Source organism: Felis catus, chromosome C2 (genome assembly GCF_018350175.1).
Source record: "Felis catus isolate Fca126 chromosome C2, F.catus_Fca126_mat1.0, whole genome shotgun sequence".
In the NCBI taxonomy this organism is placed as follows: Eukaryota; Metazoa; Chordata; class Mammalia; order Carnivora; family Felidae; genus Felis; species Felis catus.
This window is the reverse complement of record NC_058376.1, coordinates 6,819,578-6,890,182: the sequence shown is the minus strand read 5'-3', so window position 1 is coordinate 6,890,182 and position 70,605 is coordinate 6,819,578. Positions and strand designations below refer to the sequence as shown.

General features: G+C 50.1%; 1 protein-coding gene and 2 long non-coding RNA genes across 4 annotated transcripts in view; 2 read left to right on the top strand and 1 right to left on the bottom strand.

Moving 5' to 3' along the window:
* Positions 1-3,342: 3,342 nt before the first annotated feature.
* On the bottom strand, positions 3,343-4,494 carry LOC111562336. The gene is made up of 2 exons (XR_002745545.2): positions 3,944-4,494; positions 3,343-3,669 (listed from the first exon to the last, which is right to left on the bottom strand). It is a non-coding gene; the product is annotated as an uncharacterized LOC111562336 (long non-coding RNA).
* A 20,577-nt stretch (positions 4,495-25,071) lies between these two features.
* ETS2 (ETS proto-oncogene 2, transcription factor) lies at positions 25,072-44,641 on the top strand. The gene is made up of 10 exons (XM_023238736.2): positions 25,072-25,303; positions 29,339-29,410; positions 32,181-32,292; positions 33,617-33,736; positions 34,092-34,292; positions 36,363-36,446; positions 37,366-37,587; positions 38,701-38,964; positions 41,467-41,585; positions 42,327-44,641. The coding sequence occupies exons 2-10, from the start codon at positions 29,339-29,341 to the stop codon at positions 42,540-42,542; spliced, it is 1,410 nt and encodes a 469-aa protein (XP_023094504.2). The 5' UTR covers positions 25,072-25,303; the 3' UTR covers positions 42,543-44,641.
* Positions 44,642-64,550: 19,909 nt separating this feature from the next.
* LOC123379858 overlaps positions 64,551-70,605 on the top strand; it is an 11,184-nt gene continuing 5,129 nt past the window's right edge. Inside the window, exons 1-2 of one of the 2 annotated variants that reach the window (XR_006584789.1) lie at positions 64,570-64,700; positions 65,130-65,260. This is a non-coding gene — a long non-coding RNA (uncharacterized LOC123379858). Of the gene's footprint in view, positions 65,261-70,605 lie in introns of both variants that reach the window. The other variant, XR_006584790.1, reaches the window with a different exon arrangement.

Here is a 70,605-nt window from a genome sequence, read left to right as displayed (position 1 = left end):
AGAAATAACAGCTTTGTTTTAACACTATAGGTTAAGAGATAACAGCCTTATCCTATCAGTCAAAGGATGGATTAGCGCCTGATCGGATTGGGGCAAGGGCCTGTTTGAACTGTTTCTACCTGGGAACCATTCCTTTGTTCTGTTCCCAGGTGATAATAAGACGATGTGGTCGGCTATAAAAACTCTGAACCCCAGCTGTTCGAGACCGCACTCCGGTCAAGAGCTCCGGTCCCGATCGATCGGTTTGCCTTACCTCTCGTGGCAATAAACTTTGTTGTGACTGTCACTAGTGCCCGTAGCATTCTGTTTCAGGAGTCGTGTGGATGCAACAGGTGCAGCCAGTTGGGAGCCTCACGTGGTGGCAGGGGCCTCCTGCTGGACTCCCTACCTTTGATGGCACCAGGCTTCGCTCCCAGCTCTCTTCCCGCTCCCAAAGTTGCAGGAGTGGATGCCCCAGTTCACCTGCTTTACTCTCAAGGCGAAGACCGCGCCTGGCTCAGCACACCCTGCCCCCACCCGCAAGTGCCCGACTTCAACCAGCGTCTCGCGCACATCTTCCAGAGCTTTGGCTGGCTTGTGGATGCACGTCAAGGGATTCCTTAAAAAGTCTCTCATTCGGGACGTAAGACACTAAAAATACAAAGGGAGAAGGGCCACGCCAAGTACAAAAGCAGAACGACCCACAATCTGCAACCATCTGCCCAGAAAAACAACCCCTTACCTACAGAAATCAGCCCAGGTAGCCAGCCTGCTGCAAGAGGCAAAACCGATTTCTCCACCGACAATCCGGGAAGGCAGGCAACAATCTCTGTAACGAGCAGCCCAAAGGGGCCAGCGCCTCATTAATAACTGACGCTTTTCCCGTCCTTCCTTCCGATTGAGGCCCAGCACACCCCAGAAAGCTAACCAGGTGCCTGTCACCAATCACGGGAGACGCCCCGCTTCTAGGCAGCAACCTGAAGCTTCCCCGGGCAGATAGCCTCCACCAGGGCGCCCCTGGAGCCTTCTCTTTCCTCCACTACGAAGCTTCCCCTCTCCTCCACCCACCTCTGCGGCTCTGTCAAGACAGGGCGATGGTGGCCAACTCCCCCGTCATGGCCGACTCCCCCGTCATGGCCGCCTCAGAGTAAACAGCCTTGGCTCTTCCCGTTTGGGTAGACTTTGCTTATTTTGTTTAGTGATTTTGATTATTTTAACCATCACTTTCAGTTGTTCCTTAGCCTGTAATGTGGTCTGGTACTTGTCAATTGGTGGGTCTGTTTTGTTCCTTTCTCACAAATTTCCACAATACAGACTTTGCCCTCAACACGGACTCAGCAATGCTCCCTTGTCCACTTCCCTTCCCTACCCGAGCCTCACACCGACAGGCTTCTCTGCTGCCTCGGTTCTCCACACGGTGGCCAGAAAGATGCTTCCAGAATGCAATTCCGCTCACCTTACTACCCGGATCTACCACTACCTTCACCCCTCCTGGGGTCTATTCGGGAGATAATCGCTAAGATCCCAGTTCGTTGTGTTGGGTGTATGTATTACTCTCAAATTAATTCCTCATGAGAATGGGGAGATACTCAGATACAGTGAAATTAACAGAATTCTCTTGTCATTCCATGCAACAACTTGTGGTTAATGTCTGGAATCAGGAATGCAGCGCCGCGTAAAGGGCTGGAATTCGGACCTGCATTCCTGGCTCTCGGTCTGACTTCACCGTGACAGAAGAAAGATGTTGCGTCGTAACAGAAACCAGACCTTTGTGGGGAGGTGGCCTATCCATGGGCATCGCTCGTGCACCTGAGGACAAAGCAGGCATGAAGGTTCTGCCTATAAAGGAAATAACTAGGTGGAACCCAAAACCTCTGTGACACTTATAATAGCGGGGGAGGAAAGGGAAGAGGGGGGCGGGGAGGGACGACCTTGAACTTTGCAAAAATTTCTTTCTGCTCTTGGAGCATGCCGGAACACCTGTCCTATCAAGCCACTGCTAGAAGCCTTCTGGGTCACTCGGCTCTGATTTGAACAGGACTGAGGTCAGGAAAACCCTTCCTGAAAAGTGACATTTAGACTGAGACCTGCAGAAAGGATCTCAGTTAGAAACAAGAATCCTTGCTCAGAATTTCAGCTGCGCTGGCTACGAATGGCTGCAGAAATCTGGAATCATAGATAGAAGCCTTTTACAAGCAAGGGGTTAATTCAGCATCCTAAATCTAGTATGCATTAGTCAAAGTTCTGTGGGGGAAAGGGGGTGGGGGAAAGGGGGTGGGGGGACCGTGTACCTCTCTCATTGATGGTTGTCATACTGATAAAGTCCTTATCAGAGAGGAAGGTTTTCAAGACTGTAATTCATTTTCACCCATTGGTTTACTTTGAGTTTGCCAGAAAAATCATTGTTTTTTTTTTAATTTTTTTAACATTTTATTTATTTTTGAGAGACAGAGAGAGAGAGAGAGCATGAGCAGGGGAGGGGCAGAGAGAGAGGGAGACACAGAATCCGAAGCTGGCTCCAGGCTCTGAGCGGTCAGCACAGAGCCCAACGCGGAGCTCAAACCCACTAACCGTGAGATCCTGACCTGAGCCGAAGTTGGACACCCAACTAACTGAGCCACCCAGGTGCCCCCAGAAAAATCATTGTTAACTAAGCATCAGATTCCATTTAAATCAAAATAATTCCTATTTACATAATTTAAAGAAGGTCTTTGGAGAAGTGGGAAATAGGCTTTGCTGAAGTATTAGCTCCTGCCCAGCTCAGCTCGGAGCGAACATTGTCTCCTTAATCCAGGCACAGCCCTGCAGGGACGTCCAGAACTCCAGACCCACTTCCTAAAGAAAGAAACAGGCTGTTAACAGTCCAAGGCCTATGCCCCTCCTTACCGTAGTAAGTTGATTCATTCCTTTGTCTGACGTAATTAAACTGAACTTTGGAAAGTCACTCCTATTCTATTACCAGCAGTGGGACAGAACAAAGACAAGAAAATAATGTCTTCGGTTTCTTCTCGGTTTTTCACTTTAACTACGTTCTACCAGATTCTCAAATTTCCAACAATTGACTAGGCTCTCAAATTAGAGGCGTGTAAACAATGCTACTTTATACAAAAGCATAGCATCCGGTCATTTGGGGATACAGTGTGGCCAATGGCCATACGTGGGTTTCCAGCATAGATTGTGCCAAAACACTGTACATGTGGCCTGGTCTATAGACTATGCAACAGATAGATGATAGATAGATGATAGATAGATGGATGGATAATGTAACTGGGGCCCAAGGATATAAGAACACCTAGCTCCAGGAATCCCAAAGAGATCAGGTTCGGCCACTTTCCGCTGACAAAATCCAAAGGCAAAGAGACGTTTGGTGGCGACACAGAAAGGAATTTATGTCAGGGACGCCAACACTGGGAAGACAGCTGACTAACATCTCAGGGGTTGTCTCCGAAGTACCGAAAACACTTCCAGGTTTATACAAGGGAAATGTGGAACAAGGGTCGGTGGGTACATGCAGCTGGACAGCCAAGGTCAGGTGGATCATTATCTTGAGGTCAATCACGTGGGGGCTTGCAGGCTCAGGGCAGTTCCCTGTGGCTTGAGGGGGTAATTTCGGTTTCCATCAAGGGATGCTTTGCCCGCTGGGTCCTTTGCCCGAGTTAAGAAATGACGAGAGAAAAGCGCTCTAAAAGTCTGATATATAAGGGAAACCATTTTAGATTTCTTTCTAAATCAGCGTGACCGTACGTAAACTTTGTTCAAACCCAGAACCTGGTTTATGATCCACCCCCCACGGACTGTACACCTGCTTTGTGAATGAGCAGCCGAAAGGACAACCATCTTGTTCTAGAGGTGTCCATCGGGGCTCCTGCTTTATGCATTCCTTGATGTTAAAACTCACAATTCCTGCCTATATGCTAATCTATAATCTTTTGAGCTGTTACGAGATGTAAAAAAAAAGACATACCTCTGTAAGATGTGTTCATTCTCCGGAGCACTTTCTTCCCCGTAAAGAGCATGGTTCCCGGACAGCCGTCCCAACTTGGGCTCAAAGAAAACTCTCTTTCCTTCTTTTAGCAATTCTAAAAGTTTTGTTCATTTTGAATCAGCAAAGATAAGCTGGAAGGAAGAACTTAGAAGAATAGACTGAGGTCAAAATGGAGGTAGGTGAAGCCCTCTTTCAAATACACAGATGATAGATAGATACGCAGACAGACAGAGCCATTGACCATCAGTATGGCCACTGAGTCTCACAACACCACTGAGGTAGATGCTGTGCTTCCCATATCACATCTGAGGCCCAGAGAGGGTCAGCCCCCAGCTGAGGTCACACAACGACTGAGTTGACAGGGACAAGATCTGACCCGGGATCTAATCTATGCTGTCTGGCCACCTATCAAAATACATCTGAAACAGAACAAAGCTTTTGTATAGTGTGAGCATTTAAGACCACTGGTTCCTGCCGAATTGAATTACATTCTAGTGTACCACTAATGGAAATTACAGTTGTAGGGGTGCCTGGGTGACTCAGTTGGTTAAGCATCCGACTTGGACTCAGGTCGTGATCTCGCAGTTCACAGGTTCGAGCCTCACATCGGGCTCTGTGCTGACAGCTCAGAGCCTGGAGCCTCCTTCGGATTCTGTGTCTCCCTCTCTCTCTCCCCCTCCCCCACTCAGGCTCTGTCTCTCTCTCTCTCCCTCTCAAAACTAAGCAAACATAAAAAAAAAAAAAAGGAAAATATCCAGTTGTAGAAAAACAAAAATAAATCAAAGTTCTGCCTACTGTACAGATGGCCACCAACTTACAATGGGTCTACTTACAACTCTGTGACTTTGTGATGGTGTGAAAGGGATGTGTGTTCAGGAGGAACCAGATTTCACAGTTTGAATCTTCATCTTTTGCAGGCTAGCGATATGCACGTACTCTCTCATGATGCTGCTTCAAAATTACCCGAGATAATTCAACACTTTATTGTAAGTTTTATGTCAGATAATTTTGCCCAACTTTGGGCTAACATTAAGCATTCTCATTTAAACGTGTCTAAGATAGGCTCAGCTAAGCCACGACGTTAGGTAGGTAGGCGTAGGAATGCATTTTTGACTTATATTTTCAAGTTGTGATGGGTTTATCAGGATGCGTCCCTGTCGTTAAGTTGAGGAAGATCTATATACGGGTCCAAATGTGGCTGCTTTTCACCTCTTTCTCTTAAGGTTGAGTTCGAAAATTAAGTTTTCACAGGTTTCCAGTCCCAAACTTGGCAGCTTAGCCTGTTAAGTTAAACAAAGAAGCCACTAGATTGCAGGGGCTCTACTATCCTGGCGGCTTAGGTAGCAAAACAAAATTTAAACCTGGAAATGCCTCAAATGCATAAAATAGAAGCCTAAGCATGACCAGTCACAAACAGCCAACCATGCTTTAAGTGATAGGCAATCAACCAATTCCGTCTTTGCTCCCACACCCTCTCTCCCCTGGGGCCTGTGGGTTGGGGAGGGAGAGGGTGGTGGGGGACACATTACAACTTCCAGCTTAGCACTGCCCAATCCAGAGTTCTGCTCAGATAAACTCAACATTTTTAATATCCCTCCATGTATCTGTTAACAGGACCCGAAGATATTTGTTTTTATATGGTTAAAGAAGACAAGTGAGGTGATACAAACGTTAACACTTTATCAAGAGGACAGTCTGTCTCCATCAAGGGAACTGGGAAATGAGGCAGATGTCAGAAAGCTTTTATAGCATAAAGAATAAGGAATAAGAAATGAGGAAGTAAAGTGCAGAGCCCAGAGTTGGCTTGGTGTTTGGGGATTGGCCGACTGGGTACATTGCATTTCTGGGCAAGCAGGGCATTTACAGGAACCTGGAAGTTATCTGTTTGGGTTTGCCAAACACATGGTCTCTGGGCAAGAGAAGCTCTTTCCGGTCGATAATTGACTTGGACAATACCAAAAGCCGCAGAGTTTAGTGACCACTTTGGCCCTCCAGGCCAGGGCGATGGTGGTTCCCGGGGCCTTATGTGATCTTCTTCCTTGAGGGCCGTGCTGAAAAAGGCTGAGAGCACTGCTGGGGTTCAGCCTCTGTATCTGTATCTCCCCTGACTTTTTCCAGGTTGCTCCTGAAATTCCCACATTTCCTGATAAGCCTGATGCTACTACAAAGTAACTATTTTATGAAAGGTGTCCTCTAGCAAGATGGGGATTTTTTTCGTAAAATTTATGGTTTAATGACATCATAACAAATTTTATTGCTCCTTCTGCAATCTGTGCCTGGCTTTCACTCAGCAAATCTCTACCAAGCCCCTACTACCTGCTGAGTGAATGGTGTAAGGGAGAACCAAGAACGTGTATCACTAAGAGGCCTGCGTTTTCACCCTCGCTATGTTATACCACTGGGGAAAACGGGGCATCTGATTCAGATAGATCTAGAATGTTCTTACGAATATGATAAATTATGTAACGGGGCCAAGTCTTCATGATACAGGAAAAGAGAAGCAATGACTTGGTCAAGCGAACACAAAAGCAAGACTTCTCATCTTAGACCCACGATAGTGACCCAAAGCAGAGAGCCTAAAATTAACATCTAGCATATCAGTAATCATAAGTGATGTTCTAGGACTGAATGTCACTAACAAGGATGTCAAGTTCTTATTGTGAGAGAGAGAAGGATATTCAAATGTCATTTCAATAGAAATAAGCCCATGTTCTTTAAACTATTCAGTATCAGCATTAAATATGGTGCAAAACTATTCATATTATTCTAACTTTGGTCTATATACTTCCTCTAAGTTCTAAAGCACCAACTTTTTTTAAATGGACATTAGCATGGAACGCTAGCATGAGACAGTATTTATAGGCCCAGATTTTTCCCATCTATGCTTAGTCATAATGTTGCTTTATGAACAAAACCAGTCAAAGAGTTGAGAATTTGAAAGGGAGACATGGAAAATTAATTTTTTATTTTATCGAAGGGAGTGCATTAAATGTCTTTTTAAGGCTACTCCAGGGTCTCCATGAACATGGTAAATAGCTAATAATTCAAATTTACAATGGCCATAAAAGCTATATCAACCAAATTGTTTTATCACGTCAAAAACGTCTAAAAAGGGGCGCCTGGGTGCCGCAGTCGGTTAAGCATCCGACTTCAGCCAGGTCACGATCTCGTGGTCCGGGAGTTCGAGCCCCGCGTCAGGCTCTGGGCTGATGGCTCAGAGCCTGGAGCCTGTTTCCGATTCTGTGTCTCCCTCTCTCTCTGCCCCTCCCCCGTTCATACTCTTTCTCTCTCTGTCCCAAAAATAAATAAACGTTGAAAAAAAAAATTAAAAAAAAAAGTCTAAAAAAATAAGATGTCTAAAAAATACCTAAATAAAATCGGAAAATACAGGTTCTTAGCCAAAGCTGTTTGTTAAAAGAATAAACTTTAAACTCTCTGGAGTTGACCTTATCTCCAGTAGCATTCCCTTCTCTGGAAGATGCCTCCTTCCCTGTCCTCCTTTCCAGAAGCCCATTGGCTGGTTTGACACGTTCACATTCCCAAAGCAGATCTACTATGAGAGACTGGCGAATCAACAGTGGGCTACCATCACAGACTCAGAGACACCCACCAATTCCACGGCCCCGAAGGCTGGGGTGCCAGGCTGGGGGCCACCGGGACGTCACCTTCTGGGTGGCGAAACCTCTGCTTGTGCAATCCCAGCCAGGCCCATCGAGCAAAGCGCAGCGTATTGATTCTTCTACTTTCTGTTTATCTCGTGGGTCTTTGATGGGTCCGGTGACTCATCCCCAGCCCTGTCAGAACTTTCTACGTCTTGATAACATCTGGATGACTAATGCCTACGACACCTGGCGAGCTCCGAGAAGGCACTGTTTGTTCAGAGCACACTCATTCCAATAGAATCCAGAAGTTGGTGGTGACCACTGGCAGCTATGTCCCCATGGACCCTAAACCAGAGGAGTCGGTCTAGTCTCACTAGTTGGCTCTGATGAATCCAAGTCAGTGCCTCCCGGGACTGGAGGTCAAGGCGTACGATAGTCACCCACCCAGAAGACAGCATGATCTTCCGAGTGTGACCGGCTGGCACAGGGCAGCTCGTGACCTCCCCTCCTCCCATCGAGATTCAGTTTAAATCACCTTTGTTCCAGCCATCAAAGAGAATATTTACTGTTATTGTACTGAGTCCTCTCACCGTACACAAGACCACACCTAAAACACACAGGCTGTCAAAGCACACAAAGGGGCCATTGTGCAAACATGAGCCAGTGAACTAGACGGGGTAATAAACATACGATTAGCAGCTGTGTTCTGGGCCCCTGCAACTTACCTTAGTGTGTGTGTGTGTGTGTGTGTGTGTGTGGCCATTGGGCTTGTACTGTATTTATTTCAAAAGCTGCAACTTCCTCGTGATCATAATTAAATATCTGGGCATTTGCTTTGCATTAAAATAATCCAGCTGCGAATAAACATCACACTGGGGAGGGAATCCCGGGCTAAGGTGGAAAGTTGCGGGTCTGGTCCTTGGTTCATGCTGGGAGACCTCAGAAACACACCATCCCCTTCAGGACCTTGATGTCCTCATCTGAAAAATGAGATCAGAATACAGCAGAGCAGTTCTCAAGGTGTGGCCTAGGAACCCCTGGGGGGGGGGGGTCCCTGAGCCACTTTCCGGGGCCCTGTGGGGTCAGAAGTCGTTTCATAAGAGTCATTTGCCTTGTCCACTCTTGCTCCACGGTGCACACGGAGTGTTCCAGAGGCTTTATGACGTGTGATACGACGGATTAAATGCAGAGGCGGATGTGAGAATCCGACTGCCTTCTGTCAAGCCAGGCATTAAGATTTACAAAAATGTAAAACACACTAGTTGTCTGTTGTTTAACAACATCGTTCCCCTTTCATTAAAAAACAAATGTTATTCATGTGAACACGTAATAGTTTCATTGTAATTATTTTTAAATAAATATTTTAAACACTATTCGGTTCTGATTTCCAATACGGTAAAAATTGGTAGAAACCACAGACCCAAGAAACATGAACAATGTAAGGAATCCTGAGACCAAAATGCTTGGCAATCACTGCCCTACGTCATTTTTAGGGTCCTTTGCCATTCTGTAATTTGGTTCCCCCTCGCCTTGTTCTTGGGTTTTTTTCCCCCCTTTTTCCCCATCATGCACTTATTTCCATTTTAATTACTGAGTAGTTATTTTTTTTTAATGTTCATTTATTTTTGAGAGAGGCTGGGAGCAGGGGAGGGGCAGAGAGAGAAAGGGGGACCAAGGATCCAAAGCGGGTTCTGCACTGACAGCACCGAGCCTGATGCGGAGCTTGAACTCATGAACCGCGAGATCATGACCTGAGCTGAAGTCCGACGCTCAACCGACTGAGCGCCCCAGAATACTTAGCTATTATGCTTATCACCTGTCATGCATATGTTCCCCCACGTTCGTGTAAACTCCAGGAGGGCTGATGTATGTGTCCTTTTGTGTGTTACTATACACCAGGCTGCCCAGAACGGCAGGTGCTTGGTGAGTACTGGTGGATGGGTAGTGGGGAGAGAGGAAGGTATATAGCTCTCCTGCTATCTGAATAATTGACAGAACAAGGCGTTCTACCTCTGTTTTATGGGAGAAACGGATGCATTGGAAATGAAGGGCCCTGCAAGATCGCATGGTAGGGGGCAAAGCCGGAACTCCCCGTCACAGCTGTCTTAGTCACATGACTCTATTATCCAACCCCCGTAAGGCAGTGCCTTTTCCCGTAGATCCCAAGGGCGTTCAAGCCCACCAGAACTGGAATATGTAGACAGCCAACGTCCAGGTGACCCTGAAAGGGGCGGGGACAGCCCTTCCCCAGTGCACAGGTTCCTCAGAGGCCTTCGCAGGGTCTGAGCAGGAAACTCAGACCCACACAGGTGGTGTAGGAGCCCCGAGTCTGTGAACAGACACAGGCTTGGGAATCCATTGAGAGCCTTCTGAGCTCACCCTGGTGGCACAGGTCAGGCCCCGTTTACCAGACCTGGAACATTCCAGCTACGTCAGGTGTGCCTCTGAGGGCCACCCATCACTTTTGCTCCTGGTAAGTCCATGATTCAGTAACCACAACCACAGACCAGGCCGTGCTGCCTCTTCTGGAAATCTCTGGGAATGAAGAGATTCAATCAGCCAGCCAGGCACCCCACTGAGTTCACCTCTCTGTCAGCCTCCCCCGCCTGGGAATGACCCCCTACCAACTCCTCTGAAAGGTGATTCCTTCGTCCATGAACACTCAGGGCCTAGGTGAAAGGACAATCTTCCGGGCCCTAAGGAAGCTTACGGTCTCTGGGAAGAAACTCTGGCAAAACTGTCACCGCCCAGGAGGTAAGACCCAGGGGTGACCTCGGACAGCCAGTGAGGCTACTGTTAGGACCAGGTGCGAAATAGGGCCTGGTCCTCGGTGGGCACCCAGTGCGTTTAAGTCACGCTTGCCCTAGTCCATTTGAGTCACTATAACAACATAGCACAGACTGGGTGCCTTATAAACAACAGAAACTTATTCCTCACAGTTCTGGAGGCTGGGAAGTCCAAGACCAAGACGCTGGCGGGGTCAAGGTCGGGTGAGAGCCCAGCTCCTGGTGCATAACTGGCTGGCTTCTCACTGTGTCCCCAACAGGGCAAGGGACAAGAGAGCTTTCTCCAGCTGCCTTCCTAAGGGCACCGGTCCCGTTCATGAGGGCTCTGTGCTTATGACCCAGTCATTTCCCAAAGACCCCACCTCCAAATACCCTCACGTTGGGGTTAGATTTCAATACCTGCATTTGGGAGCCGCACAAACATTCAGACCGTAGCGATGATCGTTACAACAGGCCAATAAATCTCTGTTCTTTTTTCTCCTCAGTCCCTTGCTTTCCTCTTGGCTGGACCTTGAGGCTCACGGTGAGGCTGGTGGGGGTGTGGGAGGCCAAGCTGGCCACGCACATGAAAGCCACACCAAGCTGTTTAGGTTTTCACGGCACGGACGCACCGAATGCTTTTGAGCAGGGGAATAACCTAATCAGAGCAATACATCGGGAAGCCTATCTGCCTGCTCCGTGTAGTATTGACTGAGAGGAAGGTACCAGAAGGAGAACGTCTGGTTGGGAAGTGACGACCTGACCCTATTGTGCCGTCCCTCTGAGATTCGTGAAGACAGAAAGGAGAGGTTGATTGCTAGAGAAATTGAAGAGCCAGAATCCACAGGCCCTGGTTCCAGGTTGACTTGGGTCGGGCAAGAGAGAGTAGAGTCTGTGAGGATTGCCCCTGGTCCCCCGGGACATAACCCGGGGGGAGGGGCACATTTCAGGGATGGATGCCCTGGAGACTTCTGTTTCTCCTGCAGGTATCCGTTCTTAGCACCGACTCATCTAGCTAAAGACTACACTTCCCAGCCTCCCTTGCCGCCGGACGAAGTCATGTGACTAAATCCAGACCAATAAGGATGAGCAGGACCACCATGTGCCATTCTGAATAGTGACCTTAAAGGGAAGTCCCTTCCATTCTTTGCCGGGGAGGAACAGGGAGGCAGTAGTGAGCCATCTTCAGTCAGGGGACAAAGGGCAGAACGAGAGGGGAGGGGCCTAGGTCCCAAGGTCACTGAGCCACCAAACCAGCCTCAGACCACCTTCCCCAGGTGTTATACTAGGGAACGATCAAATTCTCTGTCACTTAAGCCCCTGCATTTTTGAAATCTTGTCACTGACATATATGTGCAAGTGTCATTCTGCACGCGGGGAGACCCGTTTGCTTTTGTTGTATTTTAAGCGACTGGGAGGTTGAGGGACTGTGTCTCTGCACCGAGGGCTCTCAGAGCCACTGGCCCTCTGTCCTCAGGCTCTGCACCGACTCGTGGCATGGAAAGCCACCCGTGAAGCGTCCCCGCCCGGGGACAGAGGCCACTGTCTGTGTGCAGACAGGTCTGCGGCATGCATCTGGACAGTAACGGACCCTTCACATCTGCTCTGGTGGGACCCAGCCAGGAAACACACCCAACTGAGTGAAGGCCTCGGGGTCACCAGGATTTCATAAAAACCAGTTGTGTGGGCGTGACCTGCTGGGCTGGTTGGAGAAGCAGATAAGGCGAATGTTTCAGATGTCACCCGTTCCAAAGCGGGATATTTCACACAGTGTCGTGTATCTTCGAGGGTACTTCTACAAAAAGAGCTAAGCAGGCGTCAGTGACTGTCACCCAGAGGAAGAGTCCTAGTGACATGCTTTGCATTAGTCACTATTTGTTCAACGGCTTGCCTAGCAAGGTTATAGGTTACCAGAGCAGTTAGTAATGAAAAGATACTTTGGATAAGAAAACTCAGGAGTCCTAAAGATCGGAGACACTGTGATGCACTGAATCTAGCCAGATTCATTCATTCGCTCACTCATTCATTCATTCATTCATTCATTCACTGAGGGGATATTCATCGACAGCTAGAACATGCCAGATGCTGCTAAAGGTGCGGGGACACAGCAACGAACAAGATAGACAAGCGTTCTGCTCTCTCTGAGCTTGCGTTTTAGTACGCTGGGGAAAGACAACAAAATCAAATGAACAGATAAATTAACAGGATAACGCGGTAATTTTGTAGCGGTAAATGCAGGGAAGAGCGTTATCGGCATGCGGTGATAGTGACTGGAAGGTGAGGCATCTCCTGACCAAAGGTCAGAAAGGACTACCTTGAACCAATGACATTTATCCTAGAGGATGAGAAAGAGCAGCCTTGCAGAGACAGGGGAAAGAGCAGTCCGCAGAGCAGCAAGTGCAAAGGCCCTGCGGTAGGAGCACTTTCGGGGCGTTCCGGGAGAAGATGGAGGCTTGTGTGCTGGAGCGTGAGGAGCAAGGAGAGGATGACGGGATGGGAGACGAGGCAGGGCAGGTCTTCTAGGGGCTGGAAGGAGTGGGATTCTATTCTACGTGGGTGAGAAGCTTTTGGAGGATTCTGGGGAGAGCAGTGGCATCACAGGGTTTATTTTCTGAAAGACTGTGTTGGCTGCCGCGTGGAGGGTGGATTGTAGGAAGTCTGGAGCAGAGGGGTGCCTGACAGTTAGGAGACGGATGCATCGTCAAGGTGAGTGATATGGCGACAAGGGTATGGAAGCAGAAAGAGTGAGGAGCGATCGGATTTGAAAGATGTTCTGGAAGTAGAGCTCACAGGACTTGCTGATGTCTTAGGGGCTGAGGGAAGACTGGAAATCAAGGATGACTCCCAGGGCCTCTGAGTGCCTGCTGGATCCCGAGATGCGAAACCCTTTTCGGGTCCAAGCCACCCTCCTCACCTATGTGTTACCCCCACTGTGGTCCCCTGGCCGGCTCCCCTGCTTCCACGACTCTGGTCCCCACGGTCTACGCCGGATCGTGTTGCACATCAACACTCTCACTGCTAACAGATGGGCTGCGAGGAAAGCCCAGTGTCTCATGCACAGCAAGCAGACAGGCAGACAGGCGCTCCCCGTGTGGGACTGTCCTTGTGTGGCAGAACACGGACGTGGCTTCTGCCCAGGGAGGGGCTGAGGGCGCCAGGCGGAGAAGTCTGAATTGAAGAAATAATACCAAGGCAGAAACCCCATCTCAAGAGACCAGAGGTGAGGGAACGAGGAGGTCCCGATGCTCAGGACCCCGCCGTGGCTCTGGGCTGGCCGAGACTCAGTCCGCCCCCTGCCAGACCACGGGGCTGGTGGTTGGTGGACTGTGATCCCAGTCCAGAGGTCCACAGGACCAGCCCAGTTTTCTTACCAACTCCAGAACGGGTACTGGATCAGATCCAAAGTCGAGGGGCCCCAGAGAACCCAGCTAGAAGCTAGGAAAGAACAGGAATGGGAGGGCCAAAGATGACCTTCTGGTTCCTTCTAATCTTCTGGTCATCAACCACTTCACACTATGGTTAACAAGTAATTGCCCTGCATCCACAAGTTCTTAGTCTTTTATCTTTATAATTTTTTTTCCCCCACCTGAGTTGTAAATGGTGACTCAGCCCTCAGATTGTACTTAACATCCCCACATGTAACTGCCACCTTGAAGTGCACATCGCCCTCACTGGCTGCGATGTCCCCGACCGTGGTTTCATTAATCCCTTCCTCTCGCCACCTTCTTGTAGAGAATGTCAAAGACCCAAGTCACCACCTAATTCAACTTTTGATTCCTTCCTCCATTTTTAATTCACTCAAAACTTTCTTACTTGGGCAAAGATCCCTCGCTTTCTTTCTTTCTTTTTTAAGTGTCTGGTTCCATTTATTTTTTTATTTTTTTTTTCTTTTCAACGTTTTTATTTATTTTGGGGACAGAGAGAGACAGAGCATGAACGGGGGAGGGGCAGAGAGAGAGGGAGACGCAGAATCGGAAACAGGCTCCAGGCTCCCAGCCATCAGCCCAGAGCCTGACGTGGGGCTCGAACTCACGGACCGTGAGATCGTGACCTGGCTGAAGTCGGACGCTTAACCGACTGCGCCACCCAGGTGCCCCTTTTTTTTTTTTTCCAACGTTTTTATTTATTTTTGGGACAGAGAGAGACAGAGCATGAACGGGGGAGGGGCTTTAAGTGTCTGGTTCCATTTATACGAAATTTCCAGAACAGGCAAATCCATGGGGACAGAAGGGATCCCTTGCTTTCTGAGAAAGCTTTGAGTCTTGACTTCCATCCCTCATGCCCATTTCCTGGCCCTCCTCTCAGGGTCACTTCTCCCAAGGAGGTTGTCTGAGTTTCCTGTAGCTGCTATAACAGATCACTGCAAACTCATGGCTTAGAGCAACGGAAATTTACTCTCTCACAATCTGGAGGCCACAGGTTCAAAGTCAAGGTCGGCAGGGCCGGGCCCCTCTGAGGCTCTGGGTGAGGGTCCTTCTTTGCCTCCTCCTTCCTGGTCGCTCCAGGTGGTCCTTAGCTCTGCCTTGGTCTGCACATGACCATCTTCTCTTCTCCCTGTGTCCCTCCTGGACATTTGTCATCAATTTAGGGCTTGCCGGGGGTAACCCAGGATGATTTCATCTTGCGGATCTCCACTTACTACCTTCTGCAAAAACATTTTATCCAAACAAGGTCCCATTGGTGAGGTTGCAAGGGTTAGGAAGTAGACATCTTTTGGGGGGGAGGGAGCTACCTTTCAACCCACTTCAGGAACCCAGCTGTTATCCCTGGGGGAGAGTTACTGCAAAGGCCGAGAGAAGGGGAGCCCACGCACGTGAAGGTGAAACAGAAGCTGAAAGGTGGGTGAGGTTCCCTGGCTGGCCATGTGGCTGCAGCGACTGAGACGTGTTTCAGCCAAGTTTCATACACAGCCCACCACGGGGCTTCGGGCTGCTCTCAGATGATGGAACTGACTGATAGGACAGCCTCAAATACCAAAGGTCAAGCTGTACCTTGTTCAGCAAAGAATAAGGAAGTCAATGTCATTGTTCGTCATTGGCAGTCAAGTCCACACAAAGAGCAGATGCCTGGTGTGGGCCCTCGGCTTAGCCAGCTGGAGGGGGGTGGAGGGGGGTGGCAAGACGCTGGCCAGGCTGAGTCACAGTTTCCTCACTGGTTCACCAGGGACTCGGGGCTAACAGGGCAGGGGCAGGGCAGCTGATGTCTGCGAAACAGTCTGCAAAGTGTGAAGGGTTAGACCCACACAAGCGGCGTGCCCTTCTGTTTGCGTCAGGGGAAAAACACTCTTCAGTGAAAATTTCAAAAGATTTCAGTCTTGCATCCCTTAGAAGTTCATCCTGTGACTTTGGGCAAGTCACTTGAAGTGGAGATAGGAATGCGATCCAAAATACGGAATGTCAAGGAAGGCAAGTCTAGGAAAGGTACAGAGTACTACATAAATGCCAGATGCTACCATTATTACGGTTTTTCCTACTTCAGCGAAGAATTATAAAAGACATTGCATAATGTAGTTACATCTTTTTATGGATAAAACGTTTAACATATGCGTCCATACTTACTATCCAACATTCTACGTGTTCGCTGGAAAGGCGATAAAAATTCACCCATGGAACTCATTAGCGTCATTGACCCAACAGATATGTGTTGAGTCTTATGTATCAGGAATTGTTCTGAGCTTTGCAGAAAAGTAGTGAACAAAATGGATACAGTCCCTGCCCTAATGGAGCAGAACTTGGGCTGGAGAGATAGAGAATGAATTGGGAAAAGAAAAAAAAAAAAAGATGTAAAGAATATTCAATAATGATATGTACTCAAGAAAAAAAAAATCATGTGGGTCTGATGGGAGTGGTTGAAATGTTGGTGGGGTAGCCAGGGAAGGTCACAGCACAGGTGACTATTTAGGGAAAATCAGAGGCAGTAAGGGAAAGAACTCTCCCAGGAGAAGAAGGAGCCTGCCTGGCATCTGGGGGAGGCCAGAGGCTGGTGCCCGGCCGGGGTGCAGGATGGAGGACAGAGGTCGGATCACAGACATGGCAGGAGGCCAGGTCACAAGGCATTGAGGGGCCTGGCGGGCCCTTGAGCTTTTCATCCAAGCCACATGGGCCATTGGATGGTTTCTGCTGGGGAAGGACGGAATGACAGATGTTTCAACAGCATGCCGGTGAGAATAGACATCTAGAAGTCTTTAGAAATAAGCATAAGTATTTCAATTCACGAGTTATACTGCAAGTCGTTTAAAATTGTCGAATGACGTCATTGTATCTTAATAAAACTGAATGGAATAAGTGATAAGCAGATGATAGATGCTAGATAGATAGATAGATGTAGAATAGTTGTTTTTCCTAGACTATAGCAAATGGTTCTTGCAGAGAAATAGTCTACTCATTTTGTTATACAAATGCCAAAGTACAGGGTGAAAATAAAGAAACAGGAAGGCACCACTCACCACATTTAGTCAACAATCTTCTTGCTCCCCAAGCTCAAACTAGCGGCGCCCAAGCTGAGAAGGAGACGGGTTGCCCTGGTCTCCCTCCCACAGCGCTGCGGAAGGCCAGGTGGGCGGTCAGGTGAAACCCAGCCTGATCCTGCCTGACGTGACTTTGTGTCTTCCTCCCCTGCTCAGGCTGGTCCAGGAAGAGAACATGAGGCGTTAGCCCACTCTGGGGGCGAAAGATGCCATAAATTTCTTTTTTATTTTTATTTATTTATTTTTGGAGGTTAGTGTGGATATTTATCATTTTCACATGAATAGGATCATACTGTCCAGATTATTTAGCCAATCGCCTTCTTCACTTGGCTGTATGTCTTGGAAATCTTTCTACCAAAACCAAAATCAACCTTGTTTTTTTCCTGGAATTTTTTTTTTTGTATTTTTATTTTATTTTTTTAATTTACATCCAAGTTAGTCAGCATATAGTGCAACAATGATTTCAGGAGTAGATTCCTTAAGCCCTTTACCCATTTAGCCCATCCCCCCTCCCACAACCCCTCCAGTAACCCTCTGTTTGTTCTTCATATTTAAGAGTCTCTTATGTTTTTGTCCCCCTCCCTGTTTTTATATATTTGCTTCCCTTCCCTTGTGTTCATCTGTTTTGTCTCTTAAAGTCCTCATATGAGTGAAGTCCTATGAGACTTGTCTTTCTCTGACTCATTTCGCTTAGCATAATACCCTCCAGTTCCATCCACATACTTGCAAATGGCAAGATTTCCTTCTTTTTGATTGCCGAGTAATACTCCATTTTATATATGTACCACATCTTCTTTATCCGTTCATCCATCGATGGACATTTGGGCTCTTTCCATACTTTGGCTATTGTTGATAGTGCTGCTATAAACATATAAACATTGGGGTGCATGTGTCCCTTTGCAACAGCAGACCTGTGTCCCTTGGATAAATACCTAGTAGTGCAATTGCTGGGTCGTAGGGTAGTTCTATTTTTAATTTTTTGAGGAACCTCCATACTGTTTTCCAGAGTGGCTGCACCAGCTTGCTTTCCCACCAACAAGGCAAAAGAGATCCTCTTTCTCCACATCCTCACCAACATCTGCTGTTGCCTGAGTTGTTAATGTTAGCTATTCTGACAGATGTAAGGTGGTATCTCGTTGTGGTTTTGATCTGTATTTCCCTGATGATGACTCACGTTGAGCATTGTTTCATGTGTCGATTGGCCATCTGGACGTCTTCTTTGGAGAAGTGTCTATTCACGTCTTTCGTCCATTTCTTCACTGGATTATTTGTTTTCTGGGTGTTGAGTTTGATAAGTTCTTTATAGATTTTGGATACTAACCCTTTATCTGATATGTCGTTTGAAAATATCTTCTTCCATTCCTTCGGTTGCCTTTTAGTTTTGCTGATTGCTTCCTTTGCTGTGCAGAAGCTTTTTATTTTGATGAGATCCCAGTAGTTCATTTTTGCTTTTGTTTCCCTTGCCTCTGGAGATGTGTTGAGTAAGAAGTTGCTGCAGCCAAGGTCAAAGAGGTTTTTGCCTGCTTTCTCCTCGAGGATTTTGATGGCTTCCTGACTTACGTTTAGGTCTTTCATCCATTTTGAGTTTATTTTTTGTGTCTGGTGTAAGAAAATGGTCCAGGTTCATTCTTCTGCATGTTGTTGTCCAGCTTTCCCAGCAATACTTGCTGAAGAGACTGTCTTATTCCATTGGATATTCTTTCCTGCTTTGTCAAAGATTAGTTGGCCATACGTTTCATTGCTGGGTCTATTTCTGGGTTCTCAATTCTGTTCCATTGATCTGAGTGTCCGTTTTTGGGCCAGTACCATACTGTCTTGATGATTACAGCTTTGTAATACAGCTTGAGGTCCGAAGATGCGGTGAGTTTCATTGTGCAGCCCAACAGTTCCCCAGGTACCTGCAAATGGAGACTGGACACTGGCTATAGGAGAAGTGTATATCATATATATATATGGATATATATATATATACATATATATATACATATATATACATATATATATACATATATATACATATATATACACATATATATACATATACATATACACATATACATATATACATATATGTATATATGTATACATATATATATATATTTACATCATGAAAGGAACGGAATACTGACACATGCTATAACATGGATGTCCCTTGAGGACATGATGCTGAGTGACAGAAACCCATCACAAAACACCACATACTGTACAATCTCATTCATGCAGAGAGTCCACAAGAGGCAATTCTAGAGACAAAATCAGATTGGTGGTTATTTGGGACTTAGGGACAATAGGGTGATAGCTAACGGAAACAGGTTTTCTTTTTAAGGTGACGAGATGTTCTAAAATTGACTGCATAGTAGTTGTACAGCTCCATGAAAAGTCTAAAATAAAAACGATTGAATTGTGTACTTTAAGTGGGTCGGTTTTATGGTATGTGAATTAGATCTCAATAGAGTGTGTGTGTGTGTATGTGTGTGTGTGTGTGTGTGTGTGTGCGTGCACATATACATACCTATACACACACACAAACACAATGTTTTTTCGTGACTTCTAAAAAATGTTAATAATCCCTAATGGAAGTATTTATGCCCAGCCAGGAGAGAGACTTTTTAAAAAAAATTTTATTATTATTATTATTATTATTTTTAGAGAGAGAGAGCATGAGCAGGGGAGAGAAAGAATCTCAAGCAGACTCCACTCTCAGTGCTCAGTGCCCAGCGCGGGGCTCAATCCCAACACCCCGGCATCATAACCTGAGCCAGAATCAAGAGTCAGACACTCAACCAACTGAACCTCCCAGACACCCCCAGGAGAGCCTATTAAAAGTGCATTTTGAACCTCTGCTGTCACACAGGAAAGGATAGTTTGAAGAGGTCGACCGAGATGACCCAGTCTCTGCCTGTGTCGTGGCTAATGGGGCCCTGAAGGTGGAGAAAGCCCTGGGTCAGACGTCCCCCCCGGGACCAACTATATCATTTGGAGGGCCCACCGCAAAATGAAAACGGACCTCTTGTTTCAGACGGTCACTAAGAATTTCAAGATGCCAAGTGGAACCCTGTCCTTTTGTCCAGCCGTGGGGGCGGGGGGTGTTCTTACCGCATGAACCTGCCTGTCAGCTCTGCTTCGTTTTGATGAAAGGGTATTTCTTCGCCAAAACAGGGGACTCCAACAGCATTCTGTGAGACTCTTCCAAAAGATGGGTGCTGATGTTTCTCTCCCTTGACAGCTAAGTGTGGAGAATCACTTTCCTCCTTGTCCTCCACCCGACCCAAAAGGCATGTTCAAGTGCAGTGGTGAAATTTTTGGCATTTAAGAGGTAAAAGAAAGCATTAGCTGGGAGCAAAGTACATGAGGAGGTGTGATTTACATAACAGCTACAAAACAAGAGGTGCTAATAGCTCAGTGGGTCTGAAATAGACAAAGAGACCAAAATTCCCAAGTGCAAAGGAGTCGGGGAAACCTTGCAGCAATTGGAAAACCATTCTTCAAAAGAATGGACACCCCCCGAATATCCCAACATCTTTGCGATTGATTCACATGCCTGCTTGAGTGTGTTGCATTATTTAGCTTTAAAACATTAATCCAGGTTTCAGTTGCCACCAAAGCGGCAGGTGAATTAACCTTTACTTAATCACTTGCTAGGCTGACCGCCACAGCAGTGACTAACTCTTCGCTTGTGCGAGGCCCAGTGTGGCTCAGTGTTGGGTTTGCAAGGCAGACAGTCAGGCTGATGAGCTGAGCATTATCCAGTTGAGTGCATACTGTGGGAATCATTCTGTGATTCAGAAAAAAAAAGCACACGCAACTCCCAAATCATATATCTGTACCGGTCTGACTCACACTGCAGACACATTTATTTAGGGATTATCGATTTTACAGCATACAAAGGGTCTTTTGCTATTTTTGTTGTTCAGACTTGCCTAAAGCATGGCATCATGCAGTTTAACACCACGGCGGATTTTGAAGTTGTTTTATATATTCCGAGAGTAATACCTTATAAGGGAAAATGCCGGCAAGGGCCAGTCGGCCTGGAAATAACCCCCAGCCCCAGCCCTGCCAGGAAATAGCCGCATGACCGCAGGTAAGGGATTGATCCTCCTTGGGCCTCAGTTTCCTTATAAAAACAGGAGCTGATCTCACTTATCAGATCTCTGAAGTTTTTTCCAGTTTTAAAATTCAGTGTTTTCATTCCACCACCGAAGGCAAGCGAATTATGGTGAAGGAAACCGTAGGCTCCTATCGATGGCATTGGTCTTGACTTTATTCCTTGTTGTGAACCAGAGTCCTGCTCAGAGTGTAGAGCAAAGCGGCCATCAGAAGGCGCTGGAAGGGATGGTCGGAGGATCTGCTGCTGGTTTATCACACGCTTGGGCTTGGACTTGGCACTGTGTGGCCGTGCACAAGAAACACTAACTCATTTCATCCCGAGGCAGCCTTTGGAGAAATGTCAGCATCGCTATTATGCAAACTTGACTGAGAAGGAAACCGAGGCTCAGAGAGGTAAAGTAATACCTTCCGAGGGCCACAGTGGATGCCTAGTGAAAAAGACTGAACTGGGTTTTGACCCAGGGAGTCTTACCCTACAAGTTACCCTTCGGAGATTCAGATCACAGGCTGTATCTAGTTTTTAATGCCTTTGTACCCACGGGGAACCCAACCAATAAATGAGTGTTCTAGACACTCTTCCCCAAGAGTATAGATACCGCCTGCTCTTACACAGCTTGGGACCACCCTGTCAGGAGGCTGGGAGGCTGCCCCACGACCCCAAGTCGCCCCAGCTTCCTGGTAACTGATGCCAGCCTGCAAATGGGCAACAACAGAGAGCCGCTTGGATCGCGAATGTGGTGTCTGAGCACACGGAGGTGGGGAGAGGTGCAGGTTATAAACCTTCACTTCGTCCTTTCCTTGACCCCAACGTACATCCGTGGGGTCCCTGCTGCTGCCAGACCCCACCCACTCCGTGACTGCAAGGTAAATAAATAGTCAACAGAGGAAATTCAAGTGCCAGAATACGCGTGAGTTCCGCGATGCCCGTCTGTAAGTGCTTTTCCCCTCCCCCATCCTGCCCCTGCCCCCAGGATCTCCAAAGTTTCCTGTTTCTGTGTGATTTTTACAGTGCTGTGGACTCATTTTTATGTCTTTAAGGGCAGGGACTAGGCTTCACTGGTCTCTGTCTTCTCAGCAGCTGACACTGTGTTTGCTGACTGGGTAAATGAGACACTTCCGACCAAATGACGTCTTTTGTGATTACAACTAGAAACCACACGTACTGTATGTTGACTATTGATTTGGATTTCAAGGTAAATACAGACATGTTTCTAAGGAAACATGTTTGGTTGTTTTTCAGGGTTTTTTTTGTTTTTGTTTTTGTTTTTGTTTACAGAATGACTTGGGAAGCTAATCACTTTTAATAATTATGTCTGGATTCTAAAAAACTCCTGACTGCATTTCAGTCTCCAGACATTTGGTATTTAAACACACATGTTCTCCTGTAATATTCCTTTCCTCTTCTCTTCTATGAGTGTCCCTCTTTCTGGAGAGCAAAGAGTCAAGATAGCTTTTAAACTCAGTCTGACATAGTGCATCTGATCATTTCACCCCGCGTGCCTTCTGACTTTTAATTTCCTTCTAACACGTTCGACTTTTGATCTTGAAGCACAAGGGCTGTCCTTTTATTAGGTTTAATTTACTGTAAAGCTCAGTGTTCCCTGTGAATCAAGCCATAATAGTGAATAATCACAGGCTTCATTCAGTCAGCCAGCTTTTCGTACTGCTGAGTAACTAGGAAACCGACTAGTAACAGGAAGGTTAAAAAATGTTAGGAACCCTGCTATCGCCCCAGAGCTAGGATCAAGCATCAAGCCATTTTATTCTTTGCACATGACTGTCCAAGCGGACAGGGGGATCAGCCACGGCCCAGGACCCGGGGCAAGGGGGCTGTTTGGATGGGCCCAGGGCTCCCTGGAAGGGAAAAGAGGGGGTGACAGGGGCTTGATTAGAGTCCAGATTTGGGGCTGGCATGTGACCTCACTTTCTCTCCCCCGGCTTCCCACACCTCTTTCAGCTCTGCCATTTGTGCCTCTGGCCAGATTATTTTCAAAAGGGTTTCACACAGTATATTTGAGAGGGTAGGGATAATTTCCTTCTTCCCCCCCACCCCCCCATATATGGCATTTTTTTTAAAGGGTTTTTCATAAAATGAAAAGAGAAGAGCTTGGAAAAAGACACTTAATCGCTATATCATTTTGACATTCTCTCTACCATGTTGCTCAAGGCCCTGATAAGTTCTTTACCCGTTTGGTTCTGTGTAGACTGCTCATCACAGCCTGACGACGTAGGTTCTATAATCACCTTTTCTTCTGTAGAGGCGAGAACCTCCTTCACAAGTCAGAGCAGAAGAAAATAGTTGTCAGGAACGGATCGTCTCCCATGCCCCTCTTCTGACATCTTTCTGCTCAGATAGGTTGTCCAACAGCCCAGCATGACCAAAGGTCCCCTCCGGGCCCCCAGCCTGGATCCGCCCCTGCAGGAGGGAAGATGGCTTCCCAAAGCATCAGTGGACATCAATGACTCGGGGAGCCTCTGAGCTCGGACCGAACACCCGTGGTCACGGGAGCCCCACTTTGGGCGACTGAACTTAATGGAACAGCTGTAGGCATCACACTTCTCAGGCTCCATCAAGGGCTGGATGAGTAGCCTGGGGGAAAAGTCCCTCTATTCCCTGAAACTGCAGCACCCATGAGTCAGTATTTTCTGCTACAGTTAAAAAAAAAAAAAAAAAGTAGCATACTGTTCACATCTCCATGGTAACTTACTATGGATCTGCATTCCATTTATGAAACTCCTTCTTGACCTATCTGTGATTTCTGATCCAGGATTGAATATAAACTGAGAAGCCACCAGAATCCAATCAGTCTCCTCGAAATATCAACACCCTCTGCATGGGGGGGTGGGGGTGGGGGTGTTTCAGCGGTGTAGACTCTGCCTCTGACCCATGCAGGGGTGATGCCGGAAGAGCCTCAGGTGCCGGTGGCAACATTAAAGTGCAATAGTATCTCAATTCTCCGGGTAACTCCAGATTTAGGGTTGCCATGGAAACCGGGAACCTTGGTAACAGTGAGATGGTTCCTGTCTCTTCACAGCACTGCAGTCCCCGAGATGCGCCAACTTTCAGTCCCTTGGCCTTCCCTACGCTGGGCCGTTTTATTTTATACCACCTTCAGGAGTCTAAATTTTCCTCCAAAATATTGAGAGCCCGAGTAGGAAATGCGCGCATTTCTAGGCATGGACTCAAGTATTTCTTTAACCGGCAGTAGCGGTGACGGTTGTGACCGGGATTGGGAGTCAGATAAACTTGAGTTTCAACGTGAATTTCCCATTCATATGTTTTATGGCCCCGCAAGTTATTTCCCCAAGGTTCAGTTGCCTCACACTGTCAAGTGGGGACAACGATGCTTCGGAGGATGGTGAGCACTCACCCGGAGCCACTCAGCCAAGGCTGGTTACCACCCAGGCACCGCTCAACTCTAGGGGGCGCCCCTCACACGATGCCGGAGGCTGGGGGCTCCCCGGAGCAGGGCAGACTCGGCGACCCAGCCAGGGGCCCAGTTCGGACGTGTAGCATCTCGGGCGCATTTTTAGAGACTCTTCGTGACATTATGATGAGAACTCCCGAGGCCGGGAGGAGATCCAGGAATGGGGCCTGAGCGAGTCCCTCACTACCCAAGTGTCGCAGCCCCTCGGTGCCACCACCCCGCTCCTGCCCACTTCCAGAGGCGCGCTTGGTGTGGAGGCCTCGGGACGGGGGGAGGAAACCGGATCCTCCAAGGGGAGGCCCTCCCCCTGACCTCCCCGGGCTCGAGTCCCCGGCCCACCGCGGTCCCAGAACCGCAGGCGAGGGACGCAGCCGGGTGACAGCGGGCGCGGAGCGAGGTCCCAGCCGGAAGGAGCCAGCTCCGCCCCCGCTCCCCTCCCCTCGAGTCCTCACCCCTCCCCTCTTCCCTCCCACTCCTCCGCTCCCCTCCCTCCCCCACCCTCCTCAGTTCTCACCCCACCCCTTTCCTCCCCTCCTCCACCCCTCCTTTCTCCCCCTCCCTCCTCCCCTCTTCCTCCCTCTCCGCCCCTCCCCCCGCCTCCTCCCCTCCCCTCTCTCCTCCTGTCTCCTCCCCTACTCTCTCTTTCCCCCTCCCCCTTGTCCCTCCTCCCCTCCCCTCCCCTCTGTCGTCTTCCCCCCTCCTCCTCCCCCCTCCCTCCTCCCTCCTCCCTCCCGGCTCTGAAGAGCGCGCCGCGAAGGGGACTGGCCGGTTACTTCCTCCGGTGGCGGCACGGAGCGCAGTGCGTCCCCAGCCTCGAGCGCCCTGAGCCGCCCGCCCGCGTCCGGTCAGCGTCCCGGCCCCCGGCCCCGGTGCCCGCGGCTCGGACCCCCGCCCCGTCGCCCTCGCCCGCGTCCGACGCGCACCGCGGAGCCCGGCCCCGAGCCGCCGCCGGCCCTGCCCGAAGCGGCGCGGTAAGAGCGGGGTCCAGGACAGCGCCCTCCGGCGCGGCTTCTCTCCCGGGGCCCCGGACCGCGGGCGGGGGACGCGGGTAGCCCCGAGGTCCGGGTCCCCAGGCGCGGCCGGGCTCGCGGCGGGGCGGCGACTGCTCCCCGGCTTCGGGCTCGCTCCCGGGGCCGCGGCGGCTCGGGGAGGTGGCGGGGGTGGGGCGGCGCGGGGGCCCGGGCAGGGCGCGGGTAGGCCCGGCCGTGACGCTCCGAGCCGGCCGCGAACTTGGGCCGCGGCCCCCGGCGGCCGAGCCGCCGGGCGGGGCGCGCCCGCTGGCTTCACTTGCTTTTGTTTTTAAAAGGAAACGCGGGTCTGGTGGGGGGGCTTCTGCCGGAGGGCGCCCCCGCGGGCCGATTTCGCGGAGGGTGAGGGGGGGGAGTGGGACACAGCGGAGGGTGTCGGGGCGGCCCCGGCGCGCCCGGCTTTGCGGGTGACTTACCCGAGCGCACCGGGCCCGGTGGGATCGCGGGCGCCCGAAACACCTGGCGGCTGCACCCGCCTCCCCCCCCCCCCGCCCCGCGCCCCCGAAAACGTGCCCAGCACCGGCTCACCTGCTCCGCCGCTCCGGGGCCCGATCGGGGGCGGTGGGCGAGGGAGGCGCCCTGGAGGGCGAGCCCCCCGCGGGCGCCCCGGGACTTCTGGATCTGGGCCCTCGGTGCCGGCAGGCGAGCGTGGGAGCCTGTCGGAAACGCGGGTGTGGGTGCGCAGGGCTGCCTTTATTTTCGCGTTCTTAAAGGATTTTGAATGAAAGGTTGCCGTTTGTGCGTGTGTGGGTTGTTTGCTTTGGTTTCGAGCCCAGGAGACTTTTAAGATGTTGGCCTGTATTCGGTTTCGGGGTAAGCTTAAACTGCTAGGTGACGTGCTACTTATTCAGAAAGTAAAGAAGTGAGCAGTCCCCCCTTTGGAGATAGAGGTGATTTATTTTAATTCACCGGTAAGAGATTTTACTTGTCCTGGACAATGGAAGCGCCCGTGCGCCCTCGGCCTGTCCACACCACCTCCAATCAGGGAGATAAATCTCCAAGTTAAGGTTTATTAAAATTCTGAGTAATATCACAGTATAGTTATAGTTAGCGCCATGGGCCCTGCAGGGAAATATTCACTCATTTCTGGGATTAGTCATTCCTCTCTCTCTCTAAATTGATAACTTTCAAAAGAAACGGCAAAACCAGCCTTCAAAAGTAGCCTATGGGTCTGTTTTGCCTTTTGTTTTTCAAATTTACCTCAATACCGACCTGTGCTCTGATCTTGTTCCGGTAAGGGTACTGTCCTTAGGCAAATTCTCTTTGTTTTAAAATTTTATTGTTCTCAGATCTTCCATTTCTGCCTTTTTTTTTTTTCCTTTTTTTGTTCAAAAGCAGCCATCAATAGGGCAACCTGAAAGGGACCTAAATTTGAAATTGATTCAGGTGAAGAAACTTGACCTTAATCAATGCCACCTTAAGAAGCCTTGTGGAGTAAAATAAGCAAACTTAAATTCCATTCGTTATGTGTCTGCCTGAAACCATTGGGGGGACACTTTGATTCTACGTGGTTCTTACAAAACAGATGAAATGCCGGACAACAAAAGAATTCTATTCTGTAGCTAGTAATCAGAGCTTTCTCTGTGGGGATGGTAGGCTGCCTTTTCTCCTGATATTTGTACCCCAAACCAGGCGAGCTCTTTCCATCGCCTTCCATACCAATTCTCCGTCCATCCCTGGAGGCTGGAAAAAAAAAAAAATGTACAATAAAGTCAGCAAGTTGTCTGCAAACGAGACTTAGAAAAAGTGCTTGGCCCAGTGGGCTCGGGAGAGAGAATTGGTAACAGTTAAGGGGTCTTTTCGTTTAGGTCTTCTGTTTGAGGTTGGTTGATTTAATCGACAGGTAACAGCGTTTAGTTTATCCAGATAAATAACATAAAGCTGTGAGTGAAGGAGCATTTCCCGTGGTAAAGAGGAGTGAGCAGGGGCCTGGTCTAATAATATTTGTCTGCTCTCTAGGCTCCGCAGTGATGTGGTGGGAAAGGCCCAGGCCTCATCATTGGGGTTACCCACCCAAGGACTGATCTGGACTGTAGTCGTGCTGTAGCTGTGTGGTCCTGGGCAAGTCATTGGAGGTCTCTGGGCCTCGGTTGCCCTGTAAGATGCAACATCACTGTAAAATGTTACGACATCCGCCTCTCAGAAACGTAGGGAAGATTCAGTGAAGTGGGAATGTGTGGTTCCCCAGCTTGGGCTTGGCCCTTGTGACTAGGATGGTGTCCGTGCAGGGATCATTAGTAGGGAATATTGATTCTTGAGCGCCTGAGCCACTAAGTGGAGATTCTGAGCCCCAGTGGCCACGTTTGATCCCGGACAGTCCTTCCTCTGCTCCCTTCTCCCCCATAGGACTATTAATTTATTGTCTGTGTTTTCCAGCCTCCACTGGCCACCATGATAATTACTCGCACTCTGAGGGTTTTAACAGCCCTCTCCAGTGTCTCTGGCCTGCTCTGTGGCATAGACTTCTCCTCCCACGCTACCTCTCTAGGCCAGGGTGTGTGTGTGTGTGTGTGTGTGTGTGTGTGTGTGTCTGCGTGCGTTCATGCACAGGTGCGTGTCTAGTAGCTGGGAGGTCTGGTTTAGCCATAATGTTGATCATAAGAGGAAACAAAGTACAAACTCAAAGTAGTCACGGGGAAATGTCCTACTCTCCACCTCCAATAAGCCCTATCAATTGCGCAACACTTTAATTACTCAGAGTTCCTGGTTGTAACAGGTGGGAGCACCCCCCGGGGAGATCGTGGGGGGAGGACGATTCGGGGTACCCTGTAAAGCTTCCTATAGACCTTCAGTTCCATAGCCTGTAAGCTGGGGGGCGGGGGCGGGGGTGAGTGAGGCTTGCCTGTTTCTATTATTGGTGCTAACCCAGCTTCTGTGAAAATGAGTTTTAGTTGCTCTGTATGTTTATCTACCACTCTGGTGGCATGATCTTGGTACCTTTCTCGCCTATTAATATAGAACTTACTCCGCCAATTATATGTTAGGGCTCCAAATAAGTTTTCAGCCTACATCACTGTCCCCTTGCAGGCCACGTAAGCAACTATAAATTTTCTAACAGCCACATTAAATATAGGCAAGTAAATGAAGTTAATTTCTATGTTCCAAGTCACTGAATACCTTCAGAATATTATACAAACGTGCCGTCAGTCCACGGTCGTTACTGAGATACTTCACTTTTTTCTACAGAACCTTTGAAATCTTGTGTGTTTGCCGTGCAGAGCTCAGCTCAGCCCATCCCAGCCCCAGGCCAAGCACTTGGCAGTCCACGCAGGGCTGGTGGCTATACCAGTGGTCCGCACAGGTCCACCTGGTAAAGCCCAGACTCTCATCAGAGCCAGTAAGACTGATGCATACCCAGCATTACTCCCCCTGGAAGAAACAAAGCTGAGCTACACACACAGCAGACACGTTTTGAGTGTGTGTAGACAATACTGGAGGGATCCGGGGCTTTGGACTGAAGCAGTGGTTCTGGGAACCTTTTACGTCCTACCTGGGAATGTTCGCTCGTAGCTTAGGCAGGAGAAAGGGCCTCCTAGGCTCCTTCCAGCATGCTGGCCTGGGTCCACCAGGAGCCGCCTGGGTGTGGGAGCAGGGGGCTGGCCCTTAGCTCCCAGGTGGAGCTGACTGCCCCGGGGACATGACCGTAGAAAGCAGCTTACCCCCACCTGTCCTATAGTCCTTGCTCAGCTCCCTGAACCAGGCTCCCTTGGGAGGCCCTGAGCAGCCAGCCAGAAAGTGCCTGGAATCTAAGTGGATTTGGTGGAGAATCAGCATTATTATTTAATTGCTTAAATAGCGTACCCTTTGCGAGAAGGGCCTTTTAAGCAAGAACTGGCCTTCAGTTTTGAATGACCGGTTGTGCTGTAGACGTTGACAGACTCCACCAGAATTAGGGTTGACCTAGCCAGTAAAGACTTCTTAAAAATGTGATGTTTGTTGCCCCTGACTTTATTTCTTTTCCTTTTTTTTTTTTTTAAGATGAATGATTTTGGAATCAAGAACATGGACCAGGTAGCCCCTGTGTCTAACAGTTACAGAGGGACACTCAAGGTGAGTGAGCTAAGTCTTAATTTAAACGTTTTTTAAAAAAAAATATATTGGAAAACTCAATCTCTAGGATCGTAAAACGATGCGCCGGGTCCCAGAAGACTGGCTTTAGCCCCGGCCTTTTAATATACAGGCTGTGCGACTCTGGATTGTTTGCTTAGTCTCTCTGGACCTCAGTTTTCTAGTCTATAAAATGGGTATTCTGATGCTTGTTTCTGCTTGTCTTCCACGCTAGGAAACCATTTAATTTGCAGATGGTGAGGCCTTTGTGGTTTATTTCTGAGACTCCTACCAGCTGAAAAATCCTGAGATTCTCAGTGGGACAGCGCTGGAGAAGCTGTCTCTACTGCGGTTCTGTTCATCTGTGCATTTCCTGGGGTCACGGGCTGGGTTGTTTAAGAACTGACCAGGGAAGGGGCGCCTGGGTGGCTCAGTCGGTTAAGCTGCCGACTTCGGCTCAGGTCGCGATCTCGCGGTCTGTGAGTTCGAGCCCCGCGTCGGGCTCTGTGCTGACGGCTCAGAGCCTGGAGCCTGTTTCAAATTCTGTGTCTCCCTCTCTCTCTGACCTTCCCCTGTTCATGCTCTGTCTCTCTCTGTCTCAAAAATAAATAAACGTTAAAAAAAAATTAAAAAAAAAAAAAAAGAACTGACCAGGGAAGATCGGAGAGGAGGAAGGCCTGCCTCCGCGGGGGGGGGGGGGGGTCCTTCCTTCCGAAGGGTCTGTGCCCATCGGGCTGCTGGCAGCCTGCTGCCACACGGCCACAGAACGGCACGCCTCTCTGCGTAAACCAAAACACAGGTGAAAGATGAAGGAGGCTTTTCCGGTGTCTAAGAGCCAAATTCCATGCAGCTTCTGCCTTCGTTCCTTTGGGGAACATTCTGAAGGAGCAGAAACTGATAATTTCCCGTTTGCTTTCTTCAAACGTGACAGTGAGACCTGATTGTTTTTTTAGCCTTGCACAGTAAACACCTGTAGAAGCAGGGATTTTCCGATTGGCCTCCACCAAGCTTAGTGTTTCGTACGGTGACGGAGCTTCGTCGTGTTGCATGATCGTTTGTGTATCCTTAGGAGGTGATTTAGTCCGGGAGAGTCCCCGACGGCCAAAAATGGGCCCAGGCTTTTCTGGCGTATTAGGAAGGTCAGGAAACTTCCAGCCAGTGAGTTTGCTCGTTTGATTTGGTCAGATGTTTTCCACGTGGCAGAGGCTGTATAAGAAATCGTGGTGTTAGGTTTGAAACCACACCCCTAGAGAAGAAAATTCTTCCAGACGCTAAAAGAACCTGATGATGCTCATGTGATCTCTGGGTTCGGAGAAGAAACGTCGTTGCTGACCTTGATGTGTTGGTACACTCAGTGGGAATTTGTATTGTCTTTTGGCTTCCTGACTTTAAAAAAGGAACTTCCAGCCAGGAAAGGAAAGGCATTTCTTGGTCACCTGGGGAAATGTTACTGGGAATTAAAAAAAAAAAAAAAAAAAAAATTAATTGGCTATTTCACTGAAATTGGTCCTGTGGTATAGTTTATAAATCCAGATGAGGATTTCGAACTTACTTGATTGTTTATGCCCTTAGGTTTCTGGCAGTCAGACATTAGAGTCTCGGGTTTTGGGGGGCTGGGCTCCCATAATGTTGGGACATCGCTGTGTTGAGTGTTTTAGGCTGCGGTCCAACTTCTGCCTGCCCTCTTACGTAATGCGTCATTCACTGTTCCGCATTTCTAGAAAGAAAGCACACAAACCGATTTTATTTGTAAATGTGTTGCACATTTTTTAAATTGATGACTCAACAGATGGTTCATTGTATTACACATAACACGGGATTTCCAGTGTATGTTGGAAAAACATAACCATCTTTTACATTGTTACTCAGCAAGTCAGGCAGTGATGAATCAAGACTTTATCTGTTACTTATAAACAAGTCTTCCATTAAAGGCTACTTTCATAACTGTTAGATGAAATTATCTTAGATCGACACAGTGTGGGGTTTATCTTTCTCTGTGTCGCCATTCTCTTTTTCCCCTAAGCTATAGATAGTTGAACTTGAAACCTTTTTCCTTTGGAAATCTTTCTCCTTAGTAGATGATGTGGGGTAGAGGTCTTTTCAACACCTTAACTTTTATAAAAGTAAACCTTAAGGTGTTTTTTTCATATCTATTACTATTTTCTGGACCATTGGAGTTGATGAGTGAAAAAAAAAAAACTAGTTTCAATTAAAGTGTTTCATGGTTAAACATAAAGATAACTGCTTCCATAAATAAAGTAATTTATTTCACTGTTTGCTTCTCAGTTTTCATTCAGTCATTCGTCTTCCCTTTAACGGCAATGAGCTAAAACTGCCCGACTGAGGGTAGTTTTTGCTTTTGTGCCCAGTCTGACTGAATTTCCCTCTGATGTAGTGGAGGGACCAGGTGTTTGGACCAGGTGGGTCTCTTAGTCCCGTCTGGTCCTGTTCTTCCAAAGTTCCATTATTTTTAGGTTTGTTTACTTCGTTTCTTCGTTGAAGTTAATTATTAAGCCATTAAAAATAAATTCCTGGGTTATCCTGACTCTGCGAGGTCAATGAAATGATCCCGAGTCAAATGGAACCCTCCCCATCACTTTGACTGTCTCGTAAGTCTGGTCTGAGAGCGCTCAGTGGTCTGGTCCATTGGTGGCTTCATAATTGCCAGTTTCGTCAGGCTATGTCGGGACGATTACCCATGGACCACTTTTAAAACAGGTAATTAGATGGGTTGAAATATTAATTTCCGTTTTCTTTTCCATCTGTTTCCCAGCGCCAGCCAGCTTTGGACACCTTCGATGGGTCCCTGTTTGCTGTTTTCCCCTCCCTAAATGAAGAGCAGACACTCCAGGAAGTGCCCACAGGCTTGGATTCAATTTCTCATGGTAATTTGCTACTCAGACTTGACAAAGTGTGCCTGGTTTCCTCCCCTAGTTCGGTTACTAAAGAGGCGACCATTTGTAAGTGGCCACGGTTGGTGTCTTCAGTCTTTGGCATGCAAAGTCGGTGACTCTGGACCTGGGAGAAGACAGTTTTCTCGCTATGAACATGCTGGCTCTGGTGTCTTCCACTGCCAGGTGCCCCCCAGCCAGAGCAAATGCCTTGCTGGGACCAACCTGTAGGGGAGCCCCTGAGATTTCCACTGGGATGTTTGCAACACTGTAGCCAGCCTGGGTCCGGTCTCCCAGGCGCACCTGCAAAGCCGATGATTAAAATGCACCCCAGCTTCTCTGTCTGGGGTCTCCTCATTAGTTAGATCATCCACCCCACCCCGGAGTCTTGGGGCAACGAATGACAATTGCTAATATCCGCCCGCCCGTATGTATTTATTTCTGTCGTTCTTAGTGTCATGGCTTATTGTTTTTAAAGGGACAGCAGTCAGATAATGCCTGTACAATTACTGGGATAGGGTTATTCGTTGGAAACATTCCAGAGATTACTTTGTCATACGAAGTAGGTGCTGGAAAATACAGCCCAGAAAACTAATTAAAACACAGATGCCTGCATAAGTATACCATCATGCGGTCGTTTATCATTCATGAAATTGCTGAGGGAACCTGGAGAAGATTGGTTTTCAATAAAAATTGCAGGTGCGCTGACGTGACGGGGGCTAAATGCTGTGTGTTCGCATTACACCAGAAGGCCCTTTGCCTGCTGCTTATTTGAATGGAGGTAGCTTCAGATTGTACATTTACAGGGGCACCTGGGTGGCCCAGTCGGTTAAGCGTCCCACTTCGGCTCAGGTCATGATCTCACAGCTCGTGAGTTCGAGCCCCACGTCGGGCTCTGTCTCTGTCTCCTTCAAAAATGAATAAACATTTAAAAAAAAATTCTCTTAAATGGCAAATTACACATTTACCGTCCCGTAAAACCTTTGACCGAAACCACCTACTGTCTTTCATTGTTTAAAAATTTTAAAAGAGATTTAGATAGGAATTTCACCTAAGGATAATGGCAAAATAATTTGCAAAATAAAATAAAACTTGCATTTTATTTTCATAAGTGTAGCTGTGAGATGTAGGATATTTTCTGAATTTCTACCCCTCCCTGCCCAAATTTTTGATAATATTTATACTCTCTTGAGGAATTACGTCAAGGTTTGAGATCAAAATTGTTCTTTCCTGAAAACTTAACAAGATTTCTCCCCTGAATTCAGTATCTGGTCGTGCCAGCTTCCAGTCCTCATGTCCCCATGGGGTTTCTTTCTAGATGCATCCAGCTGTGAGTTACCTCTGTTAACGCCGTGCAGCAAGGCCGTGATGAGTCAAGCCTTAAAAGCTACCTTCAGTGGCTTCAAGAAGGAGCAGCACCGTCTTGGCATCCCAAAGAGTAAGGGCCACTCTTTCCAGTAGTTTCTCTGAGTCTGGGTTGTACTGGAAGAACGAATCTGACCGTCGTTGCCTGGGATTGCTTGGGATGACGGCTGGTTCTTCCCCAAGCAGCTTGCAGGGTGGCGGGGGTGTGCATAACCCGAGCCAGCGATGGTTTCAAACCCCTCAACCGGCCGACCAGTCAGTCCGGCACCGTTGTTACTGTCTTAGAGTTTACTGGGTGTCTTTCCCCTCTGCCCGGTCTCTGGTACACCTCTGGACTTTGCGGGCAGATCAGGAACGACGCTGTTCTCACTGCCTCCCTCCCGTTTTCTCCCTGTGTGTGTCTGTCTGTCCTTCCCTCCCCCGGACAGACCCCTGGCTGTGGACCGAGCAGCAAGTATGCCAGTGGCTCCTCTGGGCCACCAGTGAGTTCAGCCTGGTCAACGTCAATCTCCAGAGGTTCGGCATGAATGGCCACGTGTTATGCAACCTGGGCAAGGAGCGTTTTCTGGAGCTGGCACCTGACTTTGTGGGCGACATTCTCTGGGAGCATCTGGAGCAGATGATCAAAGGTACCCGCTGGGGGGCCTGGCTCCTGCTCGCCGAGGAGAGCCGTGGCAGGGAAGAGGGATGGAAGGGGGAGCGGTGCTCTGTAATCGTATGGTTGGGGTTCCGAATTACGTAAAGTGCCTGAAAATGCCACCGGAGTGAGTCAGATGTGTGGCCGTGATTAGAGGGTTTTTAATCCACTGAAGTGTGTGTGTGTGTGTGTGTGTGTGTGTGTGTGTGTGTGGAATGGAGCATAGCCACGAGGCAGTGACCTGAGTCACTAACTCGTTGACCGTGGTCAGATGGCATGTGTCAGAGGAGTGCGTGTTGGCTCAGATATGGAGGCCAGCAGAATTCCCAGGTGCTGGGGTGCATCTTAGAGAACCCGAAGGAGCAAGTTGCCCTGAGTGAAAGGGAGCTTTTATTCAGACACTCCATGCATTTTACAGTAAGTTTTCCTAAGACCCAATGGAATGCAACAGCGAGAATTTCCTCTGGTTTTATCTATTTAAACAAATGCAGAAGTGATTGATATATGTTTACACGCCGACATGTTCTGCAGAAACTGGCCATTGGATAAAAAGAACTCTCATCAGATAGAAAGTCTTTAATTTTTTTTTTTAATGTTTATTTTTGAGAGAGAGAGAGGCAGAGCGTGAGCAAGGGAGGGGCAGAGAGGCAGGGACACACAGAATCCGAAGCAGGCTCCGGGCTCCGAGCTGTTAGCACAGACCTCGACGTAGGGCTCGAACTTGTGAACTGTGAGATCATGACCCGAATCGAAGTCGGACGCTTAACCGGCTGAGCCACCCAGACGCCCCCAGAAAGTCTTGATTTAGACCTTATAAGAGTGTTGGCAGCAATGTTAACAACACATCTAGTTAAAAAGAAAAAAAAAATTATAGGAAAGGATCAAGTTATAAATATAAGAAAATCAGTTCATTGGTAGAGTTCAGAGAAATAGTCCTCATTCACTTGATTTTAAACCCTGTGTTTCAACACCTTTTACAGACCCAGCATCTTTGAAAGACCTTAGGTTTCAGCCACCATTTCTTTTAGGCTGTGGCTTCTGGGGGCCAGGGAAGCTTATTTGTGAAGACCCCCACATCCTTCCTGAACTTGGACAAGTCTGATTTGACGAGTTTCTGGTGAATCTGCTCACTGGCGGGTTGGGCCTGTCTGACCATCACTCAGGGTGTGAGTGTGTGCGGGCCTGGATTTGTGGGTGTGTGTGGTTCAGTGTGTTTGTAGGGAGTAAGCACACACAGGGAATGCTAATAACCTTTTCCTTTTCAAAGTTCCCAGCCCCTGGGACAGATGGAACTTCATAAATATCTAACTACCTCTTGACGGCAGGGGTGAATTAAATTCACGGTCTAGATATTTGAAATGATGCAGTAGAACATTTAGCTTGGCCAGTGACAGCGTTCATGGCGGAAAACTCACTCTAGTTATTAGAAAATGTGTTGATGGGGCGCCTGGGTGGCACAGTCGGTTAAGCGGCCGACCTCAGCCAGGTCACGATCTCGCGGTCCGTGAGTTCGAGCCCCGCGTCGGGCTCTGGGCTGATGGCTCAGAGCCTGGAGCCTGTTTCCGATTCTGTGTCTTCCTCTCTCTCCGCCCCTCCCCCATTCATGCTCTGTCTCTCTCTGTCCCAAAAATAAATAAACGTTGAAAAAAAAAAAAAATTAGAAAATGTGTTGCTGTCTCTGGTTTTTTAAAAAGACCAAATGACGCTGATTACCGTCTGATTAAATGTGGAGCATAGGGGCGCCTGGGTGGCTCAGTAGGCTGAGCCTCCGACTTCGGCTCAGGTCATGATCTCGCGGTTTATGAGTTCAAGTCCCGCATTGGGCTGTCTGCTGTCAGCACAGAGCCCCCGTCAGATCCTGTTCCCCTCTCTCACTGCCCCTCCCCCGCTCACACTCTCTGTCTCTCTCAAAAATAAATTAAAAAAAATCTTTAAAAAAATTTTTAAAAACCGTGAAGTGTAAACGCATTGCGATATTCTAAAATAACCGTACGATAGTAATTTGGGAATAAATGTTTTAACCTTGATCTGCAGTCCTATGCCTCCTGTATCTGTTTTTCAGAAAACCAAGAAAAGACAGACGATCAGTATGAAGAAAATTCACACCTCAACTCCGTTCCTCATTGGATTAATAGCAATTCACTAGGTCAGTCCAATCGATTCTTGCCCTGAAGACCTTGGTTTCAAGCTTTTCCATTAAATTTGGACTCCCTGGCGCAAAGTCTTGGGCTGCACTGTCCCCATGTGGTGACGACACGTGGCTCTTGATGCGTGGCTGGTCCACGTTGAGACTTGTGGTAAATAACACACATCTGCAACGATAATTGGTACTGTTGAGTCAGATAAAAGGTTAAAATTAATTTCACCTGTTTATTTTCAGTTTGCTGTTGCGGCTACTGGAAAATCTAACGTTGCCTGAGTGCCTGGCATGAACTTTGCCTGGCCAGTGCCGTCTAAGGCAGTCCGTAGAGCCCAGGGGCAGAGCGAAGGGGGCTGACGGTTGTAGTCAGAGCTGGTGCAATCAGTAAGAGGTGACAGGCACGGGAAGCATGTAGAAAGCAATTCTAGATTTGCTCTGAACTTTGGAGTTCAAAGAAGTGTCCTGGAATTCGAGTCTTCCCTTCTGGTCACTGACACTGATGAGTGTGGATCACAGATGGTCCCCCCACCAGCCCCCCCCCCCCCCCAGCCAGCAGAGGGAGGGGATGTTCCCTTGCAAGGCACACGCTGGGTGACAAATCACTTACTCCCTCCGAGCCTTAGAAACTGAAAGAGCCAGTGACCTCTGCCATCCCGAGGCAGGATGAAAGCATTTGATAAACCAGAGCCGTAGAAATGCTGACATCGAGGCACCGCATCTCGGTCCGGGGAATTTTGGAAAAGGGCTCCCTGGCTTCAGAAGAGCTGTTGCCGAAGCCCACGTCCCCCCCCCCCCCCCCAGGGTTTCGTGGAGGGTGAGAGCGCGCAGAACGGGTTGTGTTTGGTTCGGTTCGAGGGCACAGAGGGTCTCTGATGACCACGTTGCTCCTGCCTAACAACTCTGCGGTCCGATCATTGTGTCCCAGGCTTTGGCGTGGAGCAGGCAGCGTATGGTGTGCAGACACAGAATTACCCCAAAGGCGGCCTCCTGGACGTGTGTGCATCATCCTCAGCACCCAGCGCACTCGGTTCTGAGCAGGACTTTCAGATGCTCCCCAAGTCTCGACTCAACACCGTCAGCGTCAGTTACTGCCCCGTCAGTCAGGACTTCCCAGGCGGCAGCTTGAACCTTCTTGCTGGCGGTTCTGGTAAGTCGGGGCCCCAGGCTTGATTCAGACAGTCGCACAGTGAGGGGAGCTTCTCACGCAGCTCGGCCTGGATTCAGCCTTTGGAGGAGGGCACGGGTCCCCTCTGTGTCCCAAGTGCTGTGGGGCACTGTTGCAGGGGACAGATGGGCTCCGCAAACATCGACTCCTGCTATGTTTCACGCTCTGAGCCGGGCACCGCGGGTATTGAGCAAACAAGGCATGGTCTCTGCTCTCGCAGCTGGATTCCTCCACTCAGTGGGCTATTTTGGGAGAAAACGTAGGAATGTGACATTCCTGCATGTGGGAGAAAACGTAGGAATATGACAGATTTCTTTTTATGGAGGTGCACACGTACAACGCACACATCTCGGCTTGTACTGCCGGCTGACTGTTTACATATATGCCCCTGAGTAAGTAACAGCCACCCAGATGGAGATAGAGAAGCTTCCAGCCTCCCAGAAGACCCCGTCACGTGCCTTCCATCGGTAGCGTCCACACAGCAAGAGGAAACCATTGTCTTGACTGCTGTCATCATAGATTAGATTTTCCTGCCCATGAACTTGATATAAGTGGAATCCTAGCGCTCTGTTTTCTTGTGCCTTTTGTTCCTCGTCGTGTCTGAGACCCATGCATGTGGTTGGATGTGGCAGACAGTTGTCCTTTTCTTTTCTTTCTTTTTTTTTTTGTTTTAAGAGTGAGTGGGGGAGGGGCAGAGAGAGAGGGAGACCCAGAATCCGAAGCGGGCTCCAGGCTCCGAGCCGTCAGCACAGAGCCCGACGTGGCGCTCGAACCCACGAACTGGGAGATCGTGACCTGAGCCGAAGTTGGGGGCTTAACAGGCGCCCCCGGTTGTCCTTTTCGTTGCTGTGTAATACTCCATCCTGCAGAGCTGCGCTTGGTTCAGCCATGCTGCTGCTGGGTGCTGAGGTTGTATGGCACGTTAGTCATCAGGACCGAGTGCCTCGTGGAGGAGCTTTGTGAGCAGTCCCCAGGGGGGTTGGTGTCCGTGCTGCTGCAAAGCCCCAGACCAGCCTGAGGTCCCTCGCGGCTCGGTAACACCAGACGGTCCCCCGCCCCGAGGAGTCAGCGTCCGTGCCCGGTTGTCTTTGCCAGGAAAGCCCCGGGACCGTGACTCCCCCGAGAACGGCACGGACAGCTTCGAGAGCTCGGACTCGCTGCTGGAGTCCTGGAACAGCCAGTCGTCGCTGCTGGACGTGCAGCGAGTGCCTTCCTTCGAGAGCTTCGAGGATGACTGCAGCCAGTCCCTGTGCCTCAACAAGCCGACCATGTCCTTCAAGGACTACATCCAGGAGCGGAGCGACCCGGTGGAGCAGGGCAAACCAGTCATACCTGCGGCGGTGCTGGCCGGCTTCACAGGTGAGCGCATCGCCCGGGTCTCCCCGTCACCTCCCCGGGCCCCGCCCGGCCGCAGCGCCGCATTATTTATCCAGGGTGTTTCTGGTTGGAGCACATTGTATTCACACCCCGCGTTGCCTGCGTGGCCGTCATCCCGAATCGGGCCGCATCCCTGATTTCTAAAACGGCCAACGTTGCAGGGATTTTCGCACACCCAGCTCGGTGGCGGGGATGCGCTTCCAGGGGCGGCTCCGTCCCCTGGGGTGTGCAGGGCCGGCCTGCAGGGGAGACGGCTGGGGCGCACGCATGGGGCCTGCGGAGGCCTTAGCTCTGACTCACCCCCTCCAGGAATTCCAAAGAACGTCAGCCAGCCCAGGGAGGGACAGGAGCCCGCCTACAATAACACGGGGGCTGTTTACCTTTTCGTGTTTCTAAAATCCATCTTATTTTTAAGATTTGGGCGAGAGCTATTTTAGGCAACGGATAAATATTAAGGCTGTTTCTGGAAGCAGATATTTCCAGTGCTTGAGCAAAATTACCAAGATTTTTTTTTTTTTCATTGCTTCATAGGTCCTTAAATGTGTGTGGGTGTTTTTGTTTTTTTTTTTCATATTTTGACCATATGGAGCCACTGGATTAAAAAAAATACCTATGGAAAAACAACTCACAGGTTAAAGTAACAATACAGAGAGATCCTTTTTTTTTTTTTTTTCTTTCTGTCGTCCCAAACGTCCACAGAAATGGGCTTGATGAGAAAATAAACAGCCATGGTGGTCTTCATTTAAAAAAAATTTTTTTTTCAACGTTTATTTATTTGTGGGACAGAGAGAGACAGAGCATGAATGGGGGAGGGTCAGAGAGAGGGAGACACAGAATCGGAAACAGGCTCCAGGCTCTGAGCCATCAGCCCAGAGCCCGACGCGGGGCTCGAACTCACAGACCGCGAGATCGTGACCTGGCTGAAGTCGGACGCTTAACCGACTGCGCCACCCAGGCGCGCCCCATCTTCATTTTAAGATTCGTTACCATTTGCCAACTGTCAGCTCTTTGTGGCTAACTAGGCACGAATAGGGTTGGCGATCCTTGGGACAGCCCAGCGCAGGTGAGGGCAGTAACCTGCTTTACAGTTGGGGCAGTCGGCTCAGAAGTAGACAGCTTTCCGGGCACATAGGTAACCTGGTTGTGTCTGCTTCCAGAACTCCTGCCCTTTGTGTTTTCTAGCCTTATTGATGATGGCCATGGGGTCTGGAGGAACAGCTCTTTGATGGGTGTGTGATTCAGGGCAAGACACCTGGCATCTGAGCGCACCTCCTCTTTAAAACAATGTTACAAGGGGTGCCTGGGCGGCTCAGTCAGTTAAGCCTCTGACTTTGGCTCAGGTCATGATCTCACGGTTCGTGGGTTTGAGCCCCACGTCGATCTCGGTGCTGACAGCTCAGAGCCTGGAGCCTGCTTCGGATTCTGTGTCTCCCTCCCTCTCTGCCCCTCTCCCGCTCATGCTTTTGCTCTCACTCTCAAAAATGAATTAAAAAAAAAAAAAACACATTAAAAATAAATAAATAAAAGAGTGTTACAGGGCGCCTGGGTGGCTCAGTCGGTTAAGCATCCACCTCTCGGTTTCGGCTCAGGTCATGATCTCATGGTTCGTGAGTTCGAGCCCCGTGTCAGGCTCTGTGCTGACAGTGCGGAGCCTGCAGATTGTCTTTCTCCTTCCCTACTCACTCTGTCTGTCTGTCTCTCAAAATAAGTAAACTTTAAAAAAATAAATAAAATACAGTGATAACCCTCTTCACAAGGTGGGGGTTCTAAATATTACCCAGGAAAGGTATATGAAAAGCAAAGCATCCCTCACCAGAGGTGGTGAAACAATGGATACAACCCCAGATGCCCAACTCACTGTTGAGTAAACTGAGTCCTGGATTAAGCAATTTACCCACCCTCATTCAAGTCAGGAAGGTGCAGCGTAGGATTCCTTGAATGGCGTGCCTCATTCTGTGGGGAAACACTCCCTTCAGCCACCCCCGCCCCTGTCCTGCTGGGTGGCTCTAGAAATAAACCCTGAAACTTATTACATAAGGAACAATTAAACAGGATGAGGAATCTTTTTTAAAAGATTTTAAGGCATCTCTGCACCCACCGTGGGGCTCGAACTCACAACCCCGAGGTCAAGAGTCGCACGCTCCCCCGACCGAGCCAGCCGGGCGCCCTCGAGCTGAGGAATTTTCATGTCTAGAGTCGGTGGCCCTGAGTTTTTTTTCCAGAAGACCAAACTCGGCGATCCGTAAGGGCCCAGTGACCCCTTGTTTCTGGAGTGGGAGGCGGGGAGGAAGAAGCCCTATTCGGTCTCTAGCCTGGTGCCGTTGAAGTGTCACCACCCTTGAACCGGCTCGTCATGTTGGCCCCCTGTCCGGAGGTGGGTCTCACATGGCTCGGGCAGCTGAGGTCACTAGGAGGACGAAAGCCTTGCCCAACTGTAAATCTGTAAAAACGTGTAACCCGCCCCTTCCCCCCCCCCCCCCCCAGGAAGCGGACCTATTCAGCTGTGGCAGTTCCTCCTGGAGTTACTCTCGGACAAGTCCTGCCAGCCGTTCATCAGCTGGACCGGGGACGGATGGGAGTTCAAGCTCGCTGACCCCGATGAGGTACGGCCAGGGCTCGGGAAGTCCATCTCTGGGCTCAGAACCCTGATTTCCTCACCTTAGGCCCAGCTGGGCACACGGCAGCGTCCACGGCTACTAACGAGAGCGGCTCTAGTGTCCCGTGGGCGTGCATGTGGGCACCGGGCAGGCTTCTCCGTCTTGCTCTCTCCTCTGATATAGAGGCACAAGCGGCAAACTGAGGGTCTCTCCCGACCACCCGCAAATGCCGTGGGGAGTTTGCCTTTTCCCCCCCGCAGCCCCGTGCTGGTCCTCGGGGCTTCTCCTCTGCAGGAGGAGGCCGGGGGCAGATCCGAGACCCTCCCCTGCGGGCCTTAGAGAGGCCCGTGATCTCTGGCAGCAGGAAGGTGCAAAGAAGCGCCGAGGAATGCATACCGTCCCGTGGCTCAGAACCACACCCGGCAGCTGTTGGCTGGGGTGCCTGGAATAGGAGCCCAGGGGGGAGGGGGGTGGCACAGCGTTTCCCTTGCGTCGGGGCCGCCTGACCGTGAACCATCGGCTTCAGGCCGCAGGAGGCGGCGCGGCGGGTGGGGGCCCCTCCCTCCGTCCTCAGAGACACGGTGCCCCGGCAGGTGCCCTGAAACAGAGCACACACCCCCAGGGCTCGTGAGGGCCGGCCCGGTTCTCTCCGGGTAAGCGGGCACGACCACCCTCATCGGGGGAGAAGGTCCCCCCGCTTTTTCTTTACCTGCCCAGTTGAAGTCTCTCCCTCCGTGTCCGCCGCAGGTGGCCCGCCGGTGGGGGAAGAGGAAAAACAAGCCCAAGATGAACTACGAGAAGCTGAGCCGCGGTTTGCGCTACTACTACGACAAGAACATCATCCACAAGACGTCGGGCAAGCGCTACGTGTACCGCTTCGTGTGCGACCTGCAGCACCTGCTGGGGTTCACCCCCGAGGAACTGCACGCCATCCTGGGCGTCCAGCCCGACACGGAGGACTGAGGCCCGCGGGGCCCCGACCGGAGCTGGCCCCGCCCGCGTGGGCCCCCCCCACCCCCCACCCCGAGGACCCTGACAGGTGGCGTTGATCGCGTCCCGGAGAGTCGCCACGGAGCAGTGGCCTTGTTCCCTCCGAAACCGCGGGTTTTCCGCCACCAGGAAGCACGGTTTCTCGCTCGGAGAGCCTGCCGACTTGGAACACGCTGCTGATGACGCTCTTAACGTTAGAACGGCCGAGAAAGAAGCACTGGGAAGCCGCCCTGGCCGCCCCCCCATCCCCGAGCAGGCTGTGTGACCGGAACGTCCGGGCTCTCGGAGAATCTCAAAGGAGCGAGCCTGTCTGGGGCACGCGCATTTTGGGTTTTTTTTATTTTTGTTTGTTTGTTTCTCGTAAGTTTCTTTCCGCCTCTGGCAGCCGGGAATCACAAAGGTAGGGGTGTTCGGTTCAGAGAGGCGGAGGGGCGGTGCAGGGAGACTGTGGTGCCGTTTCAGGAGTCAGGTTTGTATAGATGACTGTAATCTCCTCGTTGCTGTCTGAATCCTCTAATGGTCCTATTTAACAAAAACTGTACATTGTAATTTAAAATAATTCCGTCAGCGTACGTGGAGCGGGAACGCAGAGCCCGTGCGGCCTTCTGCAAACGTCGCGTCTGCCCGGCCAGACGCAGAAGTTGTAAAGCCGTGTGTTACTTACATTCAATATGCCTACAGGTGTAAGTTCTGAGAGGGCCAGTCCCTTGTTTTTGTTTTGTTTTGCCCGGATTATCATCCGGCAAGGACTTTGTACATTTGGGAATTTTTATAAAAACACGTAATGTTATTATCTGGAGGCACACGTAGCCTCCGCTTTCTCCTTAATTGTAACGTAAAAGCTATAGAGCAGTATTTTTCTTGACGAATGGCATATGTTTTCCATTTCTGTGCATGCCTTTAAACCAGTTGATACGCAAACCGTCTTTTATTTTTTAGTTCGACCGGGTTTCCCCGACGACTAACGTCCCCTGACCAGCCATTCCCTTCCCGTGGTCCACCTCCGCGCCCCAAATTATTCTGTATGATTAAAATAAGAATGCTATTTTTGGAAATATGTGGCTCCTTTTCAGAGATCAGGAAGGATTTATGTAGCAGCTATTTTTACTGCAGAAGTAATTCACTGGAAAAAAATGCAATTTGTAAGAAAGCTTTATTTTTATCTGCACTCCATGTAAAGTTAAACGTATTGCACAGAGCTGAAGGTTGGGGCCGGTGGGGGGAGGGGAGGGGGACCTTCACGAAGTCCGTTGGTCATGAACGAAACTCGAATTTTTTCCCTGGCCTGGCTCACCTGTCGGGTCGTGGGCTGTCTGGACACGCACGATGCTGTTCCTTTCTGCTCGGTGCCCGCAGCGGCACGGGTCTTTGTTCCTATTCTTGTGGAAGCTGAATGCCCAGAGGCAAAGAGAGGGCACAGAAAACGGGAGAGAGAATCCTTTGGAGGGGTCGACTTGCAGAAATGTTTTGCGCCCGACGGGAGACTCCCGTGGTTGTTTCGAAGGAGCGCCTGGGTCCGCGTGCAGTCAGGACGCTTGTAAATGATCGAGTCGACCTGGTTTCGGAGCCTCACCGACTTCACTCGCAATGTGAGAGGCCACTCAGAGGAGTGGCTGATGTCCCCGGAGAGGAGTCCATCTATGTATTGAGACCACGAAACTGGGTGCGGGGGGCAGCTGGGAACAGCAACACCAGAGCTGGGGACTCTGTCTCAGGACCTACCCGAGACCGTTTCCAGTGTCTTTAAGCACAGGATGTTTTTCTCAAGCGGGACATGTTTATCACTCAGACATCTGTTTATAACATCAACAGACATGTGACCGGGAATGTCTTTCTGCCAAAGGGGATCTTAGCCCTTGGCTCATTTTAAATGGGGTTGAACCACATGAAATTGCCAATATTGGACTTTTTTAGAAACTTACAAAGTTGGCAGTGTCATGTGGTTCAACCTAAGTTACAGAAACCAAAGTCCATCATAAACCTTTGGTGTGGTCATGCACAGAACTGAAGTATAAAGATTTTGTAATCTGGCCTTTTCTCTTGCAAATAATAAAGTATTTTGTTTATATATACGCCTCCTGGTAAGGGTCCTCATTCTTCCCACCCCGACAGGGGATGAGGGGAGGTGGTATGATATTGACCTCTGATCCATTGTCCTCTCAGCAGCTTTCTGTCTATTGAGAGTCACAAGTCCATTTAACCGATTTGACACACAGGTCACCTAGTAAATCATGACCAAATCGCAGCCACCTGTGAGCTCTTCCTGACGGAATCCCGAGAAAGTGCTTACAGAAAAAAAAAAAAATTCTTTTAAGAAGGGGTTAGAAAGGAAAGACACAGGTGTCTTGTCTTTGCCAAGGGGTCGGCAGAGGGAACACAGGGGATGGTAGGATGTTGATGTGAGGAACATAAGAACTTCAGTCTCAAAAACTTTCTCCAGGGTGCCTGACATTGCTGAGCTGACTGAGGTCGGGGTGATGATCCCGGGACACCTGTTCTCAAACACACTTCAGAATTAGGATAGAGCACCTGGGTGGCTCAGTCTGTTAAGTATCTCACTCTTGATTGTGGCTCAGGTCATGATCTCATGGGTTTGTGAGATCGAACCCAGTGTGCTGACAGCACGGAGCCTACTTGGTATTTTCTCTCTCTCTCTCTCTCTCTCTCAATAAGCTAAAAACACAAGTTAGGATGCCAACAAAGAGGTGGGTTATAATCAGTGATGTGCTGGATCCCGCTCACCACAGGCTAGAGAGAGAGCAGGTCCCTTCCCAACTTCGCATCAATGACATATTGGCACCTTGAAAGTGGTCGTGATGAGAGCATTTATACCATGGAAATCAGCGGACACTATAAATCAGGGCTCCCTTCAAGGCCCCTCAGGGAGCTGGTTGTTAAACATTTACCAAAACACCACTGGCATCGGTGTTCACCATATTAGTAATTAGGACAAATTTTGCAATGCAATTCCTTTTTAAAATAACATTGTTATGAAAAATAACTTTTCCAAAAAAACAAAGGGAGCATTGTTTTACATGTTTCCAAATTTCTCTGATGTCTGGTTGAAAAGAGAGCTGGGTTCTTATATTTTCTTCTGCATTTTGTCTCTTGCAATATATTTTGGAGGAAATCAGGTCTCACACAGATACGTAATTGGAACAGAGGAGTATTTGGGAGATGTTTAGGATAATTGTGTGTATTTTATACTAAACCTAACCTGGCAAATGAAAGTTATTTAAAGGTTCACTGCAGTTGGAATATGAAACCATACCAATAAACTTTCCTGTGATTACAGTAAATTCCATTGGTCTGTCTTGCACTTTGAGTGGATCATTTACCCAGGGGTGATTTTGTAACATCACGCATTAGTCATTTGGAAAATATTGCTTCAAAATGTTGACACATTTCAATGTCTAATATCAAACAATCACATTAATTACCACCATCACCAATTTCACCAGGAAAGTACTGAGCATCTATCAAGCTCACAGTGGCAATGTAAATTTTCAGAAATTCAGATTTTCACTTGAAAGTTCAATTTTTATCATTGGCAACAAATAGTCTTAAGTTTCTTTGAAATGACAGACTCATTTCATTTGCTTGTGAGGAAATACCTGTCAGATACCCAAGTCTGAATAAACATAACTTGTCAGTTGTTCTTGCAGGTAAAAATGGCGTCCATGGATAAAGTGGTTAGTTTAGCTTGCAACTCACACAAATGCATGATGCATTTCCCGGGACAACCAATCTACCTTAGCATGCAGCAGTTCTTCGTGTGTACTGTTACCCAGAAGTTAAAAACGTGTATTCACTCGTTAATAAAATTACTTTTTACTCCTTTATCAAGGACATTTTTAAATGGAACTGGTATTTTTTTTTTCCCTACCAGTACATGGTGGTGAAGAATGCAGTGATGGCTGGGACAGTTAATGCTAAGGCCCCAGCAATTTTACACACCTTTGCCTTTGCAAAGTATCTGAAAGGGTGTCAGAGCCCCACAGATATCTGTGGACCTCACTTTGAGAAATGTTCTGGAAAGCAGAGCAGCTCACCCAGAACGGAGTGGAACAGGGACCAGAAGGTGGCCAGGAATCAGGTGAAGAGAATTTTCCTTTCTCCTTCCAGATCCAGGGTCCATCCTTCCAATCTTACCCTTTCATAGCCAGTTAAGATGAGCAGTTTTATGTAAAACAAAAAGGATTATCTAATGTTCTACCTGATAAGGAAATAAGGTGAAATGGATATTCTCAAAGTCCTTCTCCTACCGTCCTTCACTCTTTGTCCTTTTCCATATGTCACTCCAATTCTCTCTTTTTTTTTTAAGTTTTTTTTTCTTGTGAGAGAGAGAGAGAGAGAGAGAACAAGCAGGGGAGGAGCAGAGAGGAGAGACAGAATCCCAACCAGGCTCCACGCCATCAGGGCAGAGCCCAGTGTGGGGCTCAAACCCACAAACCACGAGATCATGACCCAAGCTGAGACCAAGAGTCGAACACTTAACTGGCCAAGCCACCCAAGTTCTTCTCTAAATCTTTTTTGGATGTAGTGTATTTCACATTTTAAAAGTTTATTTTTAACATAGTCAAAACTGAAGTCATGAAAGGCAAACAACTCAGCCCACCCCATGTCCTGGTTGTTCCCCATGCAGAGGCCTCAGAGGTCCTCAGATCTGCAAATGGTGGACACTCAAAGCGATAATGATTCGGAGCCTGAAGGGGCTGCTCCATTGGGTGGGTGAGGTAGTGAGGTACAGAATGTGGGGGCCAGAGCAGGTGGAGACGGAACAGGGTGGGTGGGGAGGGCAGTAACCTCTCTCATCACCTCTTTGGAAACATCAAGTTGACGGTAGAGTTTGTCATGCTGTGGCCTGCCCTTGGGTTATGGTTCTCACCCAACTGTTCACGCACTGCTGCATGACCTTGGGCATGTGACTTCATTACACGGTGCCTCAGTTTCCCCTCCATAAAGTGGAGTCACGGGGCGGTCGTGGGTGGATGAATCCATCATTTGTTTAAGATTGTGGGAAGTTAGTGACCTGAGGGTCTCCATTTAAGTCATGAGCAAAGGGGTCTGTGAAGAAAATACAGCTCCTGACCATCATGTCTCTGTTTTCATAAGAAGAAACCCAGGCTGCAGAGTTTGGCAAGAAAGCTGGCATTTAATTCAATCAGGACTCAGACTTAGGCCTTCCGTTTCCAGATGCTGTTCTCTTGCCATGATAACCACGCTGCGTTTTGTTTAAATCATTATAAATCCTACCCAGGGGCTCCCCCAAGCTTCCAGTTCCTCCTTCTGTTCTGTTTTGAACACAGTGCACAGCCCTTGAATTTTAAAATTATCCACGAGCCTTCTACCCAAAGGACACACAGTCCTCATACACGCAGCAGCTGGTCACGGCTAGTTTAGTTTGAGCAGATGCGTGAATCCCATAATCGGGGCCAGATGTTAATCTGTCTTTTCTGAAAAAGCTGCACAAAAGGGTGAGGCTCAATGCGGTGAAGGGGGAAACCCCTTATTGTGTAATTCTTTTGAAACGCCTGGGCAGGGTTTGAACATGTGATTCTACTTGAAATCTGACATTCGGGGAAACATGATTTTTGTCATAGCTGGTGATGACACCTTCACAACTGGAATGGACATCGCCTTTGTCCATGTGCTATGAGTAACTGTCCCCTCCTTGCCTCCCCAAGTCATGTTCAGTGGCAAGATAGCCCAGGATTGCCAAATCTGACCCCCACCAACAGTTTCCATATCTATGGTTTCATGCTCTCCAGCCAGGGCTCAACACACACGTGTGTTTGCATGGCATGGGGCTGGAAATGCTGACTCACGGGAGCCCATGGCCCAGATGGGCTGGCAAATGACGTGTCCTGGGGATGCTGGGGGCAACAAACGGTACAAAGAACATGAGGTCTGGAGCAAGAAGGTTGTTCATCAGCTGTGGCCCATCTCCACGTAAAGCCCATGAGAAACACCTTTGCCATCTGCTCGTAAACTCCATCAAACTGGCTAACAAAGAGGTTATTTTTCATCACGGCACAAATGTGTAATTAACAATTGTGAAATACAATAGCATTGGCATCATCTCCCTGGGATTCCGGGAGGTCGGTTTCGTTACATTCATTTTACAGATGTGGGAACGGAGGCTTGGAGAGGTTAAAGCCCTATGTTCAAACTGGAGGGGCTTCTTTGGACTCAGCAGTGGCCTCTGATCTGTCCTGACCGTGGGCTTGGGGGTGGTCAAGGCCTCCAGGGCTCGGAGCCCAGAGCCACCCCCGCCTCAGACGAGGGGCTGGACGGGCTCTCAACACTGTCACCCTCATCTGCCCCATCCATCCTAGGCATTGCCATCAGTGGTACAGGTGTTCTTAGCCTTTCTGCCCTGGGGATGAAGTGAGTGCATCATCTCACGGACACAGCACCTTGGCCAGAGCTCTCAGACCCTGAGCAATCAGACTAGTATTTTTGATCAAATTTACATGAGCCTGGGCTTCTGCTTCCCCAATGTATGAACCCCATAAGACCCTCCAAGGGGAGCCCCAACAATTTAGTTAACTTTTATTCAGTCATTTTTATATTCACCCCTCCCCCAACCATTCATTCACAAGCAGCTCTTAAACGTCAACCACTAGGAACGTAGAGATCACAGAAAGCCAGATACTCTATGCTTTTCTAGGAGCCAGTTAAGTGAAGGAGCCCAGGAGTAACGACGTTAAGAGCAACTGAGTTCCGCGGCGCCTGGGTGGCGCAGTCAGTTAAGCGTCCGACTTCAGCCAGGTCACGATCTCGCTGTCTGTGAGTTCGAGCCCCGCGTCAGGCTCTGGGCTGATGGCTCAGAGCCTGGAGCCTGTTTCCGATTCTGTGTCTCCCTCTCTCTCTCTCTGCCCCTCCCCCGTTCATGCTCTGTCTCTCTCTGTCCCAAAAATAAATAAACGTTGAAAAAAAAAATTAAAAAAAAAAAAAAAGAGCAACTGAGTTCCATCTAGCACCAAGGCCTGGGTCCCAGTGCTACCCTTGCACCTGTGGCTGGCGTTTCTCCAATAGCTGTGCGTGACAGCGGTGGCATTGCAACAAGAGGTGACAAGGAATCAACCTTACCGGGCGCTGGGGTAGGTGTTGGGGGTCCACAAGTTCACCGAAATGTCTCTGAGCTCAACCCTGCAGCCGGGAATAAGACGATCCTCCGAACGCGTGTGTGCACACACACACACACTCATGCTTACATGCATCCTCGCACAAACACATATGCACACTCACACTTACACGTGTGCACACAGCACCCTCTGCTTGCCTCTGTCTCTGTCCCTCTTTCTGTTGGTCACCACGTCTCTTCTCTTCTCTATCGGCTTCCTGGGGCGGCTGTCACACAATACCCACCTTGGGAGGCTCAAACAAGGTAAATCCGTCATCTCCCACTTCTGGAGGACAGAAGTCCCCACGCAAGGTGGTGGGGGCAAGATTCCCTTCAGAGGACTATGAGGGAGGATCTGCTCCAGGCCTTGCTCCCTGTCTTGTCACTGGCCATCTTCCCCAGTGTCGCCATATTGCCTTCTCTCCCCACACGTTTCTGCCCACATTTCCTCTTCTATGCAGACAGTCCCACGGGATTAGGGCCCGTGACTTTAACTTGACTACCTCTGTAAAGACTCCATTTATAAGTAAGGTCCCATTCTGAGGTCCTGGGAGTGAGGACTTCAATATTTGAATTCTGCAAGAACATAGTTCAACCCATAACATCTGCCAACACTAAAGAAGTTAAAATCAGCAGAAGCAGACCTGGGGATGACGGTCTTTGCACGCGGACTTGGGCCAGTGGTAGAGGTACACTACAAATTCAAGGGCAACTATTACAAATATTTTAATTTTTTAAAGTTTATTTATTTTTATCTTGAGAGGGAGCACAAGCAAGGGAGGGGCAAAGAGAAGGAGAGACAGAATCCCAAGCAGGCTCTGCACCATAAGCACAGAGTCTGATGGGGGCTTGAACTTACAAACTGTGAGGTCATGACCCAAGCCGAGATCAAGAGTTGGACCCTTAACCAACCAAGCCACCCAGGTGCCCCAACTACTACAAATTATTGAAAGAAGTTTGCTTCCAAGAGAGAAGATAAAACAAAATCCTATAAATTGCTCAACTAAAACCACAGAATGCAGAAAAGGAGTTTAAAAAAAAAGAAACAGAACAAGGGTGACAAAGGAAAACAGTCAGAAATGTGATAGGTATCAACCCACAAATATTGATAATCACTTTAAATGTTAATGGTCTAAATATATGAATTAAAAGACAGAGACTGAATGGATAAACACACACACACACGCGCACACACACAAAACAAGACCCAACTCTATGTTATCTACAAGAAACTCACTTTCACTATAAAGACACAGATTAAGAGTACAGGGATAGAGAAAGGTATACCACAGTGACAGTAATTTTAAAAAGCTGGGATTACTGTATTAATGTCACACAAGCTGAATACAGAGCAAGGAAAATGACCAGGGGCTCAGGGGGAGGGAGGGAGGGAGGGAGGGAGGGAGGGAGGGAGGGAGGGAGGGAGGAATGAACAGGGGGAGCCCTGGGGGATTTTCAGGGCAGCAAAACTATTCTGTAGACTCTGGACCGGTACACTTATGACAGAGTGTATTTGTCGAACACCGGAGAATGCACAACACAGAGAGTGATTCCTAATGTAAGTTATGGACTTTAGATGATAATAATATACCAATGCTGCTTCATCACTAGTATGGATATACTACACTAATGCCAGTTGTCAACAGTAGGGGGTTCTTAACGAGGGAGGCAAGGGGGTATATGCGAACTCTCCATACGTTCCATTCCATTTTTCTTCAAACGTAAAATTAACTAAAAAAAGTAAAATCTAGGGGCACCTGGGTGGCTCAGCTGGTTAAGAGTCCGACCCTTGATTTCAAGATCTCACGGGTTGTGGGATCCGGCCCCTAGTCAGGCCATGTGCTGACAACACAGAACATGCTTGGGATTCTCTCTCTCTCTCCCTCTCTCTGCCCCTCCCCAATTATGCACAAATGCTCTCTTTCTCTCTCTCAAAATAAATAAATAATTTTTAAAAAGTCTACTTAAACAGCTCTCGCTTCAGACCATGGGCCACCTCCTCCCTCATCACCAAAACTGCTCAGAGTACTTGTTCTGTCCATCCAGAGGGCCCCCACAGCCTAAGCCTGGAACCCCTCAGGACACCTGACCAGCCTTACTGACTTCTGTCTTTCCCTCTCAGACAAGGAGAGTGGGAACGGCCTCTTCCATCAGGGTCCCAGGGGACGGACGAGGGGCTCGGAGCCGGACTCTGCTGCAGAGATACTGGGCCCCTCCAGGGGCCCACTTCCGAGGTGACTCGCTGGACTGGGGGCCCTCCCCCGGGCACCGCGGGAGACACGGCTGTGGATGGAGGGCCACACGAGGGAAACGGCCACTGCATCACCCTGTAGAAGCATTACCCCCTCGCAGGAGCACCAGGATTGGACAAGGACAGGCTGGCTGCACAGAACCCACGACATTGTAAGACCCTGCCAGTTCCTGATTTCTCCCCAGTTGTTAGGATTGGAATCCTGGTCCCTTAGTAGCTTTGGGGACAGACCCAGAGTGACCTGTTCGCTCACAGTGACCACAGAGAGGAGGGAGGGAGCCTCCGAGGAGGGAGATCCCTGGGACCTTTGCGGGCAGGACCAGGAGTCCCTGGAGCAGAGGGAAACTTCAAGTCAGGACAGTGGGCCTCGCCCGGGAACCTGACACTCTGCCCCGACTTCCCCGGTGCACAGAGAGGGGACCCTGCCTGGCTCTGCTTTGACCGCCTAGGTTTGCCGTCGGGCCAGATGGGCCGAGCTCCTGGCTGGGATCCGCCCTTCCCGCCTCCCCCGGTGCTTGTGTAAGTGAGACCACGTTCTATGTCAGCAAAGTCAGGCAGAGCTGTTTTCTAGAAACTGGTTGGCCTCCCCTCCCCCAGCCCAACCCACGTGCCCCGGTTGCCGAGCACTTGTTTACCTTAGAGACGGAACTCTCCCGAGTGGTCAGTTGGGAACCACAGGACGCTGGCCCTCAGAGGCAGTGCTGTGGTCGGAGGCCGAGCTGTGGAGGCCCGCGCAGCCACGCAGGGCCCGCCGTCGGCCACGGGATGCGCGTTTCAGCTGGTCCTGAAGCACCTGTGCGGTGCGGGGAGAGGACTTCTGGAAGCCTGAGACACCCCGTGTTTCCCGGGGCCGTGCTGGCATGCGCTGTGGTGCTGGTTCTGACAGTGAGGAGACAACACAGTCCCAGAAGCGCGAAGACACTGGGCGAGAGGTGTCCAGCCCGCGGTGAGGCCTGCGGAGGACGCCGTGAGAGCCCTGGCCCAGCCTCACGGGCCGATGACGCCCTCGGGCCGCCCCCGCTCACCTCACAAATCCCGTGCTCCTCGGCGACGGGCATACACCTGAGCAGCGCCTCACTGCGGGACTCTGTTGGCTTTGTGAAACAGGCACACGCGAGCCAGCCTCCTACACTTCCCCAAGTCACTGATGAAAACGCCATCTTGAGGGCCTCGGAGAAGGATGGAGAACAAGGTCAGAAGGAAATAACGCATGATCGGGGCGAAAACCCTCATTGTCCAGAAAGTCCGGAAACGCTCAACCAAGAAATTTCGAGACGGAGGCAGAGAGGTCAGGAAAGGGAGGGGGACGAAAGGCTGGAGCGCGCGAAGGCACGCGGGGAGCAGGGCCCGAAAGATCAAGCAGGCCCGTCACGGCCTGGGGCTGAGCACCTGCTGCGGGCCATCCCCTCGCCTGACCTCCCTGGAGAAGACGGGGCCGCCGGGAGCGGGGACGTCGAGCACAGGGGGTCGGCGGGGAATGACCATCGTCCCCTGCAGCGGGCAGCAGGTGATCTGAAGGATGTCGCTGGTGATGCTGGCGTCGCTGTGTCCCCTCGGGGTCCCGAAGGGGGGCATCGAGACACAGCCAGACAGCGGCGGGAAGACCAGCACCTGACCGTAGAGCCAACAGGACAGGCAAACAGTCTCCGAACCCAGGAAGCCGCCCTGCAGCGTGAAAATTCCCAGCTTGAGAGTGAGATCCAGCAGCTGAAGCTCCAACTTCAGAGCCTGCAGGATGCACGGGACGAGCACATCCTTCAGCGTCACAAGAAATGGTTTCGAGAGGAAGCGCGGTGCTTGGAAATCAAGAGGAAACTGGCCAACCTGTATAGAGACATGAACTGCACGTACCAGCTTCGCAACCTCTACAAGAAGATGGCCCAGGACGTGGGCCAAGAGCTGGAGAGAAACTCCCCCTACTGTCACCAGGAGGTCCTCGCCCACTGGGACAGAGCCCAGAAGAGCTGGGCGGCAGCTGTGTCCACCAAGAGGAACCTCGAGGCGCTAAGGGCAGAAAACGACCACATCAGGCCGCTGCTGGCCCGCCGGGAGTCCAGCTGCCAGCCTTTCCCGAGGGGCCCTTTCGCTCCCGCTGCTCCCCCCGCAGCCCAGAGAGGCCGGGAAGGGTCAGGGGGGTCCCCTGGGTCACCAGGGTCCCCACTGTGAGGGCTCAGGGATCCGGGGTCGCCTGTGGGATTGACTCAGCTCAAGGCAGCGGGGCCCTGAACACCCACACCCCCACGCACACCTGCACGCATTTCTGCGACAAATTTCTGATCGTCCTCGCTTTCCTTACGCTGTTCTCACTACGCTCGTGCTATACTTGTCTTCCTAGGGGAGCAGCATAGCTTTACCGCGGCATCATATTAATATAGCTGCGTGAATGTTCTCACGAATACAAGATTTCCCCCTCCGACGCTTTAGAAACATGGAAGTATTGCGTTTTGATTTAAACTGACACCACTCGTCCTTCAAACATTCTCTAAGGTTGACATAGAATAAGGTCGGACATAAAAATGTCCAAAACAAGACCACTTCTGCACCCTAGGACTAGGGTCACAAATCTGCAGAAGTCACCTAATATTTACATGAATAACATTCGGTTGGTTTTAAAAACAATGAGAACAAAACGTAAACCACATCCCACTCAAACTTGCACAAAATTGTTATTAGCGTAGTCCCACGTTTACATTTTAGCCCTACATTTATATTTTTGTCCTAAATTCATAGGATTAGTTTAGCCCTAAATTTATAGATGGGAAAACTTAAGAATTTGCAACCGTTTCTTTCTTGTTCTGTCATTTTTTTCTTAATCTTTGTGGTTTTAAGATGCTGTTGTCGAACACTTATAAATTTTATGCAGTCAAAAAAAGTTTTCTCTCGATGGCAAACACACACTCCCATGCACCCGTGCATGCACACACACACACACACACACACACTCACACAGGCACACACACGTGCACACGTGTAGAATCTAGGCTCTTCTAGTTCTTTCTTGAGTACCTGAAAATGTAAAAATAGAATTGAAAATTTTTAAAATTGTTTTTAGATAAATAAATAACTGAAAAGCAAAAACGTGTGTGTGCGATGTGTAAACAGAGGAAAGACCCCTTGATCTCATCCCCAGAAAGCAGGTGCCCTGTGTATCAGCCAGGGTCCCAGCCAGGGGCACTTCTCCCCCAGGGTGCAGAGGACGACGAGGCGAGGAGATAGTCCCCAGCTCCAGCACGGATGAGGGCGGGACCTAGGAGGCGGGCTCCCAGCCACCAGCACCAGGGGAACCTGGTCCCACCTCGGTCCGGAGGGAGGAGAGGGATGTGGCCTCAGCTGAGCCCAGTGGGGGCTGTCGAGGGAACAGGGAAATGCCCCCTCTGTCCTCCGGTCCCCCTTGGACTGCTGGAGAGGGACGGCCCCCCGGGGGTCTGGGAACGCAGGCAGAGGGGTCAGCCTCGGGCACAGAGCAGGCAGACAGGGTCCAGACGCAATTCGGAGAAGGACCAGCACCCTTGACTCTATTTGATGCGAAGTGTGTGTGTTCCTTCATTCACATCTGTTTGTTTAGTAAATGTCTGTGCAGCTTCTATGATGTGTGTTCCAGTGCATGGGAGGCAGTGATGGAAAGGACACCCCAGTGAGCCCGTGGACCCCGTGGACCCGGAGCTCACGTTGTAGGAGGGGCAAGGCCAGGTGACAAAGACCAAAGGGACAAAGGATAGTAATCTCTGCTCTGTAGACGGTTCCAATAGGGTGATGGCTAACCAGGGTCAGAGATCACACCCGGAGGTGGCATTCAGGCTGAGAGTAAAGCTAACAGGAGGCAGCCTGGGAGGGGAGGGGGCAGAACGTTCCAGGCAGAGAGAACAAGAGTATAAAGGCCTGAGGGCTGTGCTTCTGGGGCAGGGGAACTGGGGCAAAGGTGACAGGGAAGGGGATGGGGGGGGCAGGGCAACTGCACAGACGTCTCTGTGGTGCAGGGGCGCATGCCAGGGGCAGGGGTAGGCCTGGAGGGAGAGGGTGGCCGCTGGGGACGTGTGTGATGTGTGTCCTACACAGATCTCCCAGGCTCTGAGGACAGGGGACATGGAGGAGGGGGAGGGGGCTCATGGGGTCCGCCTGGAGCACTGGGTGCTCATCATGGTGATGGGGGAGGACAGACTGGGGCTGTGTCTGGGCAGCTGGGGGTGCTCAGAGGAGAGCCAGGAAGAAGGCCTCATATCTTTCCTGAGAACCCTGAGGGCTGACCGCACGTCCCCGGGGAGCCCTTAGAAGAATCTCTACGGGGAGCCCTGAATACTCAGGAGGGCGCGGACTGTTCCAATAGGAAGCCAGCTTTCCGAGGAAGGGAGTCTGCAGCAGGCACGTCGGTATGGGCTCCCACCACGCTCCCACCGCACCCGAAGCCCTCGCGAGCAGGTGGTCTCCCCTCCCAGGGGCTCCCACAACAGGGACCCCAAGCACGGCTACAGGAGGGGCCTGAGTGCAGGGGGAGGATTCCCAAGCGGGCGCTCAGACTCCCGAGCGCCGACCCCGGCAGAACCACGACAGACGATACGCATCCTTCTGCAGGGTCACGGGCACAGAAGAGAGATGCTCGGGGACGCGAAGTGCTGGAGAAGGTGGCCTGCGTGCCCGTTGCTGGGCCACCCCGGCTCTCCAACTGCCCCTGCTGCAGGCTGGGGGCGGGGAGCAGGCCGGGAGGGCTCTCTGGAGGAGGTGGCCTCTGAGCCGAACACTGACGGATGAGCAGGAGTCACTGATGGTGCTTCCGCGCTTCAAGGGGCGTCTGAATCACTCAAAGACCTTGTCACAGAAGGTTGCGACTTATCAGGTGGTGGGGGGAGCTGAGACCCTGCGCTCCCCCGATGTGCTCTCGATGCCGGGACTGGACATGAAGGGCCAAGGACCTTTAGGTGAGTGTGGGGTAGGAATGGGAAGAAGTGAAGGGGGAGGGCATTTCCGGCAGAAGACAGGGCACAGGGGAAAACACAGGGCACCAAACAGCCTCGACTGGGTGAGCCAGGCAAGTCGTGTAGTTAGCTTTCCGGAGCCCGGAAGCTCAAAGCTGGGAGGGCAGGAGGAGGAGGCAGAACGGATGCATACTCTGTGCACACACACACTGTTCCCCTTACCTTGTCCGGGGCTCCTATCCTACAGGGGCCATCTCAGAGGAGCACAATGAACTTGAGGTGCCTCTCGGGGAAGCCAGCCATGGGGGCACCACTCCGACCAGGCACAGAAACAGCTTTGCAAGGAAGAAAACTCTTTAGCTCTGAAGATAAGCGGACCCCTTCAGACCGTGCACATGAGCTCATCTATCCCATGAGCAGACGTCTGACAGCTCAATGGTCTGTGCATTTAAGGGACACATCAAATGCAAATACATCTTATGTCTAAGTACTTGGTGACAAATTATATGTTCACCTCTTCTGTGGTTAAAGAAAATGTATTTGACTGTGTCCACCTCCACTGAAGATTTACAAATATAAATACTTAAGGTATAGGATTTTTAAACTATTTTGAGAGAGAGAGAGAGAGAGAGAGGTGGAGAGGCAGAGAGAAAAGGAGAAGGAATCCCAAGCAGGCACCACACTGTCGGTGAAGAGACCAACTTGGGGCCGGAACTCATGAACTGTGAGATCATGATCTGAGCCGAAATCAAGAGTCAGACGCTTAACCCACCCAAGTGCCCCTTAAGGTATGGTTTTTAAAGCATCACAACCCTATATGCTTTCCCATTTCAACCACCAACTTTTCATCCAACAATTACCCCGAGTGTAAGTTTCAAGGACATCTGCGAGAAAGGTTGTGTATACTTTACAAAGGGTTACATGTTAGTTAGACTTTTATTTTTCATTCCTTCATTGCCTGGCTCACTCACTCGGCCCTGACTTATTGAGCACCTTCTATGTGCCAGGCACCAGGCAGATTTGGGTACTGCTCTGAACAGGACAGACAAGGTCCCAGCCTGAAGGAGCTGACCCTGACCAAGAGGCAGGTGGTGACCCTGGCCCTTCCCTGGAGGAAGAAGACCCCCACCGCCCCAAACCGTGCCCAAGTCCCTCTCTGGTTCGGTTTCCCGTGAACCAGGGAATACAGCTGTGTCAGGGAAACTTTAATCATCAGAGTTTATCAGGCCAGATGACAGAGCCGAAAGAATCCTCTGGCCATCACACATGGAACAACGAATTCAAAAAAAACGGACGAAGCAAAATCACGGAAAGAAAGCCATGCCTTCGCCCGCTTCTTAATGCATATATTTGCCTTGATTACGGAGATTTTTTGGCATTGCTTAAATTTGTTATGATTACAAAGCATACATATGTGATTTGCCATTTTACCTACTTTTTAAGTGTAAAATTCAGCGGCATTAAGCACATTCCCGTTGTGGTGCAACCATCCCCGCCATCCATCGCCAGAAGTTTCCGTCTTCGCAAACTGCAACCCAGCCCCCCGCGACCTCTGGCCTCCTCTCTGTGTCTAACAACCTGACTACTCCAGACACCTCACTGAGCAGAATCAGACAGCGTCTGTCCTTTGGGACTGGCCTGTTTTGCTGAGCACGATGTTTCCAAGGTTCGTCCCTGCTGTAGCGTGTCAGAATTACGTTCTTTTTTTTTTTCAGCCTGAATAGTATCCCATCGTGTGGCTAGACCACATTTAGTTTATCCGCGTGCCCATCAGTGGGCATTCTGGTTGTTTCCACCTTCTGGATGTTGCGAATAATGCGGCCATGAACATCGGTGTGCAAATATCTGTTTTGAGCATCTGCCTTTAGTTCCTTGGAGTGTATATGCAGACTTGCTGGACCCTACAGTCATTCTATCTTTAATTCTTCGAGGAAGCTTCCTACGGTTTGCCACGGTGGCTGCATCTACACGCCCACGAGCAAAGCACAAGTGTTCCGATTTCTCCACATCCTCACCGACCCTTGGTCCTTTCTGGTTTTGTTTTCTGAGAATCGCCCTCGTGACAAGCATGAAGTGGGCCCCCTCTCAGACTCTGTGCCCAAGGTGAGCCCGGCCACAGTCCCCAGTCTCCCTTGAGTGGTCCCGGACGAAGCCCCATCCCTGTTCATGGATGAGGGCTCTCTCCTGATGGAACCCCGAAAGGGGGCTTTCCTGTGTCCCCACATGGCTTTACTTGGTGTGTTGGCAAAGATCACAGTCTGTGCCCCTGGACCCAGTGCTCAATTCCCACAGATGAAGGTGAACCATTGGAAAAAGTAGGAAGGACTGGGGTCCTTCAAGGCAGGTCCTGACCTCTGAGAAGCCAGACATCCTCATTTCAGTGACCAGAGTGCCATCGAACAAAAAAAAAAAAAAAAAAAAAAAAAAAAACAAGCCAACAAACACTGCTGAAAAGCACTTCAAATTTTTAAAAAGGGTTTTGAATAATATCATCTCATATATCTTCTTCTGGAACTTGATCTTTGGCTCAGTCGTCCGTTCCGGAGAATTGTTCACGTTGAGAGTCGCAACTCTAGTTCATTCCTTTGAGAGACCGAAGAGAGTCTTGTGTACAAAGACCCCATTTACCAGCCCCTGTGGGCACGTGGGTTGTCTCTACAACTTCATGTCCAGTGCCTGACCCCTCTTTTTCTCCTTCTGGAGGGATCGGTGAGAGGGTTTCCTCTGAGGATATGGACAGTCCCATGCATGGGCACACCAGAGACATCCCCAGCCAGGAAGGACAGACAGACAGACAAGCCCATTATTACCCTTGACCTCATTCCACGAGGATGGGAGACGTACCCAGAGGTGTGTGCCCTACGACGAACACCAGAAACACGAATGCCTGAGCGATCAGAGCACGGAGCTAAGATGGAAAGATGGGTGAGGAGGGGCCAGAATGCCCTGTGTACGTTATGGGAATTCAAGAACTCACAACACGGACTCCCAAATTTAGTCCTGAGCCTTCTGGGCCAAGCAGAGAGGGGAACCAGGCCAGGAAGGAAACACTCTTCCTGCACGAAACAGGGACTCGCTCGGGGCCTGGCTGTCAAAGAGCCTTCCCGTGGGGCCCACACCAGAGACCCTGAGGAACATCATGGGCTCTGTCCTCCTGGGATTCCTCCTCGCACCTGTCTCAAAGGGGGCATCCAGGACCCCCCAGGGACCGCCGTCCCAGGGCACAGGCGGCCTCTGTCTTACACAAGGTGTCTGACCCTCTGAGGGCCCAGACACGGGCCACCCGGGAACACACGCCAAGCGCCCGCCCAGCAGGCCCGAGGCTCACCCCCCACACCCCGGGTGGAAACTGGGCTTCTTCTCTTTGGGGAGCGGCAATCATCCCCTGCTGTCCAGCCTCTCTGTCTAGTGGGGATGATGGGGGCCAGCTCCTCCGTGGGAGGATTAATCACCACCTCTCTCCAGCTCCCCCCTCCTGCTTAATCAGAGTCATAAAACATCTTAATGTCAGGCCACATCCATTCCGCAATCGTGGGTAAGTCCCTTCGTAAAGAGAGCCTCTGCCAAGCCTTCTGACGAGGACGCCCTGTCCCTCAGCTGGGGCTTGAGCATCAATCCTGAGCAAAGCTGTGGAAAGACCCTGCCTCCCCTCTTGGCCATCTGGGCCCAGCTGGCGCCCAGGGACGCGGGACCGATGTGAGTCTGGGTGAGTCACCCGGGAAAGACATCCTGCCGCGGCCACTGGCCTGGGGGACCGTGTGCCTTCCCTCCTGAGCTCATGGTGCCAGCATGCTCTTCGCCCCTCGTCCCCAGCAGGCATGGAGCTCAGAGAACCGGCCACACGCCCAGGGCAGGTAATCTGTACCTGGGCAGGCGGCCGGGTCAGGTTATCAAGAATAGGAGACCAAGGAGACAAGTTCCCCAGGGCTCCACCCGGGAGGTGGCCGGGCCTTGTTTTCAGAGCCATATGCATATTTCGCCCAAGTATGTTTGGAAGAGGAACATGCTGCTTACCGTTTCTAAGCTGCGCAAGTGAGGGTGCCGGGAAGTGAGAGCCAGGGACGGACAGGGCTGGGTTTTCTGGAAAGGACAGCGCGGCTGTGAAATGAGAAACCAAGTTGTTGTTCAAGCCCAGGGTCAGAAGACCGGCGCAGAAACTCTCCCTCAGCGATTTGGGGGTCGCTCTGAGGATGCTGAGCGTGCCCGCGGAATGAGCTGGAACAACACATCACCTCTCCGGGTGCTAAGGGGCAAAGGTGCTGGCTCACGGCCGGGTGGTCCTGCGCTCTCGGGACCATCGTGCCGGCCCCGGTGCCGCAGTGCCTGGCTGGTGGCAGCCGCTGCGGGCACCTGGTCCGCCAGACGGGGATGGTTTCTGAGCAAAGAGCAGGTGGAGAACGGAGAGCGGTTTTCGGTGGGCAACACACGGGACTGAGATAAGCCGCTGACCAAAGTTCTGTCCCCGAAGCCCAAGCCCACAATAGCTCAGGATGCCAGGTGACATCAGGCCCTCATCACCTGTGTCCCCACAGACCGGGCTCCCGAGGGCCAGGCCCTGCTCTGTGTCTACACACAGAGTTGACAACCCTGTACTCATCTCTGAGGCAGGGGCGAGGTCTCCGTCTAAGAACACGGTTCACAGAGCTGGTGAGGCCGGAGCAGGATTTGAACCCATGTCTCTGGAAGAGCGGGTCTGGGCCCCCTTCCTTCTCTGACTTGCCCGTGAACAACAGTCTGTCTATTTGCCTCCTGCTTCCGTATTTGCCCTCTCCTTTCCCAGCCTGCTCCCGCCTTTCCTTCCTCGCCTCCTCTTCCGGCCCCAGCGTATCTGCCCAGTGTCTCACCCAGTCCTGCACAGATGAAGCGTGAGGCAGGCGCTGTGCACTTGGACGCATGCGAACATTCTCCCTGACCCGGGAGCACTTGCAACGTGCTTGCTAAGTAACGAGAAGGAGGGTAGCGCTCTGTGTTTGCTGCTGAAAATTCAGGTGAGCTGGGGGCGCCTGAGAGGCTCCGTCTGTTGAACATCAAACTCTTGATTTCGGCTCGGGTCGTGATTTCAGGGTCGTGAGATCCAGCCCCGCATCGGGCTCCATGACGGGCGTGGAGCCTTGCCTGAGATTCTCTCTCTCTCTCCCTCTGGCCCTCTCCCTGGCTCACGCACGCACACTCTCTCTCTCTAAAATGAAAAGTTTTAAATACGGTGAACCGAACACTTACCCGTCTCTCTTTGGTTGGCTTCCGCTTCTGGGTAACGTTCAATCAATTACTTCAGGCAAACCCCGCTCACCGGTGATTCAGGGAGAGCAGCTTCTGGGAGGAGAGGGGCCTCCTGGGTGTCTGAAGGCGGGTAGCGGGTGGGGTGGTCAGGAGGAGGGGGCCAGGTGTTCTGGAGTCGAATTCCAACTCTGCCACTGGTGGCTCCGATACATTCCTTGGGGAAGGTATCCATCCTTCGAGACTCGGTCTTTCCATCTGTTAAGGGGGGGGGGATTGTTAATACCCACCTCACAGCGTGCGTGTGAGGGCTCCCCTAATAACACATGTCAGACTCACAGCACAGAGCTGGTGGCCGGGCGATGCCGTGGCTCCCTTCAGCAGGCCAGCGAGGCTTACGGACCCCTTCCCAGAATCGTATGCTGAAATGCGTAAAATAAAATTCGGAAGGATGACAAAAAAAAAAAAAGCCCCACAAATATCAAAATGGGCGTAGAATTGTAAGTGTGGAAAAGCAACGTGTGTGCTCTTTTCTCGTGCATTCGTAGTAAGATCAGTGGCAGGTCTAATAATGATTGCAACTTCAGGGCAGAGATGATCAGGAACCATTCCTTCCAGATTCCACAAGAGTAATCACGTGGTATGAAACACCTGTGATCCCGCTGGTGCTAAAATCCCCAGTCCTGCTAATGCTGCTCTGAGTTCTTGCTTCCACTCAAGAATCAAAGGAAATGCTACATTTCAGTTGAAAGCCGGCGAAAACAAAACCATAGCTTTCCACCCCCCCAACTTCACCCATGCACCGTGAGGAGTCACTTCTCTGGGCTCCGGGTGAACAGCCACCCAGAGGCAGCAGGGTGGGGACAGAGAGAACTCACGCCTCATCTGAGCTGGGAACATCGTGGGCAGTGAGGATGTCAGAGAGGATTTCTGCATTTTGCTTTCTTTCCCTCACAGTTCTCCTAAAGAAAACAAAACAAAACAAGACAAAGAAAAGTGCCAGGGGACAGCATTTCAGAGGGGATCATTTTCTCCAAGCAATCTATTTATCCACCTGAATATTAAGTTCACAGATACTCTCGTCTTGCAAAGAAAAGCCGTGGGTGGAACATTCTTCTAAATGTCAAATCCGAAATGAATCTGCAGGGCACAGCCTCGAGAAAGCTCTGTGTTCTCCAGCAGCCGATTCTGAACACAAAGAGATGTACAAGCCCTTTCTTGTCAGAATTTAGGTAACATTTCCAAGTTTCAGAGTCAGAGTTCTGAGGTTGTTGGTGTGTGGGGTTTTTAGAGGCTCTTTTTTTTCTTTCTTTCAATATCCCTCCTCTGTCTCCGCTGGTCCCTGTCTCCGACCTCTCAGCAGGTGCCCCTGTAACTCGTCCCCTGTGGGAGGCTGGTCTCCAAACACCCAGCAGTGAACCCAGTTGGTTCATTCAGCATCTCAGGCCCCCTTCTCTTGCCTTCTGGGAACCGCCCTCCTCAACATGAGAATGACCTTCAACCCCTCAGTATAGCGGTGGGCATGAGACCCCAGCCGGCCCAGGCCCAGCCCCCTTCCACAGACAAATATAGACACTAAGAAACAGGGGACTTCTCTCCTGCTGAAATCAATCACAAGCACCAAGAATCCTATAATCTGGGGGTGCCACCAGCCGTTGCGTCCCTTTTGGAGATGCTGTGAGAGCTAAGGTATCTTCCCCTGGAGAGGAAGCAGTAAAGCTGAAAGACAGCAAGAAACAAAATCCTGGTATCTGCACCCTTGATCCAGCTGTTCCTGAAGCCTCTGTCTTAGTCTCATAAAGGACCTGAGTCCCCTTTGAGGCTTAAGCAGTTTGAGATGAGTTTCTGCCACTTGCATGTGAAAGAGTCCTATTGTTTGTAATAATTCTGATGGCAAATGCCGTCTTAAGTAGAATTGCTCTGTCCAGAGTCAGAGTCCAGCAGAACAGACAAGGTGAGGCGGCTCGCAGTTCAGGTGGCCACACCCGGGCTCACACCTGACAAGTTCGAGGACGGTCACAAGCTTCCCCGTTGCTGAGATTGCAGGAAGTCTTCCCTCTGGGCCCCCCACTGTCCATTACAGTTGCCCCCTCCCTGGGGGGTCCTGGGGGGCGTTGTTTTCCTCTGCGTCCGAACATCTTCAGGGGCCACGGCAGGGACGGCAAGTTGAGGGCTCGGCCTTGGCCGCTGACCCATCCCGCCCACGGCGGGCTCCTCCTGGGAGCAGAGCCTGGGCCTGGGGGCTCCCAGCTCCTGTGTGTGCAGGGGGGCACCCCCCCTCCTGGGTCAGCCTCTGGGGAAGGGGGAGGCCTCAGGGGCAGGACCCGGGCCATTCTGTCCCCAGCAACGCCTCTCCCCGCCTTTCGGAAGGACGGCTCCTCCCGGGCCTCGGAAACCGGGTCCGAGGCCACGCCCGCCCTGAGCGGCCGAAGGGGCGGATACGACCGCGCATGCCCAGTAGTCCTCCGCTGGGCGCCTCCAAGGAGCCTGGAGGGAAAAGGGAAGAAGGTCCGGATTGGCGCCCGGGTCCTCCGACCCCCGGAAATGCTACCCAGGCCGGAAGGAGAGGGGCCGAATAATACAGCGGAGCCGGGGAGCCGTGGCGCCCGTGTGGGTCCGAGAGGGTGAGACGGAAAGGCCGCTCGTCTCCCGTCTGTTAAGATTTATAAAGACGAGGCCGGAGACAGATCTCCCCGCAGAGCTGATGCCGGGCTCTATGGGCTGACTTTCCGAGGGAGACAAAGCTCACGGGGACGAGTAGTTGTGGATCTGAGACGGGCAAGAGGGTCCCGGCTCCCAGACGCGGCCCAGACTGCTCCCGCCTCACCCCTGCCGGGGACGCCCAGGAGATCCCCGGGTGTGGTTCTCAAAGCCAAAGCCCACGGAACCCTCCTGACGTGATGGGGGCGGGGGGTACTGACCCCTGAAGGCTCTGCCACCGGCTGACATAAACCCCCCAGAACTCTTGTCTTTGCACCAAAGGCCAACCCCCGGGCAGCTGTGTGAATCACTGCCCTGGGTTAGGCTTTGAAGGGTCCTCTGTCCGTTGCTAGGGTGACAAGTCCTGGGCTGCCTCGCCCGGGACTCACGGGCAGCACACCCCCCCAGAAGGACAGGCTGCTCCTACCTCCTCCCGGAGCCATGAGGCCGCTCCGAGGCTCCGTCATGGACCCCAGACTCGCGGGTGAGGAGGAAAGGCCGCCGGCCACCCACAGGCCCCGTGTGGAGGGTGCACCGACAGACCCAGGGGGGGTAGGACAGGACCCGGCGCGAGCCAGGGGGCCGTGATGGACCCCAGACACAATCACCGTGGCAACCTGCTCTCCAGCCTTGGCCTCCCCACCTTCCAGACGTGTGTCCTGTTCTCCAGCATGTGATCACGGGCAGGTCTTGCTGCCACATGCAGAGCGAGGTGACAGACACACCCTGTTGGTGCTTGGTGCCCGTGCTGGCTTGATTAGTGCCCCCCCAAATTCGTGTCCACCTGGAACCTCAGAACGTGAGCTTATTTGGAAATAGGGTCTTTGCAGATGTAGTTAGTTGAGATGAGGTCACAGGGGCCAGAGCAGACCCCCGATCCGACGTGACTGGTGTCCTTGCAGGCACAGGAAGGAGACCCAGACCCGCAGCAGGGAAGGCAGGCGAGCCCCCGGCAGGGACTGCAGGAACGCCCAGCTTAGCAGCAGCCCAGAAGTGGGACAGAGGCACCAAACGGATCTCCCTTGGGCCTCCAGAAGGGACCAGCCCGGGTGGACCCTCACCCCACCCCTGCGGCCTGGAGAACAGGGAGAGGATACAGTCCTGCAGTTCGAAGCTCCTTGGTCTGCTGTGTTCTGTTACCGTAGCCACATTCCCCTTTGAGTGAAGAAGAAGGCTCTTGATTGTTACTGGCCCATGGGGCAGCGTCAGCCCAGGCCCCTGGTGCCCTCAGAAGGTGCCTTAAAACGTGTCCCCTTCAGAGATCAGGCTGAAGGGTCAGGGGACCCCACCCCCGTTAGTCCTCTCAACTTTGGAGAAGGGACAGGGAGGGAATGGGGAGGGGAGGGTATGGAGAGAGTATGGGGAGGGCATGTAGAGGGAAGAGAACGGGTTACTATGGAGGACTTTAGCACCGATGCACAGCTACATTCTGAAATTTTACTTTTTCTTTTTTTTTTTTTTTAATTTTTTTTTTTCAACGTTTATTTTTGGGACAGAGAGAGACAGAGCATGAACGGGGGAGGGGCAGAGAGAGAGGGAGACACAGAATCGGAAACAGGCTCCAGGCTCTGAGCCATCAGCCCAGAGCCCGACGCGGGGCTCAAACTCACGGACCGCGAGATCGTGACCTGGCTGAAGTCGGACGCTTAACCGACTGCGCCACCCAGGCGCCCCAAGAAATTTTACTTTTTCTGATGGCAAAACCTAAAAGGTATGAGAGTTTGAATTCTAGTTAAAACTTGACTCTGCAAAAGATAAATTAAGAAAGAGTCCCATTTACAGTTGCACCAAAAAAGAATAAAATACCTCAGAATACACTTAACCAAGGATGTGAAAGACCTTTGCTCTGAAAACAATAAAATATTGCGGAAAGAAATTGAAGATGATACCAGCAAATGGAAAGATACTCCACGCTCATGGATTGGGAGAAAAAATATTAAAATGTTCATATTACCCAAAGCAATCTACAGATTTAGGGCAATCCCTATCAAAATACCAACAGCATTTTTCACAGAACTAGAAGAAGGAATCCTAAAAATGTGTATGGAACCACCAAAAAAAATCCAACTAGCCAAAGCGATCCTGAAGAAGAAAAACAAAACTGGAGGTATCACAATCCCAGATTTCAAGATCAACCAGAAAGTGTAGTAATCAAAATAACATGGTACTGGTACAAAAATAGACACAAAGATAGATGGAACAGAACAGGGAGCCCGGAAAGAAACACACATTTATATGGTTGATTAATTTGCGACAAAGCAGGAAAGAATATCCAATGGGGAAAAGACGGTATCTTCAACAAATAGTATTGAGAAAAACTGGACAGCAATATGCAAAAGAATGAAACTGTACCACTTTCTTACACCATACACAAACTAAATTCAAAATGTATTTAAGACCTAAGTGTGAGACCTGAAACCATAAAATTCCTAGAGGAGATCACAGCAACATTTTTCTAGATATGTCTCCTGAGGCAAGGGAAACAAAAGCAAATATAAACTCTTGGGACTACATCAAAATCAAAAGCTTCTGCACAGCAAACAACCAACAAAACTAAGAGACAACCTACCAAATGGGAGAAGACATTGGTAAATGACATAGCTGAAAAAGGGTTATTTTGCAAAGTATATAAAGAACAGATACAACTCAATACCCAAAAAACAAATAAATTAAAAATGAGCAGAAGACATGAATAGACCTTTCTCCAAAGATGACATCCAGAGGGCCAACAAACACATGAAAAGATGCTCAATATCAGTCATCATCAGGAAAATGCAAATCAAAACTACAATCAAAACTCACACCTGTTAGAATGGCTAAAATCAAAACCACAAGAAACAACAAGTATTGTTGAGGATGTGGAGAAGAAAGAACACTTGTGCACTGTTGGTGGGAATACAAACTGGTACAGCCACTCTGGAAAACAATATGTAGGTTCCTCAAAAAATTAACAATAGAACTACCATATGATCCAGTAATTTCACTACTGGGTATTTATCCAAAGAACATGAAAACATTAACTTGAAAAGATACATGCACCTCTATGTTAATTGCAGCATTATTTACAATAGCCAAATTATGGAAGCAACCCAAGTAACCATTGGTAGATGAATGGATCAAGAAGATATAAATGGAATATCACTCAGCCATAAAAAAGAATGAAATCTTACCATGTGCAACTACATGGATAGAGCTAGACAGTATAATGCTACATGAAATAAGTAGTCAGAAAAAGACAAATATCATGATTTCACTCCTATGTAGAATTTAAAAAACAAAGAAAAAAAAGAGACCAAAAAAAAAAACCCCAAAAACCAGACTCTTAACTATAGAGAACAAATTGATGGTCACCAGAGGGGAGGTGGTGGGGGGATGGGGGAAATAGGTGATGGGGATTAAGGAGGGCACTTGTGATGAACACAGGGTGATGTATGGAAGTGTTGAATCACTATATTGTACACCTGAAACTAACAGCACTCTATGTTAACTAACTGGAATTAAAAAAATAAAAATTAAAAAAATTAAAAAAACTTCACTCTGCAGTATCCCCTGCTGGCGTAAGGTTCAAGGCCAGATGGATTCCCAGTATTTTTTCCTTTAGTATTTCTAGTTTTTATCGATAATACCACTTCTACCGTGGGTACTCAAATCTCGGGGTCACTTAACTATTATCCAGTGACCTTTTACATAGCTCTGCAGTCATGGAAGCTTCTTCCAGAGAAAGATGCCAAGTCTGCCAGGCCCAGCAGGCCCCTCCTCGATAACTAATCCCCCACCCCTAGAGGAAACTGCAGATCTGACCTCTGGCACTACGTGTTACTTAATTTAAAAGTTAGAGGTGGAATCATCCACTCTGCATTCTAGGACCTGCTTTCTCATGCTCAACATTGTGTCTATGACATGTCCTTGTGTATGGCAATAGTTTGGCTTTTTAAAAATTATTATTATTGCTGTGTACTGTCCCGTGACATGCTATACCACAATGAGGTTGATTTCCTCTGCAGTTGGTGACCTCTCAGGTGCTTTTATGTTTGGGGCTGTCATAAACAATGGTGCTATGACCACTGGATGCATGTCCCCCCGCGGCCATGGCCCTCACTTCCCCAAGTACACACCCAGGGATGCTGGCGTGGACATCGGTATGTTCAGCTGTATGAGACACGGTCACGCTGTTTTCCAAAGTTGTGTCACTTTACACTTCAACCATCGATGTTCGGGACCTGCCGTTGTTCCCCGTCATTGTCACACTTGGTGCCGGTCTTTTTCATTTTAGCCATTCTGGTGAGTGTGCAAGGGTATCTCACTGTGGGTCGCATTTGCATTTTCCTGTTGGCTGATAATGTTGGGCACCTTTCCCTATGCTTATTGGCCTCTTGGGTTTTCTCTGTTACAGGGGTCTGCGTATTATCCTGTAGGGGGCTGATAGTAAATACCTTTGGTTTGCAGGTCGTTTGGTCTCCGCTCCAACCACCCAGTCCCTCTGTTGTAGGGAAAAGCAGCTGTAGGCAATATATGAATGAACGAGCAGGCAGTGTACCAATAAAACTTTATTTAGAAAGAGGCTGAGGGGTCAGATCTGGCCTCTGGGACTTTCATTTCCTGACCCCTGCTCTAGTGTAATGCAGCTACCCGGATGTTTGCCCATGGTTAAACTGGTTTGTTTGAATTCTCTTATCAATCTGTACAAGTTGTCTATGAGTTCTGGATCCCAGTCTTGTACATTAGCATTACAATATTTATCAGGTTCTGGAAATTAAAGAAATCATGGTATATTGGACCATTTCTGTAGCGTTGTCCTTGATGTTTCCACCACGAGGCCCCTAAGGGATGAAATGATGGTTGTTGCAGGGAGCCTCCCTGTTGTCGCAGGGAGCCTCCCTGTTGACACAGGTACCCAGGAGACCTGTCCGCTGCCGTATCACCCGAGTGGCACACAGTGTCCCACACAAACCCAGAGCCCTGTGTCCCTCTGTGCCTCTTGCGGCGACTCATCATGTCAGGACAGGCTGCCTTAAAAATGGCCCTGACTTGTTAAAATGCACACATTTTCCAAAAGGAACAGTAACCTTGTGTGGATAATGAATGTACATGCCACCGGGACTTTTCTCCGTTTGGAGGAAAGTTTCCAGTCCTTCAGACCAAAGATGGTCAGAGTGGGGAAGCTGGGAGGGACCCCTTTCCATCGTTAACCAAACGCGTTACAGGCTGGGCATCTGCTGGCAGAGGGATGGAGGGGAAAACGGCCCTCATTCAAAGATCGGACTGGAAGGGCTGCTCCTGGAAATCTGGACGAGACCTTGAGGTCTGGGAGTGGTCAGGGGACTCCTCACTCAGGCCCCAACCAGCCAGCTGCAAAGCTGGCATGAGAGCCCAGATTTTCCAAAGTCTTCCTCACATCTTCTCTTTATTTAAATAACTTTGACTTTACCATATGCACCATAATGTGAGCTGCATAAAAGCTGCAGTGTATTCTGTCTTTCTCTCCACTGCACCTGCAGCAGTGAGAGCATAGAACCGCTGAGGTGCCCCATTTGTTGAACACACAGGTCATCAGGAAACGAGTAGCTGGATTCATCCTGCAGAGGTATTTTGGGTCTCATCCCACCCATCGCTCCCTCTCAGGCGTCCCCTCAAGACGAAGAGGGCGGCTGGATGTGCAGCGGCAGGCAGGACCTGAGGCCAAGAGGAGACTCGCGGTATCAGGTCTCTTCTTGTAGGTTCCTAACGTTGGGAACTCACCACAGTCTGGGTCCTTCACGGATGCTCTCATCACAAAGAGATATTCCAAAATATGGGAACTTCTGGTCTCATCCAACCTGGCCTTAGATG

Excerpts from the sequence above, each read along its gene's own strand:
- ETS2 (XM_023238736.2), top strand. The coding sequence starts at position 29,339 with ATGAATGATTTTGGAATCAAGAACATGGACCAGGTAGCCCCTGTGTCT. Across the intron at positions 36,447-37,365 it reads GATTAATAGCAATTCACTAG|GCTTTGGCGTGGAGCAGGCA; the intron begins GTCAGTCCAATC and ends ATTGTGTCCCAG. Across the intron at positions 38,965-41,466 it reads GGTGCTGGCCGGCTTCACAG|GAAGCGGACCTATTCAGCTG; the intron begins GTGAGCGCATCG and ends CCCCCCCCCCAG.